Source organism: Pinus tabuliformis, chromosome 2_1 (assembly GCF_031772625.1).
Source record: "Pinus tabuliformis cultivar Carrire ecotype Pingquan chromosome 2_1, CPIR1, whole genome shotgun sequence".
NCBI classification, from domain to species: Eukaryota; Viridiplantae; Streptophyta; class Pinopsida; order Pinales; family Pinaceae; genus Pinus; species Pinus tabuliformis.
Window position 1 is genome coordinate 78,948,532 of NC_142299.1, and position 72,089 is coordinate 79,020,620.

Consider the following 72,089-nt stretch of genomic DNA (forward strand, 5'->3'; position numbering starts at 1 on the left):
AGTTGGCAAAATAGTTGTATATCTTGTGGTATATGTAGATGATCTTTTAATGACAGGGAACAATGAAAGCTACATTGCATCCATAAAGAAGGAATTGGGGAAAAGTTTTGAAATGACTGATTTGGGCTATGTTCATTACTATCTTGGCATTGAAGTAACCCAACATCCAAAATCCATATTTCTTTCTCAAAAGAAATACATTAGAGATTTGTTAAACATATTTGGCATGACAGAGTGCAATCCTCTTTCTACTCCAATGGAACAAAACTTAAAGCTCACATCTATTGAAGGAAAGGAATTCGAGGATGCAACAAAGTATAGACAGCTTGTAGGAAGTCTCATCTACCTCACTACTAGCAGACCAAACATTTCATTTGCTGTTGGAATCCTCTCCAGGTTTATGCAAAAGCCTTGTGAGGGACATTGGTCTGCTGCAAAAAGAGTTCTAAGGTACTTGAAGGGAACTCAAGACCTTGGAATCAAGTATACATAGGTGGACAACTTCAACTTGATTGGATACTCTGGTTCAAACTTCGATGGAGACAAAGAAACTGGGGTATCTACTTCAGGATATGCTATGAGTCTTAGATCAGGAGCTGTCTCTTGGAGATCACGCAAACAATCAGTTCTAGCAGATTCCACAACAGAAGTAGAATACGTGGCAGCAGTTGAAGCAACGAAAGAAATTGTGTGGCTCAGGAAAATTCTTGAAGATTTGCAGGTAAAACAAGTACAATCAACTCCACTCATGATTGACAACACCTCTGCAATAAACTTGGCCAAGAACCCAAAGTTCCATGATCGTATAAAGCACATCAATACTAAATATCATCTGATCCGACATCATGTTGAGGCCAAAACAATCCATCTCCGTCATTGTTCCACAAATGAGCAAATTGCAGACATCTTCACCAAAACGCTTGGAAGAGAAAAGCTTGAAAGATTCAGAACGATGCTTGGACTCACCAACATCCCTTCAGATTAAGGGGGGGAATGTTGACACCTAATCCTTTGTGATTGGGTGAATTTGGAATGTGAACAGTCATCAGAAGATGAACTGAGCAATCACATTCTTTGTATATAACAATAGCTACCTAATGAAATAAATCGTATCAGTTTTCTGCCAAACTGGAGTTACTCCTGGCCTGACATATAACATTCCACCAGTACATCCATGTGTGACAACCAGAGAAGAAGACTAGAAGAAGACATTCAAGTCGAATCAAATGAAGAACCAGTAGTAATAATCTGACATGATGAGCATGATCATGCGGGGCGGCATGACAAACAATTGTAGGATGAGCCATTTCTGGAAGGTTAGTCAAAGGTTCAAGTCAAAGGTGTGGTCGTGAGGTATCTGGTGTAGACAAATATAATGGCATTCAATAGGGCACTAGAATTGTCAGTAGAGGACTTTCAGGGAAGGATAATCCATTTCAAGACAAATCTTATGATGTTGAAGTGCTCAGAGAGTCTGGACAGTCCGAGACACTGTCTTACATGAGAATAGAAAATTGAGGAATTCACACAGATATGTGGTGAATCAACGACCAAGCTGTCCAATGTTGATGAATGACTCAAGTCCCTCGCAAGGCAACACGTTAATTTTAGGTATGTTCTATGCTAAAGCAATTTATTTTCCACATTAGCAATCACATCAGCATAAAGTAAACTGCAGATAGAACACAAATATAAATCATAGAAGACAAGCCAAGACAAGAGGACACAAGATGTGGCGCTAGCTAGGGACAAACCCCAATGTGGGGAAACCCTTGATCAATTCTTCTTTTATGTTCTTCAAAGTTCAGCAAAGAAAGTGAGAGAGATAGTACATTTACAATAGAAGTCAATCACTTTGACTTTTGATATTGGCATGAGATTAGTTGAAGACATATCGCTTCAACCAATTCTCTAAGGTGGCTCGTTCACCTATCATAGTGCTGCATCTCGTCTATTTGCTGCACATTACCATGTGACACCTTGTTGTACTGTCACATGTGTTGAACCTTGATGATTGAACTGCTCTCATCTTCATGCTGCTCATCATGCTACATCTTCCATGGTCTTATTCATCATCAAGCTGCCCATGCTCATGATCCCATTCATCATTATGCTGCCCATGCTCATATCATCATGCTGCTTATTATGCTGCCCATGATCTCATACATCATGCTGCCTTCCTTCGGAGATAGATGCTTCGGCTATTTCGGTAGTTCCCGGTAGTTCCGGCTTTTCCAACAGTTCCGACAGTTCTGGCATTTCCTGCTTTTCTGGATTTTTTGGCTTTTCCAGTATTTCCAACTTTTTTGTGGTTTCCAAATTTTCCGGTAGTTCTGGCTTTTCTGGCAGTTCCGAATTTTCTTGCAGTTCCGGCTTTTCCAGCATTTCTAGCAGTTTTGAATTTTCCAGCTTTTTCGGCAGCTCCAGCTTTTCTAGCTTTTCCCCCAGTTCCGGCATTTCTGACTTTTCCGGCATTTCTGACTTTTCCGGCAGTTCCAGCTTTTCCGGTAGTTTCGGCGTTTCCGACTTTTCCGGCATTTCTTGCTTTTCCGGTGTTTCTGGTAATTTTGGCTTTTCTAGCATTTCCAGATTTTACGACAGTTCTAGCTTTTCTGCAATTCCAACTTTTCCGGCTTTTCCAATAGTTCCGACTTTTTCGGCGTTTTTGGATTTTCCTTAGGATCTCTCCTCCTACTAAAACCCAAAGACAAGTAGAGAGAGGAAGAGATCCAAGTGTGTGTAGAAATGACTTGAAGTCCTCTTCTATTTATATTAAAACGTAGAGATTGAATAGACATAACTGTTGGACTTCTGAGCCTACATATGTTGCTGGCCGACTTAACAATTTGTCCATAACATAAATAAATTCATAAATTCATAAATACTTTTCAGAATCGGATGATCTTTACATCAATCCTACACCTCTCAATGAGAGGGATCCAATAAAAATATCAGCTGCCATAAATAATATGACCCACATGGATTTTGGCCCTAGTTGCAAATTTTAACACTCCCTCTGAACTAGGGAGAACTCCATCTGCTGATCCATATGTCCAACTGTACTATCTCTGCTATCAGTTCCCTGCACTGCTCTGCTTAGCTCTACTAGCTCTGTTGGCTCTGCTCAGCTTTGCTGGCTCTACTAAGCTCTGTTGGCTCTGCTAGCTCTGTTGGCTCTACTCTGCTCTGCTGGCTCTACTGGCTCTTCTCTTCTCTGCTCAGCTCTATTGGCTCTGCTCTGCTCAGCTTTGTTGGCTCTGCTCTGCTCAGCTCAGCTTTGCTGAACCATGAAGAAGAAGAATTGATCAAGAATGTGTCATACCATTCTCCACTGACCCGAAGTCAGTGTCATAGTAGGTACAACTTCTACCACTGGTCCCAGACTAGTACTCTACTGACTCGAAGTCAGTCTCAGAGTATGTACCACTGGTCCTAGACCAGTGCTCAACCAACCCGAAGTTAGTGTCATAGTGGGTACAACTCCTACCACTAGTCCCAGACCAGTATCATTGATCCTAGATCAATGAAGGTCATCCTAGCATAGGGAGTATGGTAGATACATCGATGTGTCCGTCGGTACTACTATGGTCCCTATCCTCATTTCCTTGCTCATTGATCAGATGAGAGGTACTTCCCATGAGTCCCAGACTGCATGGGTAGGATGCCTAAACAAGAAAACTTAATCAATCCTGTCCTCACAAGAGAACTAAGCATCCTGCTACACAATCGCCATGGAGAACACATCATCCAGGCCTCACAGGAGAACTAATCATCTCGCTACACAATCATCATGGAGAACACATTATCTAGACCTCACAGGAGAATTAATCATCCTGCTACACAATCGTCATGGAGAACACATCATCTAGACCTCACAGGAGAATTAGTCATCTTGCTACACAACAGAGCGAATCATCTTGTCCCACAAGAGAGCGAATCATCTTGTTCACAAGAGAGCGAATCATCTTGTCCAGAGGAGAGCAAATCATCCTGTCCCACAAGAGAGCAAATCATGTTGTCCCACAAGAGAGCGAATCATCTTGTCCACAGGAGAGCGAGTCATCCTGTCCACAGGAGAGCGAATCATCTTGTCCCAGTGCGCACCACCAGGGGAGGGTGAGTCACCCTGTGGTCGTATGTTTCTCCAGTAAGAAACACAAGCTCCCAGAGCTCCCAGAGCTCAATGTATACAACATGCAGGACCCTTATACAAGGGTCTCTTGATGACTCCAAGTCGTTCAGGAAAATCACAGATTTGATCTTTCCCCTAGGGCTTAGACAAAGTGTAGCGACCTGTAAATCATCTCATAGTGATGGAGCTTCCTTGCTCATAGTCTTACCATATCCCAGATAAGGTAGTATCTGATGTCTATCTACTGGAGCAATCGTCGAATACGGGATTCCTCAATAATTGAATCCTACCTCTGGCTATCATAGAGAATCACAGTGGTACATATAGCTCACTTGAAGAGCTTCCCCAATGAGGAAGCTTCATACGAGATGATACTCGTAGATATGTATCCGGTCTCAACGATGCTTATAATAATTGACTTTTTCTTCCTACTCATCCATGATATTGAAGCAGAATCTAAAGAGAAACAACACTAAGAAGTGCTCTAGTGATCCTCCACACTGCCTACCCAATCAGAATTCAAATAATCATGTAGTTTTCATATTTCCGATAGTGTATCTCAATCCATGAGAGATTGTGCCCGAAGATATCTCAGAGGATTCTTGGTACCAATCTAGTGAGGCTCAACCAAATATGAGCTCACCATGCTAACTGCAAAACATATGTCCGGATGGAAGTTCACCAAGAACATCAAGGTGAATGAGTTTATGAGATTTAGAGTCATTTCCCAAATCTTGTCTGACATCACTACCATATAACTTCTGAAAGATAAGATCCTCGAGGTAGTCACAGGCTTGCAGTTCACCATTCCACATCTAGAATCCTACTCCTTCTTACTTATGCAAATGAGAGGGTCTGCATTTGTTAGAAGTAGGTTTTCCTCATAAGGTGCTAGTATGAGAGGTCTATCATCGACAACCTTCGAATGGTTTGGATTCGTTTCACTCCTAGTGAATCTCATCTTTATCAGACAGCTATCGATCCTCTCATACTATGCCTGAGGTGTTTTGCTTCAAGCCATAGAGGGCTTTCTTCCAACTGCATATGCGAGATTCCTGATTATCAATCTCAGACCCCTTGGGTTGTTCTAGACCTGTGGACCTGCTACATGAGGGGAATGGTTCCCTTGTAATATTTTCCTTCGGTACATCTCAGACATGTACTTTCATGCTCCTTTTGAATTCAGGCATCCTTGTCACCATCTAACTCATAGGCCTTTGGTGCTATGTGACAATGGATATGGTCCCTAGTGGACTTCCTGGAATGTGATACAACCCTGAACTCAAAAACATATTTGAAAATTCTATTTCCAAACACGTACCTTTCCATCAATGAGTGCCACCCTGAAACCTTTGACTTCCATTTCCAAGATGGACACCAAGTTCTTCTTGCGATCATGTACATAAAAGTGATTTAGGGTTCCTTGCTTTCTTTGAAGAGTTGACCATTTCCTTGATGACCTACATTACCTTCGGACACTCCTTTGCATAATGGCTGAACTTATTGCAACCAAGGCATCTGCCTTTCCTTCCACCCTTAGATCCAAACTTCCCAATGAAGTGATCTTTAAATGGGCCATCAGAAACTTCCGCTATGCCATTCTAATAATATGTTTGCCTCGACTTCACCCTTTGTGAACTTAGAAGAGAGATGTGGAACCCATTGATCCTTTTGTATTGTCCCTATTATGGTGATTGCTCTTTCACTCTTGCTTGGGCATCGTTTTCACCTCAGCTTTGATACCATGTTAATTTTAGGTATGTTCTATGCTAGAGAAATTTATTTGAATTTCTTTTCCACATCAGCATAAAGTAAATTACAGATAGAACATAAATATAAATCACAGAAGACAAGCCAAGACAAGAGGACATAAGATGTGGCGCTAGCCAGGGACAAACTCCAATGTGGGGAAACCCTTGATCAATTCTTCTTTTATGTTCTTCAAAGTTAAGTAGAGAAAGTGAGAGAGATAGTAAATTTACAATAGAAGTCAATCATTTTGACTTTTGATATCGGCATGAGATCAGTTGAAGACATATTCCTTCAACTGATTCTCTAAGGTGACTCATTCACTTATCATAGTGTTGCATCTCGTCTATTTTCTACACATTACCGTGTGACACCTTGCTATACTGTCACATGTGTTGAACCTTGATGACTGAGCTGCTCTCATCTTCATGCTGCTCATCATGCTGCATCTTCCATGGTCTTATTCATCATCAAGCTACCCATGCTCATGATCTCATTCATCATTATGCGGCCTATGCTCATATCATCATGCATCATTATGCTACTCATGCTCATATCATCATGCTGCTTATTATGCTGCCCATGATCTCATACATCATGCTGCCTTCCTTTGGAGACTTATGCTCCGATTGTTTTGGCAGTTCCCAGTAGTTCTGGCTTTTCCGGCAATTCCGACAGTTTCAGCATTTCCGACTTTTCTGGCTTTTTTGGATTTTCCAATATTTCTGGCTTTCTCTTCATTTCCAGATTTTTCCGCAGTTTCGGCTTTTCTAGCAGTTCTGACTTTTTCAGAAGTTCCGACTTTTCCGGCAATTCCAGCTTTTCTGGCTTTTTCGGCTTTTTCGGCAATTTAAGCTTTTCCAGCTTTTCCGGCAGTTTTGGCTTTTCTAGCTTTTCTAGTAGTTTCAGCTTTTTCGACAGTTCCGACAGTTCCAGCTTTTTCAACAGTTCTGGCAGTTCCAGCTTTTCCGGCAGTTCCGGCTTTTCCAGCAGTTCCAACTTTTTTGGATCTTCCGACTTTTTCAGCTTTTCAAGATTTTCTAGTATTTCTGGCTTTTTCGGCGTTTCCGGCTTTTCCGACAGTTCGTTCTTTTCTGGCAGTTTCGGCTATTCCGGCTTTTCTGGAAGTTCTAGCTTTTTTCAAATTTTTTGGCAGTTCCGGATTTTCTGGCTTTTCCTCAGGATCTCTCCTCCTACTAAAACCCAAAGACAAGTACAGAGAGGAAGAGATCCAAGTGTGTGTAGAAATGACTTGAAGTCCTCTTCTATTTACACTAAAACGTAGAGGTTGAATAGACATGACTGTTGGGCTTCTGAGCCTACATAAGTTGTTGGCCGACTTAACAATTTGTCCATAACATAAATAAATTCATAACTTCATAAATACTTATCGGAATCAGATGATATTTAGATCAATCCTACACCTCTCAATGAGAGCGATCCAATAAAAATATCAGCTGCCATAAATAATATGACCCACATGGAGTTTGGCCCTAGTTGCCAATTTTAACACAACAAGAGGAGTATAGTTGGGAGTTCCAGAGAAGCCCTCTACTGGAGTGCATAGATAAGGCTTACAACACTACCAAACCCCCCTTATACATTGGGAAGAGCAGGGAAGAGTTCTCCAAATGCATCATGTTGGGTGACCGAGTGGAGCAGCATGAGTTGAGTGTTGGGCAACATCAACATAGTAGATTTGTAGGTATTCAACCTTCCCAATCCATGTATTGGCAATAAATAATGAGTTGGTACTCTATTGATGGGTTGATTCTTAGGAGGACACTCACATCCAAGCACATATTGCAGCTTGGGCCCTTTGGCATGGGAAGTGATGGAGGAATGAGATGGTACCATAACCCATAGGTCCCAAGACTTAGGTGGCATTGGGATCCAGGAGAATTCATTTGGGCCAAGATTGGTCAGAGGATTGTTTGGGATCTAGATGAATCTATCGAGAGAACGAATGGTTGGAGGACCATTTGGGATCGAGGTATTGAAGAATCCATTCAGGATCATGTAACATGGAGATATGGAATAACACACTGGGTTGTATGGGATCTTGGTATCAATACTTTTGTTGTGAATAATAGTGAATTGCTTGAGGGAAATCAATCTTCGGGTAGGAGCATTTGTAATATTCCCTTTCTTGATCTGGTCAAAATGGACGGGATTTGTCCATGGTATTTAACGTGGTATTTTCCCATGGTATTATCCCATGGTATTTTCCTTTGATTTTCGAGGGAAAATAATAAAATAGGTTCTTGAGAGAGTCCATCAAGCCTATAAAAGGGGATAGAAACTAAGCATTTGGATCATTCAGGTTTATCTATTTTGTTGTGTTTTTCTTGAGAACTTGGTGTGGCCAATTTCAGTTTGATCCCAGGGACAAAAACCCCGTGGGTGTTATTTGTCTCGTGGATCCATTTAGGGTCCACGATTGTGCTTCAAGTGTTTAGTTTAGTCTTATTAAGCAGCCGTGCATGCCATCTTGCAAGGGGATTTCATGGTTGATCATTCCGACATGTGTTACTTTAAGTTAATAATATAAATAAAGGTTGCATCTATCTTTTTAGATCACATGTTTTCTTTGTTCTGCTTTTTAGCTATTAGATTAGAACACTTAAATGTTCCAGATCTATTGATTATTTAGCTATTGGGATCTTACATTTTCTATATATACATATATATATATATATATATATATATATATATATATATATATATATATATATATATATATATATATATATGAATCTGATATCGACATAAATTAGTTAATGTAGATCTTCAAATAGTTGATTTAAATCTCTTGTTGAAATATTTTTTAAAAGTTTAAGATTTAAACATCTTATTTATTACAACATATTCATTTTTTTTCGTTGACATTAAATCTCTTGTTGAAATATTTTTGAAATTTTTTAGATTTAAACATCTTACATACACATTTTTTTATTACATCATATTCATTTTTTTATTATTATAGTTTACATTATTTTTATTTTTATTTCAAAGGGGATGGACAGATGGACAAACTTACACATATCTCATACTGGGATGTAGAATGAGCCTCTCGGCTCTAAAAGGAAAAAAACTATAAAAATGAAAACCTATAATAAATAAGAAAAATAAAAACAATATATTAAATAAATAAATATTTATTATTTGTTAATTTAAAATATTTTGAAGTTAATGTTTTAATTTAAATTTTGTGATATTAAAATCATTTTTTTTTTGGAGTGGAATTTACATTAGACATTTTGTGTTAGTGGTTTAAGTAAACTTGATTTGGTCAACTTATTAGTGGTTTTCTAGTTTCAGGTTTATGAGAACCCATCATATTGACTCATGGTATTAATGTAGAATATAACCTATTTAAAGATGGAAGGACCCCAAGGAAATGGGTCCTTATGACCAGTGGGATCGCATCAACGTTGTCTTTAGAAACTATCATTTCTCTTGGTGTTTTGTGATCCTAGAGTTGTGGTCAAAGTTGTTGTATGTTGGGCATACCTGGTATCACAAAAATAATATGATGTCAAGAGCCAAGAGTGGGTTGGTGATAAATCTTTATCAAGATACAAGCCCTAAAATGTTGACTTACAAGATGTAGTATCTGAGAAATACAATGGTCATATGAAGATAGATTTCTTGCTCAATGACCACATAGTCTTGAGAAAAGTAGATTGGTGGTTGCAGGGGTACATAATCTTCATGAAAATAACGAGAACAAAAAAGCACCAAGATGAGAATGAAGATGTGCTTGTACTGCAGTGTTGGGTGTGGAGCTTGATTATCTTCTTTATTAAGAGGTATCGATGCATTAGACCCCATTTTGTAATTTGGCGGTAATGTCACCCATTTATGCCCGTTGCCAGGGGGGTCCAAGGGGCAGGGGGGGGGTGTTGGAGGGCAGCGGGGGGTGCGCGACCACAATTATTTAATTCACCCCCCTGGGTGGGGGATCGGGGCAGTGCCCTCGAAGCTAAAATTAGATGTAAGATTACCTTGTAAAATGTTGTAATTTCATAGTCAATCTGGGCCATTCATTAGGTGGAAATATGATGGTAGAAGTTATGTTTAATTTAGGGCCTTTTGCCCTAGAAGGAAACCCCTCACTATATATGAGGGAATTTTATTATGACTATGTAGATGTGTATTTTGAGTGAGAAAGAGAGAGGAGATTGTGTGAGAGAGAAGAGGGAATTATAACGGATCTGTTGTAGGTTATATCTCTTCATTTTGCTTGATAATATAAAAGGAAGGACTGACTGTTTCTTCGTGGATGTAGCCCAAATTGGGTGAACCATATATATCTATGTCTCTCTTGTTTTATGTGTTTTCTATGTTTATATTTCTTCAATATTTTATGTGTTTCATTGCTCTGTTATATATAATTTTCTAACATGCAATGCAGGCATTTCCTCGATGGTGAGCATCACAGGTGTGTTTTGTTAGTGCAGTAAATTTGTAAACGAGAAAGGAGGCAATGGATACAATGGTGGAATGGGTCGAAAATGGCTCTTCTGTTATCATTCCATAGAAGAGAAAGCTAAGGATTCCACCATGTAGAAGGTTGTGGAGGCTCGGGAAGCTACCAAGGAGAAGTCGAGGCAGTATACAAAGGAAGTTCATGATAAGGTGAGTTAAGTGTGCACTGGAGCAAAGGAGAAAGCTCAAGAAACTATTAAGGCATCTATAAGATCATAAAATGTTTGAAAGAAGAAACACAGGAAAGGCTTGGATAAGTGAAAGAAAATTCTTATGATGAAATCATAAGGGAAAAGGAAGGCCTTTAACAACAATTCGTCAATGTAGAAGAAAAAAAAGGTGAAACCATTGAGCAAGCTAAAGAGAAATCCAAATAAAATAAACCAGTGCTACTAGGTAAAAAGCAGCGGAAATGGGGGAATTTGTTTCAGATAAACTTGGGTAAGAAAAAAAAGTCCTCAAAGAAACAACTTGGGGTGCCACCAAATGAATCAAACAAAACCTAGAATAGTCCCAAGAGCAAGTCGGGGAAAAATCCGGTGAAATCATGGGAAAGGCAGGTGAGATGAAAGAGTCCATTGAGCTAAAAATGGCTGATGCATCCTAACGAGGAAAACAATCTTGGGAGGAGGATAAAGAAAAACAACAAAGTCAATCTATGTTAAGGAAGATAAGAGTCCAAGATAATGAGAAGAAGGTTTGGTTGGATAAAGGATAACATAGAGTGCTTTTAAAAATTATAGTGGTGCAGTTGAAGTTGTCACCATTAAGCACATATTAGAACTAGTAATTTAGGTTCTTGAGGTCATGGATATGTTGCATATGTGAAATTCAAGGCTATGGCAGTTGTGGCAAAAGTGAAAGGGTGCAAGATGCGCTAATTAGAGATTGAATAGATCTGGTGAGTGCAAATAATGTTGAAATTTTAGGTCAAGGTATGATAAAAAAATGTTAGAGATGTAGTGAGAGAGAAGTCATATGGACGATAAAATGGAGATGGATTCAATGCTTTGAATTTTATTGAAGGAGTCAATGTGTGATGAAAGTTGTAATGGTGTGGGAAGACCCTAAGGGTTTTTAGTCAAAGTTACGAAATCCTACCATAGATAGGTGGATTTCCCTAGGAAATTGTGAAACTTGTTTTTCAGACATACATGTTGTGTAGGAGCACATGATGACTCAACTTGTGGAATGAACCACTTGATAGTTACAAGGGTGGTAAGTGTACTTGTATTCTAGATTGAGGTCGGTTATTGTAAGACCTTACGACTTTGATCTGACATATAGGTAGTCCAATGGCACAAGGAGTTATGAAGACCTAGATAGATACCAGGGTGGTAGGTGTACTGGTATCCTTACTTGATGGGGGTATGTGAAATGGTGAGATGTTTGATGAACCATGTAGTGAAAAGGTTTCTTAGATAACTAGTTGAAACAATGACTATTTAAACATGTACTTCGGTAGACGGTAACATTTTTATATGGGACCACTTCATTAGAAAGTGAGTGGGACTAGGTTAATCTCCCCAAGTCAAGTTTAAAGGGGGGTTGTTAGGGTGGTTCAAGTACACTTGATGCAATCAATTTATCGGTGGTTTTTGGGCTCCAAGTTTATGAAAACCCATGGTATTGACCCGTTGTATTCATATCAAATATAACCTATTTAAAGGTAAGACAAATCTAGGTAAATTGGTCCTAATGACCAATGGGATCCCAAAAATAGTGACTTTAGTCACCACCACTTCTCTCGTTGTTTCATGATCCTAACATTTTGATAGGTCGATGTTTTGAATCAAGTAACCAAATTCATCATCAGTATACCAAATTCAAGGAGAAGAAGCAAGGAGAAAAAGGCTTCAATATAAGATAAGAGGAAGGGAGAGGAAATATCGGCTAAAAAGGTAGGGAAAGATAAAGGAAAAAGGAAGGAAAAAAACGAAGGGAAAGGAAGAAAATAGGAAGGAAAATAAGAACAAAAATAAATAAAGAGAATAAAAGGAGACAAAATTAGCAAAAAAAAAAAGAAATATAGAGAAAAAATTAAAATAGAAGAAGGAAGATGTGAGGAAGAAAAAGGGAAATAAAAGGAGACTAAGGGAAATATAAGGGGGTTGGGGGAAAGGGGAGCAAGAAAGTACATTCAGAGGCAGAAACTAGGAAAAACCTACAAAGTTATATGATTGATTGACGTAGCAACCAGATTAATAGATCAAAGGAAGCCAACTTGTACTAATTTCAAGGCCACCATCTTTCTTCAAGTTATTATAGTTTTTAACAATTTCCAAAACCTCTCTAATGTGTCACTTGAAATAATGATTTTCTTTGGCAAGAATTTGGGTGTCTTCAACACAAACATGATTTTTAGTTTTAAGAAATGTTTGGCTAAGGTAGAGGAAAATATATGTTCATGTTTGAGGTCTGAATGTTTTCTCTTATCCTAGCCTTGAATGATCTCCAAGTTTCACCAATATAGCATTTTCCACAAGAAAAAGTGACTTTGTAGAAACCTTTTTGTTAATGGTTGTTAGTGTTATCCTCAATTAACCTTAACTTTTGTTTCAAAGTGGCCATAGGTTTAAAACGTGCTATTATATTCTTTTTCTTTAATACTCTCACAATCTTATTAGTAATTCCTTAAATGTAGGGAAGGGATGCCTTTCTAGCATTTTTATCAAGAAAATGGGTGTGATATTACCTTCTCTTTATTCTAAAAAAGGTCTTCTTAATGTATCTCCTCTTATAGTCAATATTCTTAAATAACTCTTCCATGTGATCTTGTTCTTTCTTGAGATGTTATGATCACAAATTCTAGTAGCTCTAGTGGCCAGGGTGTTTAATAGGTCAATTTTCTAAAGGGGTGGTGGTGGGAATCAACGTGTAAGGAGTTTTTAGTATAGGTCTTCTTTCTAAAAACTTGATGTCTAAGGGTTCCATCCTATCTTCTAGTTATCAAGACATCCAAAAAGGGAATACTCACATTCTCCTCAATTTCCATGGTAAATTGTATGTCCTCAGATATACCATTATGCTGGTCCAAAAAATGATTAAGATTCTCTTCTTCATAAGGAAATTTGACATCGGTGTCGTCAAATACAAACCTATTCCATATTATAAGTTTGAGTTGAAAGGAATCAATGATTATTCTTTCAAACTTTTACATATGAAGGTTAGCAACAATGGGTAACAATGGGGATCTGAATGCTACTCCACTATTATTCATCATATTCACCATGGAAACTTCAGGGAGTATTTCTTAAGAATTTTTTTCCAATCTAGTAGTATTAGGATCAAATACTTCTTTAACCACTTTTATTGTTTCATTTAAGGGATTTTTTGTGAATAGTTGGACAAGATCAATTTAGCTAAATATCATGCCTTTGGGATAAATTCTTTCTTCTTTGATGATATCAACAAAATGAATTGAGTCCTTAACATAGGAATCAATGTTACAAACTATGGGATCTAAAATATTGGGAACAAATATAGTAAGTTTATACATAGGGGAGCTGATAATATTAACTATGCAATTAAGAGGAACATTGTTCTAGTGTATCTTAGGGAGAGGATAGATTCTTGGAGTGATTTCAACATTGGGGAATAATATTCTTATTGCATCATCAAGATTGAAATCTTTGAGTGCCTTCTTGTTTCCCTTCTCTCTTTTTCCTTTGTCTTTCTCTCCCCTCCTCTCTTATTTTTCCTTTTTTTGCTCATTTGGTCTCTTTTTAGTTTTTAACTTTGTTTATGTTTCTCTACATGTTCTCTTTTTCCTTTCTCCTATCTTCTTTTACCTTCCTTTCCCTTCTTCCTTTTGTTTTTATCTAGTCCTTACCTTATTTCTTTTAATTTATTTATACCTATTAATATTTATACACATTCTACTCAATTTCCATGGTAAATTGTATCTCCTCAGAGATACCATTATGTTGGTCAAAAAAATATTAAGATTCTCTTCTTCATAAGGACATTTGACATCAGTGTCGTTAGCTACAAACCTATTCCACCTTATAGGTTTGAGTTAATAGGAATCAAGGATTATTCTTTCAAACTTTTCTGTATGAAGGTTAGCAACAATGGGTAGGAATGGGGATCCGAATTCTACTCCACTAATATGCTCATCATATTCACCATGGAAACTTCAGGAAGTACTTCTTAAGCAATTCTTTTCCAATCTAGTAGTATTAGGATCAAAAATTTCTTTAACCACTTGTACAGTTTCGTTTAAGGGATTTTTTGTGAAGAGTTGGACAACATCAAAGCTAACAATCATGTCTTTGGGATAAATTATTTCTTCTTTGATGATATCAACAAAATGAATTGGTCCTTAACACAGGAATCAATGTTACAAACTATGGGACCTAAAATATTGGGAACAAATATAGTAAGTTTATACATAGGGGAGCTGATGATATTAACTATGTGATTAAGAGGAACATTGTTCTAGTGTATCTTAGGGAGACCATAGATTCATGGAGTGATTTCAACATTGGGGGATAATCTTCTTATTGCATCATCAAGATTGAAATCTTTGAGTGCCTTCTTGTTTCCTTCCTCTCTTTTTCCTTTGTCTTTCTCTCCACCCCCCGCCCCTCTCTTATTTTTCTTTTTTCGATCATTTGGTCTCTTTTTCTCTTTTTACTTTGTTTATGTTTATCTATATGTTCTATTTTTCCTTTCTCCTATCTTCCTTCACCCTCCTTTCCCTTCTTCCTTTTGTTTTTATCTAATTCTTATCTTATTTCCTTTAATTTATTTATATCATATTAATTTATTTATACCTATTAATATTTACTATATTAATTTAATTTATATCTATTATATAAATTAATTTGTATATAACATGTTAATACATATTAATATTAATATACTATTTATACTTATGAGTATTAATATATCTATGATATGAATTAATCTATTATATTACTTTTATTTTTTTTCCCTTTGTTTTTTAAGGTTAATTGTACTGCCTTCAAAAAATCATGGATTTATAGCATGACCTAAAACATTCTTGTTAGGCTCTCACTAGGGAGATTTGACGAGATCCAAAAAAGAACTCTTCGTAGAGAGGACAATGATAAATTAATACTAAAATATATAAAACTTACCAAACTATTACTATAAAATTGGACTAAGTGACTCTTCATGATAAGTGCTATAGGAAAAGATACATAAGACAATAAATGACACAACTAAGTTGAAGGATCCGAGTTCGAGATTGCAACCTAGATGGGCTCTTTTGGGTCCTCGAATGTTCTCCTTGCTGCAAGAGGTATGTTGAGATGTTGTTATATTCTCTCCATTCTATGATCCAAATGCCTCAAGAGGTGATGTAAGTGCTCTAGGGAATGGAGATTGTTTGTGTGGTGCTCATGTAGATCTAAGAGAGTACACCCCAATAAAAACTTCATCTGCCTATAGAGATAAAAAATTTTCATACGTTGATCGAACTGATCTCTTGTGTGCTTTTTCTCTGGGATCCAATATACCCATTATAAAAGGACCCCTTATTGAGAGGGAAATTCATTATGAGGAAGTTTCCCCTTTATCCCGATTGAGTTCTTCTTGGATGGGTCCCAGCATGAGGTCATGATAGCACCTAGTGAAATCCTTCAATCAATGCTACATACAAATATTTCCCCTGTTGGCTCCCTCTTGGTAATATGTAGCCCTTGTAAGGGTCCTATAGTTTATAGATCAACTGATGATTATCTGTTGATTTTCTATCATGAGATGTTGAAAATAAACGTTTCATTCTGCAAATTATTTTAAAAAACAGTTTATAAATATATATATGTGTGTGTGTGTGTGTGAAAAACAAAAGAAAATAAAAAAAATGATGAGCCCCTACAACGACCTAATTAAAATTCCAGTTTATATTCCAAAAATGTCAATTTTATAAGGTTTTAAGCCTTGGTTATTATGCTTTATTTTATTTTTTTATGTATTTGATGTAATATAATATGAAAAAGGGTATTTTGTCATTTTGTGAATAAAGGTTGCATTAGAGGCAACACCTATGATCAACTCTGCCCAAATCTACGACGGAGTGGTGTTTCCGCAACCCCCCCCCCCACACTCTCGACAATTAACACAAGGGGGGGGGGGGTGGGGGGGAGCAGATTCTACCAAAATCCCTTGGGCCAATGTGGCAGTGCCTGGGGAATTTCAGGTAGTCCCGTCCTGATATAGCTTACTACCTGCACCCCCCGAAATACCACCTTCATCTCCCGCCATGTGTCTCCCCCTTCACCACTCATATCCCGTCACATAACCGTTACCCTTGCCACTCTGCTATTTCCATCAGTCCTTCCACGTCATTCCCCTCCATGTCATATATCCTTTTAACATTCAAATTCTACTATGAAATATATCATATATGTTATCTCACAAATTCCCATCATATATCCATTTTGTTAATAAAACCTCTCCACTCCACAGATGTTAATCTTCCAATTACATAACTAATTTGACTGTTATAAAAAATTAGGGAGGCTAGTATTCATCCCTTTCAACACAAAATTGATCCTGCATATTAAAAGAATGAATCGCCAGCAACTGTTAGGCTTCTACAACAATTTTCCCTATGCACATTTGACAATTTTCCCTACGCACATTTGACAATTTTCCACGTTTATCCCTATTCTTCAGACCTTTTTATATCAAACTTTTCTCTAGAATTATTCTTCCCTTCCCTATATTTCATCTCCCAAAATGTCAAACCGTAAAGGGAAGGGGAAGCTTATAGAGTCAAATCCCCTCATTCTCCTAGTCTTGAATTTTGACAAATCTCCCGTGATAGACACCTAATACAAAATTGTTGAGATCTAGTCTGAATTTGACTTATACGAGCTCCACAACTCGGCAAAGAAAAAGTTCATGGACAAAAGTGATGACTTGAGTGTTTGGGAATCCCTTCTCCCTTAGTTTGTCTTCCCCCAGACTCACTTTTACCTTGAATTCTCTGTCTAGTGCCATCTCTGATATTTGCCAAGTCAAAAGGCATCATTTCAAAGCTCATATTGGAACAAAACAATACCTCCTATTCACACACACAAAGACCTGAAATTGAGCAATATTCTAACTAGGAGGAATGGGCATAGGGTACTTTACAGGAAATTAAAGAACACTTGGTCAGTCAGTCATCTATGCAGACACCTATTCCTAAAGAAAAGGAGCTAAAAGGGAAAGAGAAGCCATGTTCCCTATTGATTCTGAAAATCAAGTTGCAGAATTTATTGTTTTTAAAAGGAAGAAGAAGGACCCAAACACTACTGAAAAATCAGATTCTCAAATTAATTGTTAGTTTAAGCCTCAAGTAATTACTATTCAAGGCGAGTCTCCAGAGGAAAGGGGCACTCAATAGCCAGCTACAGTGATTTTGTTCAGGGACTCCTGTCACTCCTACTCAAATAGAAGAAAAAATATAATCACCTACTGTAGAAACAACGGTCTACTCTCCAGTATCATCCAGATTTAAGATTTCAACTCAACAGAGTATTTTTTCAAGATACAAGGAGATAAAATTGAAGAATGAAGCTTTGAAGGCTTCCACCTACTCTGAATTTTGGAAGAAGGCAACTAAAACACAACACAGATTAATCTCTACATTCGATTTAGAGAAAGGACAATTTTAAATGGCCTTTATGGAACCTTTAGTACTAGCTCCTAGAAGTGCTGGAGATTACAAAGCCTCCATTTTCTCAATTAATACTAGAAAGATACATGAAATCGATCAAATTTATTTATACAAGAAAATAGGGGAGATGATCTTTTCAACACTTACCAGTTCAGCCATGATTGCTTCCAAATTATAGTCATCTTTGAATAACATGGATTCTCATTTAAAGATTGAGAATATGTCATCATTTTCTAAGGACAAAAAGATCGAATCTCTAGAATATTTGATCATAAATCTAGGACATGACCCTAAGGATATCAAAGTAGCAGGAGCATCTACATTAGGCACAGGTACAGTAGAAGAAACTTCAACAAAGACCAAATCTATAGATTCTACAGAGGAGCTTGCTAGAGCTTTAGATGAATTGACATTAGTTCAGGCCGAGAAAGAGAAATCATCAGCAGCATTGACTAGGATGGAGGAGAATAAGATTAAAATTGATAATGCCTATTTGTCAGAAATTCAGAAAAACTACAAGCTCATCCAGTAGATACAAAAATATGAGGACTAGTCCTTTGTCATTCAGATGTTGGTAGAGGCTAACAACAATATTTGGCATAATATAAATGCCAACATAACAAATATGCGGCCTTCAATGCAGATGAATTTTGAGCAGGAAGAACTTATGCACAGAGTCAAGAAAACAATACAGAACACAAAGGTATATTTGGAGCACAGACCAGAAAAGGCATAAAATATTATCAAGTTATTAAATTCCAAAACCAAGGACAAACTAGAAGACCTGAACATTCCAGAGAGGACAACAATAGTCATGGAGGTTAAGAGGATCTTAACAAAAAGGAATTTGATGATACAACTGGAGAATAAATGTGAATGGAATTCAATCAACTAATAAAACATTAATAAAATAAATAGCAGACATATACACAAATCAGACATGGTGGAAAATATCTGAGAGCCTCACTATATATTATTCCTCATACTCTCAATGTAATATCCGAAGAATGATAATAGTACAAATAAATACATGAGGAAGTTTGTCTCAAGATAGTACGTCTATCTTGGACACTATGGTTGAGCAAATATCTCAACCAAACACTAATCTAGGAGCCTAACTAGTTGGAGAGAATCTCTCAACCAACTAAGCCTAAACTAACTCCTACCCATGAGGAACAAACTCAATCTAGAATGGTAGGATTAAATCCAACTTTCTTTATTTTAATTAATTTAATCAATTTGGACTTAGAATTGTTTTCATCGCATGAGAGTGAGGCTAACATTCCCCCCATCAATGATAAGTCCAAAATAAGAATGAGGAATCATCTTCCAAGTTCTCATGTTGATCCTCAAAAACGCTGCGTGAAAAAATGTCAATGCTGGATGCTAAAAAAACTCTAATCTGAAGAGAACATGAGTCAACTGCAAGTCTGAGTCATCTCTGAAATTTTGCTTGACAACTCCATCATGTGCCAAGCTACAAAAGGATCCATCTACCCTTTTCTTTCAATCAACATCCTTTGTCCACTGACAAAATGTTGAGGACGCCCATTGGCGAATTTGTAGATGTTGAAACTGCCCACTCGCTGATTTGATGTTGATGAATGTCCACTGGCTAATTTTAATGATGCCCACTGACTCATTTGTATATGTTGTTGAGACTTTCAATCTGAAAACCACTATCAAATTCATTGGCATTTCCCCCCCTTTGTCAGCTGAAAGGAGAGACAATCTTCTTCAAACTATTTCTGAACTCCCCCCTTTCAGGTGTAGGAGTGTTTCACTGGTGTACTCCCCCGTTCAACTGCACCAAAGTACCATCTTCAATTTTACTATTGGCTGCAATATGTGTGAGTGAACTCAATTGTCAAACTTATAAAATCTTCTGACCGTGGATGACCATTCCCATAGATCAATCCATGAATAATTGATCTTCAATCTGGTTGATTTTTGTTACTTGCTGCAATGTGCTGATGAATGATTTGACTTGCCACAATGGTGACAAGGATGGAGATCAAAACACTGATCTTCTTGATGAACGGTTATTTGACAATGAAGGCATTTTGGTTTGACTATGATGTAGGAGCATCTAGGCCTAGCCAACAATGTGATGGAGTGGTCAGATGTTGTGGCTAATACAAGTTTGGAGGAGGACTGGTTGTTAAATTTGTATTACTTTCAAATAAATGTAAGTGGTTAATTTGTTGCCTAATTCTGAACAGAATTGGGAATAAAAGGAAAATGATCCTCCCTGTGTGGAGATCAAGCCAATTAGCTATATTGATTACTTAGAGTAGGATATGATTTCTAGGAATAGAGTGAATTCCTTCATTTGTGGAAGGAAATTGTTATACAGGGCATATATGTATTTCCCTTATTTTCTAAAGTTATGGGATGCGAGAGGAGACAAAGAAAAAGATTCGAGGCATTTGTAAGCCTACAGGTAGTATGGGAGGAAGAGGCCATTAACTAGAGGAATCAGGCCAGAGAAGGGAAAAAGCCTCAAATATAGTTTTGTATTTATATTTGTGCACAAAGAATTGATTTAGAGGGTGAAACTGTGTGATTGAATGTATTTCTTTGAGACATAGGACTTTAGTTGTGTGATCAGGCCGAAGGTCGAAGGCTCTGTAATGTATTTATGCTGAATAAATCAACATGTGTGTATTATGATATAACGGTTCATGGAGGCCTTGAATGTTTGTTTTCTCCCTGTATTCAGGTGAGTTTGGTGATGGCTCTGCATTTTCATATTTTGCAGTCGAAAATTCCCATGTTTAAGGTAGATTGGTGTAATCTGGGTTTGCAGATAGAAAACCCAAAAATACACTAAGTATTGGCCAAACAGCGTTCAAATGGAGATTCTGGACCTAAAATCTTTTAAACAGAGGTTTTGAATGATATCGGGTCTGTAAAAACCCCAAATCGCATTGGCCTGTGTAATTCATTGTCACATCACCGAAAACCAATTTTAAAGGGAAATCACGCTAAAACACTAGCAGATTCAAATAGGTGGATTTGAAATATTATGTTTGAGAGTTTTGGATCCTATCGGGTCTGGGACTTATATGGCATCGACATATCAGAGCGAGAGTTTATTTAGCTTTAAGCACATTGCCAATTATCGATAGCGATTAGCGATATCGCATCGGGGTGTTGCTGTGGAGCGATAAAGCGTTGAGCGGGCATATTGTTATCATCGACAATGATTACGATATCGCATTGGACCTCTGATAAGGGAAGCACTGATAGTTGCAGATTATTGAGCCCTCTGACTGTCGATATTGCGATCTAATCTGAGTCGTCCAATCGGCCAAATCTAGATCTGTGGCGCTTATACATATAATTGGTCTAAAAGTTGGAAAAGCGTAGTTTTAATATTTTAAAGTGAATTTCAGTCCTGAAAGGAAAAAAATCTTTGTTTTCAAGCTTTTTCAAAGGTTTGGGTCCCGATATGAAAAAGCATGGTTTTTTATTGGAAAAGGGGTGTTCGACAGGGTGATTGAATGGATCATCCTTGATCCATTTTTGGAGGTTTTAAGGCTGGATGCCTGTAAAATTCCTCCGATGCATATATGTGGCATAGAACTTTAAAGGGCCATTAATAAGGAAAATGAATTCCGATGAGGTATATTGATTGTGTAGCCTTAGGGTTGCACCATTTTTTGGTATCAGAGTAGATTTGGGATTGAAATAACTGATAGCATAGTAGATTTCTATTTTAAACTAGTTGGGTTAAATAGAACTAAGAAATTCCGTGTGAAGGAACAGAAAACAGAATTATGTGCTAAAGTATTTATGCAGACAAAAGGAAGGATTAGATTCTAATTTGATAAAGGAAATCCATTCCAAACACAGGTGATAGCATAAGAAAGTGTGAAGACTGTAGCACAATAGAACAAGAGAAGCTGTGAGAGAAGAACCAGATGTATTCTTAAAAGTAGAGCAAGGGAAGCATCCTGAAGTGGCAGTGAACCTGAAAAATCGAATAAGAGATTGGACAGAGAGGACAACTGAAGTGTTCTCAAGAGAGAGTGAGAGATTGGAGAAGATTATAAGGAGCAAAGGTGTTGCTCAAGAGGAGGTTCCAGATAGAGGACTGTGCTTACCAAAATACTGAGTGAGGAGGGCTTAGTAAGGTAAGATCGTAGTAAGGAGGACTTGCTGTTGCAGAGGAGGAAGGAGCTCATGGAAAGAGAGGAGAAGAAGATGACTACAGATAGCCATAGTAGAGGTTCAGAAAGAAGCCACAACAGAAGGAAATATGCCAAAGCAAATGGTATGAGGATGAATGAAGAAGAGTTTGCCAGAGAGAAAGCTGAGATAGTTTCCAGATTGGAATATTGATGGAGATGCTACAGAGAAGTGCAGAAGATCAGAAGTATGGTTGGACATGAGGAAGAGAGTAAGGTGGCAGAGACTACGAGAAAAGAGCAAACGACAAGTGAAATTAGAGATAGCAGAAGAGTTGAGAAAGATTGAGCAGATATTGAGTGCTCAAGAGGAACTCAGAGAAGCAGAAGCAGAAGCAGAAATTTCCATTTGTAGACTAGAACAAGGTGAAATGTTGGGTGACAAGGATAATGAGATATTAGTCCAAGATCTCGTGAACTATTGGCATAGTTCAGAACAATTCAAAGATATGATGACAATGGAAGCAGATGAAGCAATGAAGCCTTGTGATTTTAATTCTCATAGTTTGTGTATGTTTGCAGTATATGCAGAGGATAATGGACAACCTGGTGAAACTGTCACAAGTAGGAATGAAGCTCTTAAGGTGAAGTATGATGGAAAATCCCTTTTAGAGGAAGGAGGTGCTAATCTATTACAGCAGAAGGAGTTCATAGATGAAATTTTGTTTGGTGTGAAACAGTAAGATGACGTTGATATGAACCAGAAGTCTAATGAAAATGCCATGGTGGTACTATGAGAAGGTCAACAATTGAATTTTTTTAATGAAATTGATGAAAGAATCTTGCAATATGATAGTACAGAAAACATGATAACTTAGGTGGATTTCCAGGAAAAGAATGAAGCTAAGAATGGAAATTGTGATGAACTGCTAGAGAGATGTCATAAGGAATTAGAATTCTTGGAAAGATGGCTCAAGGAACCTGGAGAAGAAATGAAGCTTTCAGAACCTAATAAAGAGGAGATTATGGTTACTATGCATGATAAGGATGAACTGTCTCTAACATTTATAAAGTTAAGTAAATGTTTATACTCTTCAGTTAGTGATGTAACTGCGGGTGTGGAAGACAACATTAATAAATATGATGTTGAAATCAGAGAAATTGAGTAGAGATTATCTGAAGGTGAGATGAAAAATCAGGAGAAACAAGGAAGTTATGTCCTTAGAGACATGAAGGAGATAGAAGTATTAATCTAGCAAGATGAAGATGGGAGGAACCAACTATTTGAAAGAGAGGATCAGCTACGTGAGAATGAATTTGAGGAAGGCATTAGATTGCAATAGTATAACAACTGGTAGCAGAAGGAAGAACAAGAAATTAGTCTAGCAGTACAAAAAAAGACAGATGAAGACAAGAGATACAGATGGAGAAAGAAGAAAAGGGTCAAGTGGAAGCTATTGCAACAGAGGTGGAATGGCAAGCTGATGAATGAGTTCAAGAAAATTGAACAAATTCATATTTATTTGTTAGAGAAGGGAAAACTTAGAGGAATGGAGTCACAGCAAGAAGAATCTATTGAAATACAAATGATCTACGATGGAGGATTGGTGCTTGAAGCATCAAAAGAAAATGAAAGGTATTGTATTTTGAAAAATGAAAGTTGTTATGTGTTTGCAGGTCATATAGATTGGAGGAAAGACAATCAGTTATTGGAAACTATTATATTAACGAGTGGAGAGATGACTACTCACAGTCATATGTAGAATAAGGAGAAACATTACCGCCAAGTGAAGAAAGATATCCAGTCAGATGACACCCAAAGGATAATACAAAAGAAGGATGGAAAAAGAATTATTGAGATCAAAGGATACACTGAGGTAAGGAAACTATTTAGTGTTGTCATAAGTGAAGGGAACAATTCAAATATGACTTTTCAAAAGTTAAAGGAAGGAAATTCACATAATCATGTGATACAGGGGAAAGAGCAGCTATTAAACATAGCTGTAGTAATTTATGTAAACATTAGACAACTGTTTAAAATTGAAGCCAAAAGAGGACAGCTACTGAAGATTGATATAGAAAACTTTGTAGAAATTAAACAATCATTGAAGATTAGTGACCTTGAAGAAAGCCCGAGTAAAGAAGGATTAAAGATAGATGATGCAAACAATGAAGATTGTGCAGAACTTTTGGAAGAAATTCCAAATGAAATGGAAAATTGGTGGCATGAGTTAAAGAGGCAAGAAAACCAAGGAATAAGTGATTAGACTGCACAACCAGATCTGAATAAGAATGAAGAAGTTGTCATGGATGATAAATATGAGAAAGGAGTTATCAGAAGTGTTGGCATAATGAGGAAGCAAGGTAAAGCATTTGTGTCTATTGAATTGATTAATTTTGATGAATATTTACATGCGGGAAGAAGGCAATGTGAAGTCAATCTGAACCAAGAAGTTAATTCTGAAGAACAAATCGAATTAATGAAGGGTGAGATCAGAAAGTCTCAGAGTGATGAAATGGTGGTGAATCTACAATATGAAACTGCTGAACTGGAGATGAGTACAAGAAATAATAGTAACAGAATTACTATTATACCACAAAAATTTATTAATGAAGAAGAGGCTGGAAGTGACATTTCAGGAGTAGATAAGTATAATGCCATAATCCTTAAGAGTGCAGAAATGAAACTACTAGAAGAAGAGATATTCCAAGTAGCTAAACAAGCAGGAAGAATTATGAGATTTCAAGAAATTTGTGAAGTTATAGGTATGATGGAATTTGAAGTAAGGAATGATGAAGTCATGAATGAGAAACCAGAAGGACCTGGGATTATTGCAGAGAATCAATGGAGAAGGAATTTGTACATTTCAGAAATGTATATGGAAGGTTATTGGCACAGGGATTATGATGTTCTATTTCAAGAACACAATCAATTGTAGGGGAATAGTATTCAACATATGAGAAGTGAAGCGGACAAAGAATTGGCTGAGTTATGGAGACTCATATAGTAACATTCCAATAAACTAAATGGAGGCCAAAAGAAGGAAGGGAGATTGGTTGGAAAGGATAGCACATGTGAATGAAATGGAAAACTGCAAATTAAGATGAGTAAGACAGTAGTAAGATATATGAAAAGAAAAACAACAGACGGTGGAAGCATGACCAATGGGGCATTACAACATAAAGGATGGAGACTTGAGGGACAAACAACAATAGCAGCAACCAAAGACAAACTACCAAACCAAGCACGAGATCCAGGAGGACACAGATCATAAGTGCATGATCAGGAGATCATGATTAATTTAATCCTTGGGAGTATGATGTAGGGGCATCTAGGCCTAGCCAACAATGTGATGGAGTGGTCACATGTTGTGGCTAATACAAGTTTAGAGGAGGACTAGTTGTTAAATTTGTATTAATTTCAAATAAATGTAAGTGGTTAATTTGTTGCCTAATTCTGAACAGAATTCGAAATAAAAGGCAAATGATCCTCCCTGTGTGGAGATCAAGCCAATTAGCTTTATTGATTACTTAGAGTAGGATATGATTTATAGGAATAGAGTGAATTCCTTCATTTGTGGAAGGAAATTGTTATATAGGGCATATATGTATTTCCCTTATTTTCTAAAGTTAGGGGATGCGAGAGGAGACAGAGAAAAATATTCGAGGCATTTTTAAGCCTACAGGTAGTATGGGAGGAAGAGGCCATTAACTAGAGGAATCGAGATAGAGAAGGGAAAAAGCCTCAAATATAGTTTTGTATTTATATTTGTGCACAGAGAATCAATTTATAGGGTGAAATTATGTGATTGAATGTATTTCTTTGAGACAGAGGACTTTAGCTGTGTGATCAGGCCGAAGGCCGAAGGCTCTGTAATGTATTTATGTTGAATAAATCAAGGCATGTGTATTATGATATAATGGTCCGTGGAGGACTTGAATTTTTGTTTTATCCCTGTATTCGGGTGAGTTTGGTGACGGCTCTGCATTTTCATCTTTTGCAGTGGAAAATTCCCATGTTTAAGGTAGATTGGTGTAATATGTGTTTGCGGACAGAAAACCTAAAAATACACTAAGTATTGGCCAAACTGTGTTTAAACGGAGATTCTGGACCTTAAATATTTTAAATAGAGGTTTTGAACGATATCGAGTCCGTCCAAATCGCATCGCCTTGTGTAATTCCTTGTCGCATTGTCAGAAACCCTTTTTAAAGGGAAATCACGATAAAACACTAGCGGATTAAAATATGCAGATTTGAAATATTATGTTCAAGAGTTTTGGATCCTATTAGGTCCAAGACTTATATCGTATTGTCATATCGGAGCAGGGGTTTATTTAGTGTTAAGCGCATTGCTAATCGTCAATAGTTGTTACACAGTAATTTGTCACCATTGGTCACTGTCCCTATCGCCCCTGTTTCCGTACGTTGGAGGACGCATTCCGGGACCTGTGAGCAGTGACATAACCTAAAAACACTTGCATTATGTTCCCCTGAGTATGTACTTCATGTTCCCTGAAGACACCTCCTACAAGATATCCCTGAAAAGTGCCCTTTTCCCATTAGCGTGGGTCCACAATGTCTTACCCGCACCAATCACTGAGATCCTCAAAAGAGGGTGCGACCATTGGCGCTTTGTCTTGGAAAAACACCCGCGCCAACCAAGTTTGGTAGTGATTTTTGACAAATGCGCGCCCAGATGTTTTTTCCCTTCAGATCACGAAGTCTTTTGAGGACAAAGCTCATCTTCTGGATGTCGAGAGTCATCATCTATCCTTGACATCTATCCACAACGACTTTTCAGAGATAATGCCAATCCACAATGGGTGTCCTCATGCATTGTATCTTCCTCCCTTCTCCATCTATAAAAGTCTGTCCTCATGCATTTGATAGGCTAGTCTTTCAGTAATGCTAGTTGTGATTATGCTTGCTTTGAGTGATAGTAAGAGTCTTGAAGCATAGGGAGGTTATGCTGCCGGAAGTCTGAGAGAGAGAAGGTCTATTGCAAGACATACATAGCTGCTCGCCCAGCTAGAGGAGATGTTCAACGTCAGAACATTGGTTGTATCTTTCTCTATTTATTGTTCATTAATAAACGACTACTGTTATGGATCCAATCTCATTGTTCATCATGATAATGTTTGATTTATTTCCTTTCTGACTGAAATATAGTTGTACTTTGGTGGATTTTATGCTTGTATTCGCTTCGTTCTTTGCATGTGCAAGTATCCGTTCGCGAGGATCGCAAGGATTATGACCTGCCAGAGCAAGGGAACGGGAGTATCAACTCTTCTTCGACATTAGCGTTGGACTCCAGGTTGGTTCTCGTAATCCACTTTCAGTATGCAACTAGGAACTTGCATAGTAGCGTGAATTGATTGTTGCTAGACCCATTTTAGGCTAGTGGGATCGCCTCTGTCCGCAGAGGGGATTTACCTATCCAACAATTTGGCGACTCCACTGGGGAGAAGCTATTTGGAGTTTGTCTTGCATGTTAGTTTTCTCTTGCTTGCTTGAGTAAATGAGCTTTCTGGGTCAGTTTTAAAGTTGTTATTTGTTGTTTGATCCGTCTGAGTACTGTCGGCCCGACCCTGGGTCGTTTTATTTATTTTTTAGGCCAGCAAACTCTGTTGGCGCGTTTTTTTATCTGACAGTCGCGCCAGTTGGCGCATGTTTCCAAACAGCAACTCGCGCCAATTTCTTGATAGCGCAAGTTGCAGGCTGACAGTCGCGCCAGCCCTGTGAATTTTGCCAGTGTGTTTGTTGGAAGCTCTTTAAACTCAGATTTTTGTCTTTTTATATCCTTTGCAGCTTCTGGAAGTGTGTTGGACCTCTGTTTGACTGGTTTTTACCTTTATCCTTCAGTTGTTTGCTTATTTCTATCGATTTTGTATCCCAGCCCTAGAACATCTAGTGGCTTCGCATGTCGAGCCTTCTGTGGGAAGTTTCGGTTCTTTGATTTTCCAGTCAACTTTTTGGTTGTTTTCCGCACCTATCTAGTGGTTGTTAAAGCTTGGTATTCTGTGCTTCGAGCGATTCACCTCTAGCTTGTTTGGATTTTGCTTGACTTCATTTGAACTTAGATCACACGGTTCATTGAAAGTCTTTGTGCTTTTCCTTGTTTGGACAGTTCATCTTGGTGTTTCAGAGTTGGTTCTATTTGCATTGAGTGAATTTTGTTTGTTTATGCTTGTTAATATCTCTTGAGATTTGTTTAAATGCATTATGCCATTTTAAAAGAAGAAAAAACAAAAGATCTTTTTGCATTATATTAGTTAGCATTTATTGTTATTTGTCGCTTTTAAAAAGAAAAGAAAAGAAAAAGTTTCATTTCTTGTTATTAGCTGCATTAGGATCTCTGTTGATTGTTCATTGTTCATTTTGTTTGTTTGAAAATTTCAACTCTCCTGTAGTTAGAATTCATTGAACGAAATGATTTATTTTGGCATATAGTTTGCATGCAGGAAATTTTTGAGAGATCGCATATGGTAGGAGCTAAAAACTGAAACATAATTGAAGATAAACTGTAAAATAAACTGAATGAACCTAACAATGCATTGGAACTTAACACAAACATTCTAGAGGTCTAGGTTAGAGATGTGTTCCGGCGTCGTAAAGCCTGGTAGCTTACCGTCGAGTGGTTGGGTGATTCCTCCATGGTGAAACGATAAGTGCCAGTACGGATTGTGCTCCCACGTACCGTCGAGTATATATTGGGAGACCCCTATAGGCTTAAAACCTTTTATCCATAGGAAGCCGAGTCTGCCGCCTTACAAGCCGTAATGCACTGAACACAGCATTCGAGAAGATTGACTGCCGTACGAGAAGTCCTTGGTTTTCATCTGATTGCCAAGGTGTATAAGCAGTTTTACGGATTGTTTGGTAAACCTTTTGGCTAGAGTCTCCAGAGCAGTCACTTTTGATCCTTTTCGAACTCCTTAAAAGAAAAGGTGCCAGTGAGCGTCTTGTCACTTCGTGCTCATTAAACATTCGAAGGAGACTAGAGTCATCTTTTTGTCCTTTTCTCGACTCTTAAAACATGAAAAGGTCAAGTTATGTCCTTGCGTTTTAAAATTTATTCGGCCACGATTCACATTTACCCGGTTAGATCTTGTTTGCGTTAGCTTGAGTAGGGTTCTTTCTCATTTTCAATGGCATCCTTCCCTAAGTCTACCGGCCAAGGTGTTCCCCCGGATGGAAACCCTAGTCCATTTCCTTCTTTTGGAAATGTCGGTGCTCCGTATATGGCAACTTTGTCTTTGCCTGGGTTAACCATCGGTTTGCCCGTATGGTTGTTTTCAACCTCGGTGGTACCGAGTGTGATAACTCCTGTTCCACCGTCTCCTCCACCCGAACAACATCATGATGATTCCAAGGTGGACCTCTCCCCTTCTTCGCCTGTTTCTTCGTCCTCATCTTCTACTTCACCTGGCGAAAGTCTGGATTCAAGTAACCAGGTGGCTAAGAAGAAGAAGAAGAAGACAAAGAAGAAGAAGACTCCTAAGCGAGAGGTTAAAAGTACAACTCAAGTCGAGCCACCTTCTGCTCCTCCGCGGAAGGTCAAGTTTCCTTGTAGATTATGCAAGGAGGACCATCTTCTTCGCGATTGTCCTGGCATTCCCAGGGTATTAGAAGTATGGTCTCGCGATCTGATCCGCCCCTCATCGTCCTCTAGAGATCATGGCGATGTTACCTTATCACCTGACAATGGTAAGGGAAAAGGGAAGATTCGAATCCCTTGTAGACTTTGTGAAGGCAATCATCCCCTCCACCTTTGTCCACTCATGGATAAAGCCTCCATTGTATTGGAAAGTCTTACAGCTCCCTCAACCCAACTTCCCACTGGTTATCAACGTCTCTCTGTAGCCGCAGATCGTTCCCCTGCTGACAAAGAGATCGACCAAGATTCCTCTCTTGTCCAGCCCCCTCTTCCTGAACTCGGCTGTTCCCAGCCTGTTCCAGACCAACCATTGGTCGGAAAGAGTGTTGACTCGAGTCCGCCACTCGCTCACTCTGTTTCGGAAGAGAATCACGCCCATGTTCTTTTCATCTCTTCAGATTCTCCTGAGTCCCAAAATGACTCTCTTAACCCCGCTGCTCCCGAAGGTTCCCCTTCGGTTCCTTTAGCACATGGTGGCAATCATACGATTCCCCCACCAAGTAGTCTGGTCGCTTCCTTTGATTGGAATCGCCTGATTGCTGGTCGCCTTCCATCCCATATGCCTTTCCAGATCACAGTACATGCCTGTGCTAAGGCAGTACCTCACACTGTTTTGGATGAAGGGGCGTCTGTCAGTCTTATGCCGTACACTACTTGGCAAGCCCTAGGTTCCCCGCAGCTTGGGCCAGTCACTCAGAATCTGTTGGCCTTCGACGAAGGAGCCTGTCCATCTCTAGGAGTTCTCCCAAAGTTCCCTATTACTTTGGGAGGCAAAACCGTCTATATAGACGTCTTGGTTACCCAAGGTGTTTTAGACTTTAGTCTTCTCCTTGGTCGCGACTATGTTTACGCCATGGGGGCCCTCGTTTCTTCGCTTTTCCGTGTTGTTTGCTTTCCACACGATGGAAGAATTGTGACTATCGATCAATTATCGCTCGTTAGTCCCCCGATCCCTCCTGCGCAGTTGTCGTCCCCTCCTAGTTTTCATCCACCCATTGTATCTGCCCCACCACAGATCAACTACGTGGCCACCTATCCCGTGCCTGTATCCAGCGATGCCGCCGTCATGCGCAGTGTCCTGGGGGCATTGGGTCCTGACTTCCGAGATGTTGTCCTTCCACCGGGAGTGCCACTCTTGGAAGCCCCGACTTCCTGTTCATTATGATGAAGTTTGGTCGGAGCATAGTTCATTGTCCTATGTCAAGCTCCTTAAAAAATGAAACAACTCCCTTTCCAAATTGAGTCTTTTGATTAAGATCTCGTAAAATACAAGTCGAGTCTTTCACAGGTCTCGAGAGTGAACCTTCATTCTATCCACCTCGTTGAATGCAATGAAGCTTGGGGGGCATGTACCTCGATTTGCGTTATCATGCTGGGGGCATGCGAACTTATAACAAGCATAGTTTTTCGTTTCAAGCTTGTGTAAAAATGAAATCGAATCCAAGCAGAGTTCTCCATGGTTCAAGCTTGTGTAAAAATGAACCCATACCTAATTTACATCTCGTGATTGCCTTTTATCTGCTAAATTCTGTTAGATGAACCTTGGTTGTTTCATTCCATCACCACCATCTCTTTGGCCGATCATATGCTTTCACTTGGTTGTTTATCCTTTCCTGAGGAACCGCAGTGATGAGTGGTTTTATTAGCTAGCCTCTTGACCATTACATGTTTTGAGTAGTTCCACCATTACCGGAACCAGTTGCTACCCTTTATACCACTCATTCCTCTAGGACAAGTCTCCTTTTAAGCTCTTTTCTGACTCGTAAAAAATGAAAAGATTGCCGAGTATTTTTCCCTTTTTGACTCGTTAAAGAGAATAAAATGAAGGTCCGCTTTCAGCTCTTTCTGACCATTTAAAGAGGAAAAGATTGCCGAGTTACTCCTCTTGACTCGTTAAACGTTAATAAGGGGCGGTCGTTTAAGTTCTTTTTGTCGACTGTTAAAACATAAAAAGATTACCGGGTTTTTGTCGTTTCAAACTCGTTAATGTTCACGAAACGACGTGATTTTGACCGCTTTTTTACTTTTTCAGGTCGGAATCACTATTTATGAAAAGTAATCCTCGATCGTAATGGTCGGGCGGTTCTTTCGAGCATTGTTTTATACTTTTTCGGGCTCAAGAGACACAACTTTATGAAAAAGGACACCCCTGGAGTTTCCTTTTCTGCTGTCTTTTCAGACTCTCTAAACATGAAAAGACGCCGAGTTCTTCCTTTGTCAGACTCGTTAAAACCTGATGACATCGGATTTTGTCGAAATGACGCACCACAAGCATATGCTATCCCCATGAAGCTTGTTAAAAATAATTGGGGTACTCGCTAGAAATGGCGGGGGAAAAGAAAATTTTTGGAACCATAATTATTGTCGTGTCGACAGTATGTCGCTCTTGAACATGGCACTTGTCTGCTTTCGTGTCTGGATGGGGATATCTCATCTCATTTTTCACTGGCCTCCGTGGATTTGGGTAATCCTGTTTGACCTCTCATCTGCTCATTGCCTCGTCACCATGACCTCTGATCCATTGATGTCAAATACTGCCAATTCCACTGTCGTGCCGCCGGTATGTTCAAGAGAAGTTGACCTCTGCGAAGAAACAACCTCCATCTGATAGTTCACACAATCTTGATTCACAACATTATCTCTCTGTCTCGTGTCGATGATGTGGGAAACGTTATGGCCCACCTTCGATCAAGGTCACTTCCTGTCGACTTCAGCTCATTATCCAGGAAGCTGATCTAGAGACTCCCTTCCGGTGCCTTGGAGCCTGCATGCCTCAATGGCAGGTTCTTCGTGTTCAACGTGAGGTTTTCATCATTGGCCTCCGATCGAATGATTCTATGGGTGTTCGACGTCAGATCACTAATTCACACGCCGTAGATTGTACCCATAGTACCTTGAGGGCCGTTGTCATTATTGGTGGTACCTCTCGCGTCTGTTAACAGTTTTCAATATTGACTGGTAATAAGACGATGTTCATGCATGTTCGACTTCAGCTCATATATTCGCATGCTTGAACTTGTACTTTGTTCGGATCGAGATGGAGCGCAAGACCCTGGATTGTGTCTGTTGTAATCCAGGCGTGATTCTTGATACATGACTCATTCACTGGATGGCTGCGACCATACCTGAGTCGATTCATTGATCCTAACCAGATGGCTGCGTCCATACTATGGATCTAGATTATTATGTACTCTCTTATGGATGGCTACGACCATACCACATACATCATGTAATTGAGCTATCAGTTGTATCTCTCAATGCAGATCCTCGGCAGCAGCTACATGTGTTCTTGTAAAGCATTTCACCCCTCTCTCTCTCTCGGGCCTCATGCTTTAGGGGGCATCTGTTACACAGTAATTTGTCACCATTGGTCACCGTCCCTATCGCCCCTGTTTCCGTACGTTGGAGGACGCATTCCGGGACCTGTGAGCAGTGACATAACCTAAAAACACTTGCATTATGTTCCCCTGAGTATGTACTTCATGTTCCCTGAAGACACCTCCTGCAAGATATCCCTGAAAAGTGCCCTTTTCCCATTAGCGCGGGTCCACAATGTCTTACCCGCGCCAATCACTGAGATCCTCAAAAGAGGGTGCGACCATTGGCGCTCTGTCTTGGAACAACACCCGCGCCAACCAAGTTTGGTAGTGATTTTTGACAAACGCGCGCCCAGATGTTTTTTCCCTTCAGATCACGAAGTCTTTTGAGGACAAAGCTCATCTTCTAGATGTCGAGAGTCATCATCTATCCTTGACATCTATCCACAATGACTTTTCGGAGATAATGCCAATCCACAATGGGTGTCCTCATGCATTGTATCTTCCTCCCTTCTCCATCTATAAAAGTCTGTCCTCATGCATTTGACAGGCTAGTCTTTCAGTAATGCTAGTTGTGATTATGCTTGCTTTGAGTGATAGTAAGAGTCTTGAAGCATAGGGAGGTTATGCTGCCGGAAGTCTGAGAGAGAGAAGGTCTATTGCAAGACATACATAGCTGCTCGCCCAGCCAGAGGAGATGTTCAACGTCAGAACATTGGTTGTATCTTTCTCTGTTTATTATTCATTAATAAACGACTACTGTTATGGTTCCAATCTCATTGTTCATTATGATAATGTTTGATTTATTTCCTTTCTGACTGAAATATAGTTGTACTTTGGTGGATTTTATGCTTGTATTCGCTTCGTTCTTTGCATGTGCAGGTATCCGTTCGCGAGGATCGCAAGGATTGTGACCTGCCGGAGCAAGGGAACGGGAGTATCAACTCTTCTTCGACATTAGCGTTGGACTCCAGGTTGGTTCTCGTAATCCACTTTCAGTATGCAACTAGGAACTTGCATAGTAGCGTGAATTGATTGTTGCTAGACCCATTTTAGGCTAGTGGGATCGCCTCTGTCCGCAGAGGGGATTTACCTATCCAACAATAGTGATCAACGATATTGCATCGGGGTGTTGCAGTGGAGTGATAAAGCATTGAGCGGGCATATTTTTATCGCCAACAGAGATTACGATATCGCATCGGACCTTCGATAAGGAAAGCATCGATAGTTTCAGATTATTGAACCCTTCGACCACTGATATTGCGATCTAATCTGACCCGCTCGATCGACCAGATCTAGATCTGCGACGCTTATACATATAATTGGTCTAAAATGTGGAAAAGCATAGCTTTAACATTTTAAAAGGGATTTTGGTCCTAAAAGGAAAATAAGCTTTGTTTTCAAGATTTTTCAAAGGTTTGGGTCCTGATATGAAAAAGCATGGTTTCTTAATGGAAAAGGGGTGTTCAGCGGGGTGATTGAATGGATCATATTTGATCCAAGATTAGAGTTTTTAAGGCTGGATGCCTATAAAATTCCTCCGATGCATATATGTGACATAGAACTTTAAAGGGCTGTTAATAATTAAAATGAATTCCCATGAGGTATATTGATTGTGCAGCCTTAGGGTTGCACTAGACTGTAACTTCAGTTTGTGTGTATATCTGTTTGTCTTCAACTTTCTCAGAATTAGCCGATGTGATCTGTGTAAGAAACGTTGCACTGACAAACTTATTGGGCCTTGAATAATCTGGGATATGCAAGTTGGAATCATATTTGACATATCCTAAGCCTCGTTGATTTTTGTTACTTTGGATTTCTTCCCATGGTTTGATGATTGGTTTGGAAGAAAGTTGAACTGGATCAGGGACCACTTCGACACTTGAAGTTGCTTGGATCAGTGACTTGGAATCATTAGCTGTATTCGTATTGTTTAAAGACTTGGAAGCATCACTCTTCTCTAGCAACTCATTTCTTTGTAGTTGCGACTCTAGTTGAAGGAACTCAATCATTTCATGTGCATGTTGAGGATGCACTTGAATATCAGCAAGAGTTGTTTTTCTGATGTTCTCCATGTCGCTAGCTGATGATAAAATCAAATTGTTAAGAATTTGGGACAATTGAATGTGTGTCGCCATGTTAGCTTACTCACTTTGAATTCAAGCTCATTTGTATTGTTGCTTATTGCTAATGCTTTAAAAACTTGCTAGAGTTTTATAACTTGGTTGCTTGAACTCTTGATTTCACAAAATCACTTATTAATCTCATGTGATGCAAAAAAAATGCAATGACCTTGAGTTGCAGGTCAAGAGGTTCAACATAAAATTCACATTTCTACAGGAAAGGGGTTTACTTACTCTGAGGAATTCTAATGGAAAATTGATTCCATTAGAAAACTACCAAAAACAGTTGTGCAGCATAGGTGTTGATTCTTCCAAATTTGTAAAGGCTAAAGGAGTTATAGTGGAGAAGTATTCATATAGGGAATATAGTTTGATTTGAATATTCAACACGAAATCCACCATCTTTTTGTCAATAAGCCAACTTTTGACACTTACATGAAAGTGGACGAAAGGTTCATAAATATGGTTAACTTTCCTATCCCAAGTGAAGAAAGGTGGGACTGGTTGCTAGAATTGATCGAGTGAAGTGCAAATGAAACATATAATTTTCGGCATCAGAGGAACAAAATTTGCAGTGAAATAGCTATAGTCATCACCAGATTCCTACATAACCTCAACAACGCAACACATTTTCAGCAAATTTTCCCTATCTTTCTTCTTCTATATATAAAATATCTTTGTCTTTAACAGATATTATTTTGTAAATATATTTTATTTTGAAATCAGATCCAAGATGTAATAGTTTTCTATAAATATTTACAAATATGACTTAGAAAAGGTTGGAACTTTTTTTTTTTTTTTTTTTTTTTTTTTTTTTTCCACTGGAAAAATCCGTAATTTCCATTATATTAAGAAAATTAAATAGAGTAGATGCAGTTTGCATATGCTGTAGTGTTCATACAAAATCCACTGCGCAGGGTGATGTATCAGAGTATAATCAGTTAAAAAAGAATTGGTCATATATGAGTCTGGCTGTATAGCCTGTTCGAGATCACGCAGGATCTATTTGCAAAAGTATGATGTTCTTATCTATGTACAGTTTTCAAAATTATAACAAAAATCTATATTACTGCCGGCCACCGGGACTGTTGTCCCGCTGTTCTCTCTGCTCTATGTACGGCCTGTGGAAAAATCTGTATTCTTCAGTCCCCTGTTGCTCGACGATTAGCCATTCTCCTCTGGGAAGTATCGCGGCCTCCTTGGATAATTTGTCAGCCTCGCTGTTATGTTCTCTGTATATGTGGAGACAGGAGAAATGATTAAATGCTGCCTTGAGTGTATGTGCATCATATAATAAATTGTTGAGTGTGTGTGAATGACATATAGTAGCATTATTGATCCAATTAACAACAGTCTTTGAGTCCCCAAAAATATTAAGATTTGTATACTGATGTGTCAAAGAGAAATGCAAAAGATTGCGCAAGGCCGAGAGCTCAGCATAATTATTTGATCCTCTGCCAAAACCCATTTTCACTAAATATCTATGGTGTTCATTTATATGCAGCACAAATCCGCCCCCACATCCATTTTGATTTGCGACCCCGTCGAAGAAAGCTCAAGGAGTCGATTTATCGATAGAGGGCTGTGGCTGAATCGTCCTGGTTCGAGATGGAGGGGGGTCAGGCAGTTCTTGATACGCAGCAATGATGTTTGCCTCTGTTCGGGGCTAACACACAGCCTGATCATCGAAAATATATCGATTCCGTGCTAACCAAATATGCCAGGATGCCACGAGGGGAAGGTTTAGCAGCTTGGAGCCCGGGTGACATCGATTCCAAGCTGACCACGCACATGTGATATCATCCCCACTCCAATTCCCAGTAATGCCTAAATGTGAGGAGATGTTATTCCGTAGAGCGCGAATGGCTGGGCAGAGTAGGAATAAGTGGATCGTAGTCTCAGATGCCGCTTTGCAGAAGGAACACCAGGTAGGTCCGTAGATGGATCTGTGAGTAAGTTGTTCGCCCGTGGGAATGATATCTTTGAGGACACACCAGAAAAATAGTCTGGTGCGAGGGGGGGCATTTAGCTTCCAAATGTCACGCCACCAAGTCGGAGATGGTTCGGGTTTCCTGTGAATAATTAGAGCGCTGTACCCAATCTTAGGTGCGTAGATACCATTGTCCGCCTTACACCAGACAAGTTCGTCCGGTCCTTGTTTGATGTGAATATGGGATTCGATTAATGCAAGTCTATAATCTTGCCATTCCTGATGCCATTGAGGAGGTAGGTCTAGATGTTGAGCCGTTTTCCATGCTTGAGAGTAAATGTCTGTGCGCTGTTGATCAGCGATATGAGCAAAATTCCGAATGTCACGGTCATGTAGAAATGATATGATTTCTCTGCTGAGAATGTGTCTGCCCCCACTATCAATCCATGGATCCAGGCCAATCCTGCTCAGCATTCCATCATTTATTCTCCATACTAGATTATCTCGGATGAGGGGAACGGAGTGAATTAGAGCCTTCCATATCGATGAACATCCCTTCGTTGTCCAGGATGGTAATCGAGCCCAGTCCAATATATTCTGAGGCCAAATGTATTTGTGATAGGAAACTTGTGCCCATAGGTTTTGACTTGTTAGAAGCACCCATCCCATCTTGGCAGCAAGAGCCATAGCGAAATCGGGTAGGTCTTTGAGACCCCAGCCACCCCATTTTTTGGGCAAAGTGATCTTCTTCCAGCTAATCCATGCAAAAATTCTTTTGTCATGGTTTCCATTCCAGAGGTATCGATTGCACAGTTGTTTCAATCTGCACAGTATATTCCTTGGTATCCACGCAAGTGCCATCCAGAAGACAGGGGTAGCCTCTAAGACGGACTTAATGAGGACCAATCTGCCAGCCCTTGATAGGTATCTGTAGCTCCATCCCGTGAGTCTTTTTTCCAGTTTAGCGACCAACCACACCCAATCAACAATTCTTTGACAGGTTGGTTTTAGCCTGAATCCCAGATATTTGAGTCCCCTATCCAGGGGGAGAACATTATAGGTAAATACCTGAAGAGCAAGCTGGGATTCCTGTACCGAAGTGCGGGAGCAAGTGATAGAGGATTTTGTCTGATTTGGAAGCATACCCGTAGCTGTAGAAAATAGTAGAATAATCTTTGAAAAGGTCCTAGTATCTCGAACACTGCCATCAAGTAGTATAAGAACATCGTCCACGAAGAGCAGATGAGTGAGGAAACATTGATCGGATATGCGAAGGCCCCGAATATCTCCAGATCTCTTTGCAGAGTCTATGAGCCGACTTAGTCCTTCCATGACCAACAAGAAGAGCAGAGGAGAGAGGGGGCACCCATGTCTCAGGCCCCTTTCGGAATGAAAAAAGGGTGAGGCCGATCCATTTATGAGAATACTGAAAGTAGGGGAGGAGATACATGCCATGATCCATGAGATGTAGGAGTGAGGAAAACCCAGGTGTATAAGGATCATTTTGATATAAAGCCAGCTGACCCTGTCAAAGGCTTTTGAGAGATCAATTTTGAGGAGGATACCTTTTAGGTGCTTGGACCATATAGAGTGTAAAGCTTCTTGTGCCAGACCAATGGCCTCATGAATCTGTCTAGATTCAAGGAAAGCAAATTGTTGTGGGGCAATGGACCTGGAGAGGATAGGTCTGAGACGATTGGCAATGGTCTTAGAGATGATCTTGTATAGGAAATTGCACAATGAGATAGGCCTGTAGTCATCAAAGGATTCAGGGGCATCGGATTTAGGGATGAGAGCAATGAAGGTAGAATTGATGGCATGGTAGATGGATCCCGTAGTTCTGCTTTCCTCCACCACTCTCAGAAGGTCCTGCCCCAGAACATCATAGAAGGCTAAGTAAAATTCAATGGTCCATCCATCCGGGCCAGGGCTCTTATCTTTTTTGAACCACTTCAATACCCCTTCTAGCTCCCCTGTCAAAACCGGGTCATTTAGAGCCTCCACATCCTCTTCCTCCACAAATCTTGGGAAGTGATTTGCCACATTGATGATATCAGGAAGATTAACTTCACGAGGACACTTGTAGAGGTTATTGAAGTGTGAGATGCCCAGGTGAGCAAGCTTGTTGAAAGTGTCTGCCATTTCTCCTTCTGGTGTGGGAAGCTTCCATATAGTATTTGATGCTTTTCTGCCGTTGGCAAAGCTATGAAAGAACTTCGAATTATCATCCCTAGCCTGAACCCATAATGCTCTGCTCCTTAATCTTATGGATTCCTCCCTCTCTTTGAGAATCCTAGCTTTTTGATTCTCCAATTGAATCAGCCTGCATTTGTCTGCAGCTGTGATGAAGCCAAACCCCTTTTCATCGGTGAGAGAGCATAATTCAGCTTTTATATGGCTAAGTTGGGCATTGTCTCGAGCCTGTTTCTCCTTCGCCCAGACAATAGATAGATGCTTAATATCCGAGAGATTTTTGCAGAATCCTTTAGAAACTGATTCTGATCCATTGATAGGGTGGGAGGACCAGTAATCAGATATCATCTTGGTATATGATGGGTCCTTCAGCCAAGTATGATTAAATTTAAAAGGTGCTTTGGGCTTCTTGAAGGGGCCCTGAATCTCCAGGTATATTGGTGAATGATCCGACCATCCGCCCGAGCCAACCCATTGTTTGTAATGTTGCAGGCGCTGTAGAAGAGCATCTTTCATAAGGAATCTGTCAAGTCTACGGGCTAGTGCAGCATCCCCCACCCATCTGTTCCTCCAAGTGGGAAGAATTTTCTGCATGGGGATATCCACAAAGTTTGTTTGTTCAAGTAGACTAGTCATATAGTCAGTAATGGAGTCAATTTGTGCCGCCGATCCCCATGACTCCCTGAAACCCATAGAGAAATTAAGGTCTCCTCCGATAACAACCCGGTCTTCGTTCATAATGGAAAGATGTAGAAGTTTCTGCCAGTACGTTTCTCTCTGGTTGCAAGGGGCATAAACATTGACTATGCGGAGGAACATGCCTAGTTCAGCAGCGAATATGTCAAGCCCCAGATATCCTGTTCCCCCCCCAGGACGATTCCACTTTAATAGAGCGAGGGTTAACTCCAATGGCCAGACCACCAGAGCGGCCGATAGCATCGAGGGCAGTGTAGGTCCAGCTAGGAGTCATGGCTTGCATGGCTCGAGTAATCTGATCTGCAGAACAGAGGGTCTCCTGGAGCATGATAATATCAATAGGCTCAGACTCTATGAGCCGCTTCATGGCTAGTTTCTTGGAGGAACTAGCCAATCCTCTGCAGTTGAAGGATAGGCACTTCATGGGGGAACACCTCTCGGGGTGTGTCCTACTCTAAGGACCCCGTCAATGGTGGATTGACGACCTGATACAACCTCTGCCCCTGCTTGCTTAATAGCCTTGGAAAGATGAGATTTTCTACCCCTGGTAGGCAAGGTCCCAACCTCAGGCACTGTAATGCCCAGGCCCAAAGGTCTGATGGGTGGTACTTTGGCTTGAGATCTAGATCGGAGGAAATATGAATGAGGAGGGGAGGGTTCCGAGGGCGTTTGGGATGAACTGGGGGAGGAAGGGGTCGTTGAAGGTTCAGTCGTGCAAAAGTGGGGGAGGATGTTATTGAACAATGAACCATGGAGGTCTGATAGGTGGAACCACATGCATTCATAACATCAAAAGAAGAAAGTATAGGGCGAGTAGGAGTACCTGAGACCGTACCAGCTTCAGCTGCCGAGCGAGCCCTGGTCCTTGGTGGAGATGGTTGCCGAAGTCCAAGATCGATTGCAGGTGAGGTTGTCGCTGGTTGCAGTCTAGATGAGGCAGGTCGAGAAATATTTGGAGATGCCGTTCTGGATGGAGCCGGTGTAATTCTCGGAGATTCCTCTGTTTTCTTGATGAGAGGACATTCTTTGATGAGGTGCCCAACTTTGTGACATCGCCTACAATGGAAGGGGACTCCTTCATAATCAAGGATATGTACCCTGATACATCTGCCCCACTGAAGCGTGATCTGCTCTTCAAGTCCATCACGGGTGTCTAAATGTACCAGAATTCGCGCTAGGGTTCGGTTCCTAGATTCCATGTATGTGCGATCATAATCCAGGTAGGTACCCAGGGCATTCCCGATCCTAATGAAGACTTCTTTAGCCCAAAACTGTAGCGGGAGACCAGGCAGGCGCACCCATATCGGCCCGGCTCCGATCTGTTCGCGTTCTGGATCAAATAGGGGGTTCCATCTTTTGAGGAGAACCGGGGCCATCTCAATATGCCAGTATCTGGCCAGAACCAGATTCGTGTGACTTTCCTTTGAGAAATGAAGGGAAAACCATCCTCTGGGGAGTACATGGACCTCAGGAAGGTCGAATAGAACACCACCCCATATTTCCTTTACCCATTGTGTGAGCCGCTTCGCCAAGTATGCCCTACCCCGAACATGCCCTACCAGTACTGTGTTAGCCATGTCCATGAGGTCGCTCAGAGGCGTAGATTCGTCAAATCTGATAGTGATATCCTTGGCCGTGGCCTTGATGCATTTGGTCTTTTTCTTGCTGGTGCGAGGTGCCGACGGGTGGTCCACCAAGGGATTTGAAATACCCTCTAGAGAAGAGGGTTTAGAGGGCTTGACTTTAACGGCCGGAGTTTCAAAGCAGCCGGAAGGTCGGGTTCCCGAAGACGATGGTATTGCTGCAGAGGGTACCGGCGGAATGGGTGAAGGCGCCGAAAGGAGAGGGTAGGAGAGCGGATCGAATGAGGGCGATGGGGGAGTGTGTGTTGCCAGAAAGTGGAGTGAACCCGGCGAGAGAGGCGGGACCTCAAAATTCGGGGAGTCGATAGGGTTCGTACCTGCAGTGGACCGAGATGGGCAGTGGCTGGCAGTGCGACTGTAGGCGGGTACAGAGGCAGATCTTGTGTAGCCTCTGCTGGAGAAGGTGCAGACTGAGAGTTGGTAGCGAAGCTAGGGTTACCGAATATAACCTTGTCCGGTGAAGGTTCTTCCGAGTAGTCCACCACCTCTAGCTCCATATTGTCGGCCATAACTGTCTCCTGAACGGTGTCCGATAGCGATGGGTGTAGAATCCAATGGTGGAGTCGATGCTAGTGCAGTGACCGCGATGGTGATGCTGAGGACATTCCTGTAGATACCCTAGCTGCGACAGAGCTGTAGTCGATCCTGTTGTTGCCCTAACCGAGACCTACACGTGCGAGCGCCATCAGAGCCATGAGCTCTCTTACTATCAGAAAAGGTTGGAACTTGTGTGAAGAAAGAAAACATTTTGATGTAAGTTGTGCATGTACTAAAGTGATCAATTTCAATAATACAAAGAGTTTGTTCTAGGATTCCTGTGTCAAGCAATTGGTGATGTTCCTTCTCATGTGAAATTGTTATTTTCTCAGTTTTCCATATTTTTTTCTTTCTCTATTGTTTAAAGAAGATAAAGAGATGAATTTGTTTAAATACACTCTGCTTTGGCTTATAAACAATATTTATGTTTTCACTCTGATACTAATTATAGAATTCATCCTAGCATGCTCTATATTGATTTTAATCTAATCATTTCATCATATTTACTCCATAAATGCTCTAAAGATCCAAAAACTTGCATACCCTGCCCTGTTACAAATGCTCTGTCATTTTTGTATTCGATCACTCAAAGATTCATGACTCCATTACTCAATGGACTTTCCTTGCAATTTCAACCAAAATTTTGAAATAACCAACCTTAGAACTCAATAACTAGCCTAATACCTCAGGACAAAAATCTAAATCAAATAGACAGATCCCTCTGTAAAGCTGGAAGGGCTAGATCCCAACTTTACAAGTGGTTTTGTGGTTACCTTTGGGTTTCTCTCCATAGCCTTGGGAAATTACAAAGTGATAACAACCCCCCTTCAAACCCGTGTTTGCTAATGAGGCATGGTGGAGAGAAAAGTAAGACGAAGGACTAGAGCAGAGGCTAGGATGAAATAGAGAATCCACGAGTATAAGAGGGGTGGCACATAAGATAAGTACTAGGTATAATACCACTAGAAACAGCGGGTCCACCCTAGAGGGAAATAAAAAATGGCATCATAGGAGTGCAAGGGAGAAGGACAATGGGCCTCCACGAGCACCAAATCACCACCAGACACTAGAAATGAGGTTTGCTAGGAGTCCAAATTGAAAGAAAAGGTAGCACTACACCAAGAATGAAGAGGGGAAAAACTATTGAAGCGCCTAGAGATAGGGCCAAGATGAGAAGAAGAAAGACCTCAAGCCCCCAAATGTAGAATGAACTGAATACCCTCCAAATTAACAAATAAGACTATATAAACACAATTTTGAGTGTTTAAAGAAAATTACTAAAGCCTAGACACAACTACAGAGCATGAAGGGAAATAACATCCCAAAGTTGTTGGAATCTTGATTGGCGAGGCAATTTTTGGTTAATTAGTACAACTTTGTGAGTCTTCCAACTTCACCAACATCTCCATTTTGCTCCGTAATCTTCGTTAGCTACCCATAACACCCTTTGTAAGTGACTTGCCACTAAAATAGCCACAAGGAATGTTTGCAAGCTAATTTCCATGGAAGGAGGCTTAATGTCAAATTCCCTCACATAAGTGACTAGCTCAATCTGTTAAACACACACATGGCAGCAACAACATAGGAAAGATAAACATGAGAGTACATCTATTATTAACAAATGATATATATTTATAGTACATGGTGTGACCATTTGGTTCCACATCCCAAGGTCTCTTAGACTTCCTTAGTCTATTCGGCTTCCACACTAACCCTTAGAGGATTAGGTGTCCAACATTCCCCCCTTAATCCAAAGGGTTATGTATGAGTCCAAGAAGAGAGCTATAACACAAAATGTGCAAAAATGCATGGCAGCACTAGGTTGAATGTGCTCTCTGAAATATTGGTATAAAGGGCGGTGGTTTAAGGATGACCACCAACACTGGAACACTTAGTGCAGTTCTCGGAACTCTTCCAATTCTGGCATGAAGCTCAAGTCTTCTATTAGAGGAAGAGTTCCTGATGTTTTGAATAGGGAAACCTTCAACCAATAAAGGGAGGTCTCACCCCACATAAAAGGGAGAACTTCAACCTGAAAAGGGAAGTCTCAACATGTGATGGTTTAAGGATGACCAACAACTTTGGAATGCTTAATGCAATTCCTGGAACTCTTCCGAAACTGGCAAGAAGCTGAAGTCTTCTGCTAGAGGAAGTGTCCCCAATTCTATTCCTGGAACTCTTCCGAAATTGGCAAGAGGATGAAGTCTTCTACTAGAGGAAGTGTCCCAAATTACTAGCTAAAGGCATGCTCAAGGGCATCTTTGTCTCTGGCTACTTCTCTGAATCTGGTACGACAAGTTGTGGCTTAGGCTTGCTTGATGTGACTTTGAAGCTTGTAGATGACCATCATTTCCCCCCTATCAGATACAAGGTGATATGATGGAGAAAACTTAACTGCAAGATTGTTCAATACTCTAGAACAAGTTTTGACATGTGAATGGAATATCTTCTTGGCTATTGTTGCCCATTGCCAAGAAGCGATCCATCCAAGATGAGTCTTTGTTCTTGCAGGAGGTTCGTGTTGGCATTATGGCATTATGAACATATGTTGAACTTGATGGCAACCCTCTCTCAGACGGTCATTCTCTTATATACATCTTGATGGGGACAAGAAGAGCCAAGAGTAGCTATGAGGAGACAAGAAGAGCCATTGGGAGCTTATCGGAGCAATAGAAGCTCATTCTCATATATAAAGAGCTTATCGGGAGGAATCAGGCTTATAAAACCCTTGAATGCATGCTAAATCATTATCGGAAGATATCGGGCCCTTGGATGCATGCTTAATCATTATCGGGAGCGGTTCGGGCGATCAAAACCCATATATGTATACATTATCACTATCGGGAGCTATCGGGCTTATTAAAACCCATATATACATGCATTAGTATTATCAGGAGTTGGTTGGGTGCGTAAAACCCTTATATATGCCAGTTACATGCATATTAATATATATATATATTTTTACGCATCGCTATCAGGGGTTGAGCCTTGTGCCACCGCCAAATCCTCCGATTGCGACAACTCCGCAGACCCGATGGTGGCGTTAAAACTAGTTTATAACAATATCACATCCGCAGCATGCCGCAATGCATATAGGGTCGTCCACCCCAATCCTCCGATTGCGACAAAAGGTGGCGGACCCGATGGAGGCTTTAAAGGGTCTCTATAATACATTGCGTCCACGATAATTGCACAAACGCCTCCCACTTCAAATCACCGATAGCGATGAAAAGAGCAGACCCGATATACATATAAAGGCGGGTTAATGGGCATGTCGCATCTGATCTATCGGATCGGACGTCGGGAATAGGCCATGATACGGGCATGCGTTGTTAGCGATGAGGAGCGGACCCGATATATTATTATTCTGGGTACATTATGTTAAAAGTCCGCCTTTTTGTGGTTTTGGACCGTTTTCATCATTTCCCGCTTAAGCCTATTCTTAAGAGATCGGTCAAAACAATTATGCCTCAGGTTTTCGGATCCTTTGGTTTCGATTCATGGTATTATCAAAAGCATGATTATATAAAGAAAAAGGGGATTCGGTGGCAAAGTATTGATGAGGAATTGAAGATCTTAAAGAAGAATGCGTGCAGATTAGTGAACAGAGCAAGGAGCGCAGGCTTGAAGTTCAGTCATTTCTTCGAGAGGAATCACATTGCTTTGGGTGTATTGCAGTGTATTGTTCCTTTGAGCTGCAGTCATTCTTTAACTCTAATAAATCCTCCTCTGCTGTTCAGTTCTGGGTGCGCATATTGGGTTTTGTCTTGAGCACTATATTATGTATATTTTCTGCACTGTGTTATGATTTCGGCATAAACAACCTCTGTTTTAAAGGGTGACCAGATCAGATATTTATTTATTTATAGCTAGTGCTTGGGTTGGCGCTTGGGTAATTTGTTGAATGATCTGCTGTATAAGGGATATATATATATATATATATATATATATATATATATATATATATATATATATATATATATATCTGGTGCTTGGGTTGGAGTTTGGGTGATTTTGAAAGAACTGCAGTATAAAGAAAAATATTGATCTGGCATTCTCATATGCTTGATGACTGTTTGATATTCTTGGATCCAGTTTGAAAATTAATGAAACGTGGTCCTTGAACGAAGTAGGGGGTTGTAGCTCCCTTCCAGGAGAGACTGAAGAATGAGAGAGAGAGTTGTAGCTCTCTGCAGGCAGCAGCCTGCGTACTGGTAAAGGACTGCACCAGTACAAATTCATTGTAAAAGAAGTTCTATTTGAAAGAAGATACAGACATATTGCAGTAGGTGGTTTTCACCCACATTGGGTTTCCACCTTATATCTGGTGTTCCTTTATGTGACTATCTGTCTTTGCTATTTTTGTTCATTATTATTTAGTACTGATATACAAGTAAATCATCAATATCAGAAGAATAATTTAAAGTATAAATCTGAATGGCTTATTGAAAAGAATTTAATAATACTGATTCACCCCCCCTCTCAGTATTATTTCCAACAATTGGAATCAGAGCAGGTCCTTCAAAGAAGCTTGATCGCTTGAAGGAAGATCGTTCATCATGAGCAACTACGAGAGGGAAGCATCAATCAGAACACCAATTTTTGATGGGACAAACTTCATATATTGGAAGGTAAGAGTCACTGCCTATCTTCAATCTCTTGGTACTGAAGTCTGGGATATCATAGATACAGGGTACACTTTTCCTTCAGCTACTCCTACAGATTCAGCTGAGAAGAAGAAATATGAAACAAATGCGAAGGCAGTCAATACTCTTTTGGGATGCCTATCTCAATCAGAATTCGTGAAGGTTATGCAATATAAATCTGCTAAAGAAATATGGGACAAGATTGTTTTGAGCTACGAAGGAGATGAACAGGTAAAACGAGCAAAAATTCAAACTCTCAGGATTCAGTATGAAAATCTCAGAATGCATAATGATGAAAGTGTGGCTAACTACTTCCTTCATGTGCATGAGATTGTTAATTGCATGAAAAACTTGGGTGAAGAAATAAAAGAGGCGGTTATGGTTGAAAAGGTTCTCAGATCTTTGTCCTCTAAGTTTGAATCTAAAGTTTCTGCAATAGAGGAAAAGGAGAATCTACGAACTCTTACCATGTCACAACTACACGGAATTTTAACTGCGTATGAAATGAGGAAAGGAGGACCTTCAAATAGGAGAGAAGCAGCCTTCAAGGCTTCCGGCAAAGGAGACTACTATGAATTAGGACATGCATCAGAAGAGGAAGAAGAATCAAATTTTGTCAAGAATCTTCAACGGGGTATTGGAAGATTCAGAGGTAAGTTACCTTTCAAATGCTTTGCTTGCAGGAGAGTCGGTCACTATGTTGCCAAATGTCCTCATAAGGATAAAGGGAAAGAACCTGTTAGATGGAACAAGAAACAGAATGCAAATAAGAAAAGTTACTACACTCATGAAGATAGTGATGGCCTTTCAAATAGTGATGAAGATGAACGAGGTAATCACTATAAACTTTTAACGGCTTTTGAAGATGATGATTACATGGATGCTATAGATGTGGATAGCTTTTATGAAGAGATTTCTAGACTCAAAACACGTTTAGAAGAAAAGAATATGATCATTGACACTTTGCAAATCCAACTTGATGAAAAGGAACAATCTCTTGAAAAGTTAGAATGTGAAATTGTTGGGCTTCGAAAAGAAATTGAGAAAACAAAGGCTCTTAATCTTAAATTTGTTAAAGGATCTGAAACTCTGGATGAGATCATCAATGTACAGCGCTCTCCACTAATCAAGACAGGTCTGGGATATAATGGAGAAGCATCTCAAGCATCCACCTCAAAGAGTTATCTCGATGCAGCAAAGAGATATGAACAAAAGCCAAATAGAGATCACCAGGTAAAACAGGAACAAAGTCCATCAAGAATAAATAAAGACTACCAGGTAGATCAGGGATAATTCACCTTAAGGGTGAACAAAAGCTACAATCAGCCACAGGTAAGATCTTCTCAATTTGCCTCAATAATGGATGACAATAGAAACTACAATCATATGGCTGGAAAATTTGATAATCGTAGAAGTTTCTTCAATAGCCAATGTTTCTCTTGCCATAACTTTGGTCACAAAGCAACTCAATGTGTTGCCTATAAGACAATCATGACTAGAGAAGCTCAAAAACAAAGAAGTATGACCGGGATTACAAAAAGGACCTATAACAACTTTTCGGCCATTGAAAATGAAATTGAATGCTATATTTGTAATAACTTTGGTCATGAAGAATCTGAATGCAGAAGTAAGTTTCGGCAGACAAAGGAACAAACCTCAAGCACCAGAACATGGAGAATAAAGGAACCACGACCAGAAAGATGTGGGATAGCCTTTTATGCAGAAGGACAGGAAAATCAATGGTACATTGACAGCGGATGTTCGAAGCATATGACAGGTGATAAAGATAAACTTGAATCATATACTGCTTTAGAAAAAGGAAAGAAAGTTTCTTTTGGAAATGATACCCCTGCAGCCATAAAAGGAAAAGGCATTGCTCAGTTAAAAGAAAAGGTCAAAGCTGGAAATGTTTTGTATGTTGATGGCTTGAAGCATAATCTACTGAGTGTCAGTCAGATGTGTGATCAAGGAACTGAGGTAATATTCCGATCAAATGGGTGTAGTGTTCGTGATCTTGACATAGGTGAAACAGTGATCAAAGGCAGAAGAACTCCAAATAATCTATACATATTTGAAGAAGGACAACAACAATGCTATTTGAGCAAGGATGATGAACACTGGTTATGGCACCGGAGGTTGGGGCATCTAAGCTTTTCGAAAATAAGGAAAGCATGCAAATACCAGGCAGTTTGTGGTCTCCCAGATATCAAAATTCTAGACAACACCATATGCAAACCATGCCAGTTTGGTAAGCAAACCAGAACTAACTTTCCTGAGAAGGAAGGATCAGCCAACAGGCCTCTTGAGCTAGTCCATACAGATGTATGTGGTCCATTTAGGACAAGGTCACCTCGAGGAGAAGAATACTTGATATTATTCATTGACGACTTCTCTAGGTTTGTTTGGTTAGGACTTATGAAGTACAAAGACGAAGCATTCGAAAAATTCAAATCCTTCAAAGCATTGGCTGAAAATGAATCAGGTTACAAAATTAAGTGCCTAAGGTCCGACAGAGGTGGGGAGTTTACCTCAAATGAATTTTTCGATTTCTGTGAAGAACATGGAATAAGAAGGGAATTCTCTACAGCTAGGACTCCTCAGCAAAATGGAGTGGTGGAAAGGATGAATAGAACAGTCCAACAAATGGCTCGTGCTATGCTTGATGAATCTGGAACTCCCACAACTTTCTGGGGTGAAGCTGCATATGCTGCGATTGTTATTCTCAACAAAACAAATGTCCGAGTGAACAGTACTCAAACTCCTCATGAGCTTTGGTATGGTGAGACTCCTTCGATAAAGCATTTCAAAATTTTTGGAAGTAAATGCTATATTAAGAATACTGATGAACAGCTTGGAAAACTTGAACCTAGAGCAGATGAAGGCATTCTCCTTGGTTATTCTCCCTATAGCAAAGCTTATAAGTGTTACAATAAAATACTTGGAAGAATTGTTGACAGCATTGATGTAGTGGTTGATGAAAAAGGGTACATTCCTAGGCAAGTAAATTATGAAAATATCGAAGAGGATGAAGACTACCCTCCAAATCAGACTAATGATGAAGAAGAAGAACCTCAAGAGGCACCAGAGGAATAGATAAGGATAGAAGAGAAGACTCCATCCAGGTATGTACAGAAGAATCATCCAGAATCTCAAATTTTGGGACAAAAAGAGGCAGGCGTACAAACAAGAAGAACAATTGCAGAAGCTTCAAGCTATTTGGCATTACTCTCCTCCACTGAACCACAAAATGTAAGAGAGGCATGCAAGGATGAATGTTGGGTCAAGGAAATGGATGAAGAACTTGAACAGATCGAAAAGAACAACACTTGGGAGTTGGTTCCTAGACCAAAGGATAAGAATGTCATAGGGACAAAATGGATCTTCAAAAATAAGTTGAACGAAAATGGGGAAGTAATTAGAAACAAGGCCAGACTTGTTTGTAAAGGGTATGCCCAACAAGAAGGAATAGATTTTGAAGAAACGTTTGCTCCTGTTTCAAGACTTGAGGCCATCCGAATGTTCTTTGCTCTCTCAAGCTTTCAAAAGTTCAAAGTATTTCAAATGGATGTGAAATCAACGTTTCTGAATGGGGACTTAGAAGAAGAAGTATACATTGAGCAGCCAGATAGTTTCATTCTTGGGAATGATCCAAATCTTGTATGCAGATTGAAAAAGGCCCTCTATGGTCTTAAATAGGCTCCAAGGGCTTGGTACTACCGTTTGGACAAATACCTTCATCAACAAGGCTTTTCAAAAGGATCAACAGATAGCAATCTTTATATAAAAATTGAAAATGACAAATTGCTAATACTTGTTGTGTATGTAGATGATATTATCTTTGGCAACAATGAAGAAGCTATGGGTCAAAGCTTTGCCTTGGTGATGCAGAAAGAATTCGAAATGTCTTTGCTTGGAGAACTGACATACTTTCTTGGATTGAAAATCCAACAAAAAAAAGACGGTATCTTCTTGTCTCAAACTAAGTACCTCAAGCAGATTTTGAAGAAGTATGGCATGGAAGATTCCAAACTAGTATGTATCCCCATGGTTACAGGATGTAGTCTTAGTGCAAATGATGAATCAGCAGCAGTTCATCAACCAACCTACAGATCTATGATTGGAAGTCTACTTTATTTGACAGGTACCCCACCGGACATCATGCATGCAGTGGGAATAGTTGGAAGATTTCAGGCCAATCCTAAAGAAACTCACCTTCAGGCAGTAAATAGAATCTTCAAATATCTTCAAGGAACTCAAAACTATGGCTTATGGTATCCTAGAGACGCAGATCTCACACTTCATGCCTACACAGATGTAGATTGGGCCGGAAGTGTGGATGACAGGAAAAGCACAAGTGGTGGTGCTTTCTTTATGGGTTCCAGATTAGTATCTTGGTTCAGCAAGAAATAGAGTTCAATTGCCTTATCTACAGCTGAAGTAGAATATGTGGCTGCTGCATCTTGTTGCACTCAACTTCTTTGGATGATGCAGACCTTGCAGGATTTTCAAATCACTTGTACACCACCTATCTCCATATTATGTGATAATACAAGTGCAATCAGCATTTCAAAGAACCCAGTCATGCATTCAAAAACCAAGCACATACCGATCATGTTATGCTCTTAACCTGCAAAGCAATACCCAAACATAGAATTTGGGAAGAAAAGATACCGAGAACACAGAATATGCGAAGAAAATATACCGAGAACACAGAATAGCAATGCTTTTATTATTCAGAGAGAAATGTTCACAGGCCTCTTCGAGGGGGCAACCTCCAATAGAGCAGAGCTCGATTACAAAACAAGACACGATACTCCTCGCAGGGAGTCTCTATCCTTTATATATGACTCATACATGCAATACCACGGGCCAATATCGTGGGTTTTATTAATACCATCTATCTAATACTACCGCCCATTTACCATCTAACTAATACTACCGCCTATTTGCAACTAACTGTGGTCCCGTCATTAATTGCGGGTTAACCACTTACAAATATTAATATGGGTTTTATTGACTCTTGACTATGATGTGATCCCATGACATAAATAAGGGGGTTAGGGTGGGACCCTAACATGCCCTCCCCCTTAAGACTAGCCTTGTCCTCAAGGCTGAAGCTGCGGAAACTGCTGAAGAATAGTGGCTGGTTCCCAAGTTGCATCTTCCGGAGAGGTGTCTTTCCATTTGACGAGGACCTCCTTAAGCATGCGGCCGTGCAGGTGCTTGTCTTGTGTGTCTAGAACCTGTTCCGGTTGAAGCCAGATTGATCCTTCTTCGTCCAATTCAGGTAGACTGGTTTGAACTCGGTAATTGTTCCCAATCACTTTCTTGAGGCACGATACATGGAAAACTAGGTGGATTTTTGCTGTAGGTGGCAAAGCCAACTTGTAAGCCACTTCTCCAATGCGCTGAAGTACTTGGTATGGTCCGTAGAATTTTGGAGAGAGCTTTTGACAACCCTTGTCTTTGAGTGATGTTTGCTTATATGGTTGCAGCCTCAAAAAGACCTGATCCCCTTCTTGAAATTGGCGCTCTGAGCGATGTTGGTCAGCCTGTTGCTTCATACGGTTCTGAGCTTGATGAAGATTCTCGCGCAGATGGGCAAGCATGGTTGCACGGTGTTGTAGGAGTTGATCCACGGCTTGTACTTTGGAGCACCCCTTGAGATAAGAAGTAGGGGAAGGCGGAAGTTGTCCATAGACTGCTTCATAGGGAGTCATTTTGGTGGTGGCATGATAGTTGGTGTTATACCGCCATTCCGCCAGAGGTAACCACTGTACCCAAAGGTGTTGTTTTTCTGAAGTGAAACACCTCAGGTAGGTTTCTAGACATTTGTTGACGGCTTCGGTTTGACCATCTGTTTGTGGATGATATGAAGTACTGAGTTTGAGTTGAGTGCCTTGTATTCTGAAGAGCTCCTGCCAAAAATTACTGGTGAAGATTGGGTCGCGGTCGGACACAATAGAAGTGGGCATGCCATTCAATTTGAAGATCTGATCCATGAAAGTTTGAGCAACCAAAGTGGGTGTGAATGGTTGGGGTAGGGCGCAGAAATGAGCATACTTCGACAGTCGGTCCACAACCACCATGATGACTGACTTGTTCCCAGACTTTGGAAGACCTGTAATGAAATCCATGGAGACCTCCGTCCAAATTGACGCCGGAATGGGCAATGGTTGTAATGTGCCTGGTGTGTTGACGGCTTCCCCTTTGTGGCGTTGACAGACGTCACATTCTGCTACGAAAGTAAGGATGTCCTGTTTCATGCCGGCCCAAAAAAATGATCTTCTGGTGCGAGCATATGTCTTCTGAAAGCCCGAATGTCCTGCAATGGGAGATGAGTGCAATTCTGCCAAAATGCGACTTTTGAGGGTGGATGTTGGTGCTATTACGACTCTGTCCTTGTAGCGAAGAATATCATTCTGCCACGAGTAGCCCTTGCTGGAATTAGGATCTATTTGCAATTGACAAATGAGTTGGGAGAGCTCGGGATGTGAAAACCATTCCCTGCGAGCCTCTTCAATCTAGTCTGGAATGGGGAGGGAAATTGCGAGCAGAGTACTTTCCTCCTCAAATTGGCGCGACAATGCATCTGCTACCCTGTTGTCTTTCCCTTTCTTGTAAATGATCTCATAATCATATCCCAGAATTTTGGCTAACCATTTATTTTGTTGTGGGGAAGATAGGCGTTGCTCCAAAAAATATTTAAGACTGTGATGATCTGTGCGGATTTGGAAACGTCGCCCCAACAAGTAAGGTCGCCAGGTCTCGACTGCATGTAAGATGGCCATCATTTCCTTCTCGTAGGTAGATTGGCCCAGATTCCTCCCACTTAGTTGTTGGCTGGTGAAGGCCAATGGTCGCCCTTCCTGCATTAAGACCACTCCAATACCTGTTCCTGAAGCATCAGATTCAATGACAAATGATTTGGTGAAGTCTAGTAGTGCTAATACAGGAGTGGAACACATGGCGGTTTTGAGAGCGGTAAATGCCTGTTGTGCTTCTTCGTTCCAGAAGAAGGAATTTTTCTTTAGGAGTTGCGTTAGGGGCTTCGCTATGCGGCCATAGTTGCGGACAAATTTACGATAATAGCCTGTGAGACCCAAAAATCCTCTCAAGCTTTTCAAGGTCTTAGGTTGAGGCCATTCTTGCATTGCATGGATCTTTTTTGGGTCCACCTTGACACCTTCACGCCCCACAATGTGGCCCAAATACTCAACTTCTTCCATGCCAAACGAACACTTAGACATCTTGACAAATAATTTATGCGTGCGGAGCAGTTGCAAGAGTAGATCTACATGCTGAAGATGTGCCGCCCAAGTGCCACTATAGATGAGGATGTCATCGAAGAAGACAAGGACAAATTTTCTGAGATATGGTTTGAGGAGGTGATTCATAAGGATCTGAAAAGTAGAGGGGGCATTACAGAGACCGAATGGCATGACCAGGAACTCATAATGGCCTTCATGAGTTCTAAAAGCTGTCTTGGGAATGTCGACTTCCTTCATGCGAATTTGGTGGTAGCCTGAGCGAAGATCCAACTTAGTGAAGAATTGAGCCCCATTGAGTTTGTCCAGCAAATTGTCAACCACTGGGATGGGAAATTTATCTTTGACTGTTAACTTATTGAGGGCCCTGAAGTCTGGACACATCCGCCACTCCCCATCTTTCTTGAGGACCATGACCACTAGAGATGAATAAGGACTAATGCTGGGACGAATGACACCTGCTTCCAACAATTCCTTGATGATTTTTTCTATTTCATTCTTTTGGGTAAACGGATATCGGTATGGCCGCACATTTGGGGGTTGGGCCCTTGGAACCAATGTGATGCTATGATCATATTCCCCTCGCGAGGGTGGAAGCTCATGAGGCTTGTCAAAGACCGTCCGATGTTTATTTAAAATCTGTTGCATCTCAGGATGAATTGGCGGAGGCATGGTGTCTACTACCTGGATGGCATTAAATTGAGCTACCACTCCATGATGGCCCTTTTTTAACAATTTTTCCATCCTATGCGAGCTGATGATAGAGGAGGCTCCCGCCTGTAGTCTGTTAGTGTCTGTCTTGAGCCCTCCATCAGTGATCAATAGCTCTTTGCATATGCATAGTTAGGTGTCTCATTAGTGTCAGTTTTGCATCCCACTAGGCATGCCATAAAACTGAATGGAGGGCTGGTCTTTGTTCCCTTCTTGGCTTTGCTGGATCAGGTCATACCACAATGAAATTGAGTCATGTTTGTTTTTATTTTGTCTTGAGGTCCCAGGTCTTAGGTCTAGGGTTTTGAGTCAAAATCACTGCCAGGTCATGAGTTCAAGTTCAGTGAGTGCCCAACAAGCCAGAAGGAGGTATGTACATATGTTTCGTTGTTATTTTCATCAGCTACAGGTCATTTAATGCCTTGGATTTAAAAAACCTGTTTTTAAGTTCAAGGCCATGAGAAATTTGTAAAAATAAAGAAATTTTCAAAAGTTTTCAAAAGTGCCGGCAATAACCCTTGTTCATTCGCCACAGTCCATCAGATGGTCAACCTGCAAAAAGAACGGAGTCAAACGCCTCAAAAAGCTAATTTCAGGACAAAATCAACTCAAAAACAGTGTTAAAAAGAATGCAAAAGTGAAAACATTATAAAGTGGGTTTCTAAGGTCAATTTTTTTTTTTTAAACGACCCTATAAAGGTAAATTCCCTCCTTGCAAAGTTTCATTGTGCATTTGAGAGCGAAAAATTACAAGCAAGAGGCAAAGAGGGCGAATTTGGGCGATTTCCAGCAAATTCCAGGCTTTGGAGGGTGCGCGACCACTCCACAGGGGTGCGCGACCACCTGGGTGGTGCGCGACCACTCCATCCAATTTTCGCAGTGTATTTTTGGTCGCGCGCGACCACTCCAAGGGTGCGCGACCACTCCAAGGAGGGGCGCGACCACTCGTTCCGCCTTCACAAAAACTCACCCAAACTTCAATTTTCTCTCAAATTCGCTCGTGGATTCTACAAGGTATGCCTCCTTTATCAAGTTTTGAATTGTGTCATGGATCCAAAGGAGGGTTATGGTCATAAATATCATGCAAGAAATTAATGAAAAATAGGTTAAGTGACTTGATGTCTTTGCAAGCTTATGTTAGGTTGTATTGTTTGTTTTTCAAGGTAATTTTTCCTTTATTCCCTTCCATTATTTTCCCATTATAAATTCACATGTGTTAGAGTGTCATTTTCATTAATCTCATTTGCAAAGAAGCGCTAAAACCCTACCCCAAATTCCATGAAACCCTAACCCCTCCTAAACCCTATTTCAAACCCTAGTTTTCTACCATGCATCATGCTCAAACCCTACACTATTACACACAACAAATTATATATGTAAATTGCACAGCAAAAGAATGAAAACAAATATAGTAAAAAGAAAAGAAAATGATGACAAGGCATGCTTATAATCACACAAAAACAGAGTAAAAAATATAACTTGCATAGCCTTATAAAAAACAAAAGAAAAATGTCATCTTGCTGTAAATATCAAAGGTTAGAAGCTGTGTGAAAATCATGACAAAGTTTATCAAATGTACCAGCTGCTAGCTATCAAAAAGGAGCAGTTTTGCTGTGCTAGGGTTTGTGCATTAACATGGTATCATCTCCCTTTCCCTAGACTCTGTTTTCCTACCTATTCCCCTCATGAAAAACCCAATTCAATTGCCTATCCCTTCTTCAAACTCCCTATGCAATTGAATCTCCTTCCCTATTGTCAAAACATGCAATGAAACCTTAATTCACTCATGACAAATGCAATTATGAAGCTGCCAGCACTATTGAAAGACTGCTGTTGTGAAAATTGGTTGGCAGACTTTGTTAATAGGTTTCATTACTCCCTAACCCTAATTCCCTATATCCCCTCATTCCCCTAATTCCCTTGTTACAATCCCTCTCCCTTCCTTTGCAAAATAATCACAGCAACCCTTCTCTTCCCCTTGTAATCAAATACCCAAAACCCCTGTTTTCCATTAGCATCAAACGGCCATTTTTACATGTGAAAAAACAGAGTATGCTCATGAAAGGCATTCAAAGACAAAATTAAAAAGGAGCAGCCTATTAATTGCTTGTGGTTGATGCTACCTCATACCCTGATGATCATACCCTCATTCCTTCCATGATGAAAATTTATATTGTCCTTTCCCTTGGTGATCATAACACCTATTTTCCCTAATAAAGTATTTATTTGCAAATGATGAAAGATAGAATGACATATTTGACATTATGTGATTATTTCCTTCAAAGTTCCCCGTTGTTTATATATATTTTCCCTTTCCTTATGTAAATTCCCTCCCCTAACATTTCCCTCATGATTTTTCCCCTTGAAAACAGCATACTTCTCAGCATTTTGCAGGCGGGGCAGCAGTCATCTTGACTTATTTATTCCACCTTGCTCAATAACACCATGTCAACCACTAAGACTAATGAGCAAGGTGATGACCGATCTTCATCCACTGAGATTGAGACACAGCGGAGGCCTCGCAAAGGAGGTAAGGGTGGTCATCACAAGAGGGAAGAGCCCACATCATTGGCAGAGTTGCAGGCTTGCCCATTGGCAGTGGCTTGTGTTCAGCACATGGCTTGCTATCAGTTTTGCGAGAGGCTGTCACAGATTCAGCATCATAGAGAGCTGGCCCGGCTATTTTTCCTACACCTTCATGATGGGCAGGTCACCCTTGCAGGGGTGAATTTTGTACTTTCTCCAGAGGCCATCTCATAGGCTACCGGGATACCCAATGTGGGTGAGGTGTGGTCAAAGCGCAAGTGGCTGGATTTTGTTTACTTTGAGCCATATGTCAGGCCAACATACATACACAACTTGTCAGGGAACTTTCCTTTCAGATTCCTCCGAGAGGAGTATGCTCCTATCATGCGGCTTATCATGCACTATTTCACATGCGAGGGGAGATTCTCACGGGTATTTGCTTGTCACATCCGCATGCTGATGCACTTCACCAGGGTGAGGATGATGAACATCCCGGCTTATCTCTTTCATGACATTCAGAGGATGGTCTCTATGTTTCAGAGGCAGTCCCCAGCTCAGCAGCTCAGGAGCTTGTGTCATCATGGTCTCATCCAGCTGGTTGTTTCCCATCAGCTGAGTCAGCAGGGCATTTCTTGGGCAGATTTTATCTCCCGTGAGTTCTTCACACAGCCACAGCCACAGCCACAGCCAGAGGTCATTCATGAGGTGGGAGGTCCATCACACCAGCCCGAGATTATTGTTCCGAGACATGTGGCTTCTTCACCTCGGGTCACCTATCAGAGAGGTCCTAGGACCTTATTTGCAGCAGCTCGACGAGTATTTTCTCCACAGCAGGTGGAAGGGGTCTCGTCATCTTCTTCAGATCAGCGAGTGTTATCTCCACAGCAGGTGGAAGGGGTCTCGTCATCTTCTTCAGATCAGCGAGTGTTATCTCCACACCAGGTGGAAGGGGCCTTGCATTCTTCATCAGCAGAGGCGGTACGGGAGGGCAAGCAGCCCATGATTGAGGATGAGAGAGCTGGTGATACACATGATGATTTCATTGGTCGTGATGCCCGCTCTCCTTCTTCAGATTTTTATGAGATTATCAGGCAGAGAGAGGAGGAGAACCTCGTGTTGCAGCAAAAGCTCCAAATGGCTCAATGGACCATCACTTATCTAGAACAGCGCACCAAACAATTAGAAGAAGAAAAAGAACTTGATGAGCTATGGAGGATCCGCAATGATCGAACTTTGAACCGTAGGAGGCCCGGTGACCCATTGCCTGCTGACCGGGAGTCCATGCTTATCCGTGTGAATGCACACTTGGAGAGATTGTTGGAGAAGGCAAATCGTGACAAAGAGCTGCTACGCAACATGAAAACACACTATTGGGCAAGATTGCATGTTTGCAAGGCTAAAATGAAAATTCTCCAAAGGAAGCTGTCAGAGGCCCAGAAGAAGAAGAAAAGGACAAACCCACTCCGTATCTTGGCTGAGGCATCCCTCACTCACCATGGTACTCATTAGCCTTCATCCAGCAGCAAAATCAAAAAATTTTGAGAGTTTTGGGGCATTTTGGAAATTTTTTGGAAATTTACAGGTTTTTGCCTGTGGAGTGGTCTCACCCCCCGCGCGACCACTCGTGAGGATTGCTCGGAATTGCAAAAAGTTGACATTTTTGGAAAGGGTATGCAAAGACTAAAATTACCTATACTTGGGAGAAGCCTGATTTTGAGATTTGAGCCTCCAAAAGCTCAAAATACATCAAAATAATGACTTTCTGCCCACTTTTTGAGTTGCAGAAAGTGACCTTGGGAGAATTGACTTTTGAGGGGTCAAATCAACTCCAAATCCGGAAATTCCACTTGGGATGGAAAGTAGACAGAACAAGCTTTCCAATGAGCCATCTTGCACCTGATTTGGACCAGTGGAACCCACTCAAAAGTTGCTGCAAAGGGGAGCGACCACTCGAGCAGGGGGCGCGACCACTCGAGCTGAATTTGGCAGTTTTGACTTTTCAGGCCAGAAAACACTGTTTTCACCTTGGTTGATGATTTTTACTTGTAGATGATGGATGAATGTATAATTTTCATGGCACATTGATAGATTTTATCTCTCTTTACCCTTCTAGAAGCTTCCTTGATGTAAAAAGTGAATAATTAATGCATGGATGAGTTAGCTAAGTAATAGAGGCAAGTTGTTTGACTACCTATTATCTAGTGCTTAGTTTAGAATCAGTTCAAACTGCTCCTAGGAAGCTGAGCTCGACCCCTAGAGGTGGGGAAAGGAGTTAGATGGTCTATATTATGCCTTCTTTTGCTCATTTTCATGGTTGGACTCTTGTGGGAGAAGCATTATTGTATATTGTACATCTATTACAGCAATTTAAGGAAAAGGAAGGCCAGGGTTTTGCAGACATCATTGTGGATTCTTGTGGATTGTTGTGTTGATGGTGTGTTCTCTACATGTTACTGTAAGTGTGTTTATGTGTTCCATCTCTTTCTTTGCTGCTAATTGAACAGATGAAGTGATAAAGTTTGAATTCATGCATGCCATGCTCAGCTTTTAATTTTGTTCAATATCTATGTTTTCCACTGTCTAAAGAGGATTCAAAGTTGTTGTTTGCCCTCTTTAGCTCCTCCTCTATCATTCCTGATCATTCATATCAGATTAAGGCATCAACACTCACTCCTACCTTGCCCCAAAGATTCCCTGCAAAAACTGAGCCCAATCCCCGCACCCTGGATTGCACTCCCTCCAATTGCCACCAAAAACCCCAAAAAAATCTTTAAATCAACTTCCCTTATCAATTTACTAGCTTAAAATCTTTATTCCTAATTGGTCAGCTTATCATATTGAAAGATCTACCGAATCTGACCCGAGAGAGCCTTCTCATACCTCGTAGGGCTAGCTACGAGGTGAAATGGTTTGATGTAGCCTTGAGAGTTTGTCTATCTCAGCCTAGGTGAATTCCAAGCGCTAACATAGTCCACAGAGGGTATGTGTGGAGTTGTTCTGCTTAAAACTCATATATAACTCCTGGAAATCCATTGTGATTGGCCCAAGAGTGCGGAGCCATTCCGCGTCGAGGACAATGTCGCAACCCCCCATGTGTATTGCAAACATGTGGGTTTTCAATTGATAATCCCCCATTTGAATTTTGACATTTTCACAGCGACCTTCACATTTCATTGTGCCCCCATCTGCAATCTGGACTTGGAAGTTAGAAACTGCCCGGACGAAACAATGTGCTGCTTCAGCGATCTTTTGGTGGATGAAATTATGGGTACTTCCACTATCAATCAAGACTACTACTGGGCGATGTTTAAGAAAACCCCTGATTTTGAGAGTTTGAGGGGAAGAAATTCCTGCCAATGCATTTAGCGAAATAATTGGTTCATCAGATACAATCTCCTGTTGGTTATCTTCTTCGATCGCCTCCGGTTCCTCAAGTGGTGGATCTTCCTCGGTGGAGCTGTAGTCAGTGGCATCTATTTGAAAAAACTTGTGCTCTTTGCATTTATGACCCGGGGAATATTTTTCATCACAGTAGTAACATAGTCCTTGCTTCCTTCTTTCGGCCATTCCGCAGGTGACACCTTTTGAATCTTAAGTGTCTGAGTCATATTGGGAGCCTGTGAGGGACGACCTTTAGCGGGGAATTTGGGGCGGCTGGATTGGGCTGTTAATGCACGTTCCACCTTACGGGCTACCTGGCAAGCCTCTGTCCATGTGGGAGGGTGGTGGAGTAGAACCTGAGCTTTGATGGCTTCTTTAAGACCGCTGATAAAGCATTCCATGTAGAACTCATCTGTGAGACCCTTAGTGCGGAAGGCTAAGGCTTCAAAAGCAGTAATATATTCCTCCACTATACCCGTCTGTCGGAGCTTAGTGAGACGCCCCAAAAAAGAGTCTTCCTGTTCAAAGCGACTGCGAAGAGTTTTGGCAAATTGGGCCCAATTCTGAAAATGTCCATTGCAACGCTGATGCAATTCCTTCCATTGCCATCGTTCATTGTCCAAGTACATGGTGCCCACTGTCGTGGCGGAAAAAGTCGTTTGTGCGGGCACAACTGACCTCCCTAGGAGTCTAAACTCTCTAGCGACAAACAAGACAAAATGGAGTGATCTTTCTCTAAATATACCTTTTAAAACATGAAAACTACAAGTGTTTAGGCTTACCTTATTCCAAAACGCTGTTGTTGTAGTCCGTCCTTGCCGATCCGGATGAGCTCCTCCTTCACATCAATTCCTGCAACCACAAACAATCAAACAATTACCAAGCACTTGCATTTCATATAATAAAACATATATTCAACATGCAGACCAAGGAACACATGAAATAACTCATTAACACAAGCTATTGAGAAAAATAAACCAGTTTGTATTAATAACGAAACAAAGAAACTCTTACAACCTGGCCTTGGTGTTGTGCAAGTTCCTCCCAGGGTCCATCAAGGGTTTTCCTCTACTTTGACAAAGCTCACCCACTTCCAAGTAGAATCAAGCAAAGACAATCTCTCCTCACAAGGTTCTAAATGGGAGTCCTAATTCCTGCAGCATTTACCCAAAGAAAATGTATAGCTTCAACCTCCCCTCCTTCTGGCTCAATGCCTTTATTTATAGTGCTGTAAAGAGGTTATTCAGGTCCACCATCAATGGGATAATCCCCCTCTTTGGGTGGGATAGCTCCCTTATTGATGGGATAAGTTCCCCCTTAATAGAGATACATGAACCAACTGGAGGCGCATCCAAATCATCAAACCGACCTCTAGAAAGTTCTAGAAGTAACCACAAGTAACTTTTTTAAGATGAAACTCGCGCATTTTGCCTTTTACAGAAGGACGCACCTGTCCTTTAACTTACAGAGCGTCCAAAGACGCAGACTTTGTGAACATGGTCAGCGTCCCCGCAGGTAAGGCTAGAGAGAACCTGCGACCCCAGAGATAAACATATTTTTTACAAGACTTTCTCTCTTCTTTGAGTTTGAGATGGATAACAGAGGCATAAGACTTGCCTAAGAGGGTAGCATGACTGTTGATTTGAGCCATACTAACTGTAAGTGGTCATGGTGACATTTTTTAGTGTAACAGATTGCCCCCTAAAGTGCGAAGCCTGGAATAGATTTAGGGTTTTGTAATTCTAGGAAGGGTGAAGCGCTTTATCATTTCAAGGATTGTCTCGTGGATGGCCTGGTTGGAACCTGCAATTTTCAACACAAAATACATGGATAAGATTATATCATCACTGAGGTAGGCATTCCCATACTCAGATTCAAAACTTTAACTAATGGACTAACTATTCTGATACAGGAATGATCTTGCAGTACATCATTTTATAGACTTTTGTAGACACAGTATGGACGCAGCCATCTGTTTATGATTAGTCTACATAGACAATGAATACAAAACTCCTCGCAGCCTGGATAGTAGAAACTAGATCCAGGGTCTTCACTTTTACTTCCCGAATTGGTACGATTCTAGCCATGTGATTAAATGATTTGATGTCGAACATGTTAGAAACCACTTGATTACCAGTCGATGATGTAAACTGTTAACAAGCGTGAGAGAGACCACCAGTAATGTCAATGGTTCTCAAAGTACCAAGCACAACCCGTGAAATGTGAATAGATGTTTTGATGTCGAACACTTCACGGAATCCTTTGATCGAAAGTCAATGATGTAAACTGACGTCAAAGGCGAGAAACCTGCCATTGATGCATGCAGACTTCAAGGTACTGTCGATTCCTAAGTCATCTTTCTAGATAATGTGTCGATGTCGATAGAAAGCGACCCGTTGCAAGCAAGCCCGCAACACGAAATCATTGTTCAAGTTGAAGAAATGTTGCCGTAAGGACCGACTCAGGGATGGTCAAATGGATGACAAGTATTTTGCAGATGAAAGTTTTTGCTTGCAGACCTCTTGAACACATCACGACACAACAGATGGCTTGGTGACGAATAACTCAAAGTTAATCCCCGAACCCGGTTAAAGACTTTCAAAGTGGTTTGATCAACTTGTGAGGTAAAAGATTTCCCAACCCAGGTGAACAAGACAGTGTCGTGTTCAAGAGCGGTGATAAAGTTTCTTTCGAGACAAAAGGTAACAGACAGGTTCATTCTTCTCTCTTTTCCCCCACCATTTCTGGCAAGTACCTCTTTATTTTTAACAAGCTTGAGGAGGATAACATATGCTTGATTATAAGCTCATCCTTCGGACGAGTCCAACCTAGTTTAAATTCGAACCCTAGGAAGGAGTGGTTCGTTCCTGTTTGTAATTGAACAGGTCCTCTACTGTAAAAGTTTAACGAGCCCAGTATAGGAGAAACTCGGCGTTTTTCAATTTTAGAGAGTCTGAAAAAACTAAAGGAGACTCCACGTTGAACTTTTTCGTATATTTGTGTCCCTCAAGCCCGAAAAAGTATAAAATAATACCTGGGGGAACCGCTTGATCTTGCGACCAAGGAGTACTTTCATAATAGTGTCGTCGACCTGAAAAGTAAAAAAGCGATCAAGGACACGTCGTTTTATTTCCTTATCGAGTTTGAAACGACAAAAACCCGGCAATCTTTTCCTGATTTTGCGGTCAGAAAAGAGCTAAAAGAGGACCGTCTTTTAATTCCGTTTTAACGAGTGTAAAAGAAACGCTCGGCGATCTTTTCATGTTTTAGGAGTCAGAAAAGGGCTTAAAGATGACTCTGATATTTTTGTTTGTGAAAAATTACTATTTCCCTCGAGATCCCTTTGTCCTGCACAAAAGCAACACATTACTCATACCTGTTTAAAATAGGCAAAAATACATCGAAAAACATCTTTTCATGGTAAAAAATGAACTAATTCATCCAAAAAACCTATAAAAAGACCTTTTACCATATCATTTTTACCGTTTGACTTTGGAGGTTGAAAAAGGAGCTTTTGACAAGAAACTTCCCGTGGTCGTTGCGGAAAATCTGACTGTCGGAATCGAACGCCGTCTCATCCAGGTATTTTACACATCCTACTCTGCATTTCTATCCGTTTAGAATTAATTTTTAGGTCTTAGTTTCATTTTTTGGGGGGGTTTTTGTTTTGGAATGCGCCTCTCGGCAGACGCGGGTGCCCTTCGGGTGACCCGCGTCCCCCGACTTTTTCTCATACGGGAAAATGGTCGGAAGACGCGGTCCGCCTTCAGGCCAGCCGCGTCCGGGCGCCCTGTGCTACAAAGCCGGGGTGCGTCTTCCGAGAAGTGCGCATTTCAAAACCCCAAATCCCTCAAAAAACCACTAAAAATTCCCAAATCAATTTCTAATTGCTATTTTTGATATGCAGGGTATTAACCATGTTAGACTGGAGAGAAAGAGAGCATGTAGAGGAAGATGAAGCTGCAATAAATCACCAACCTTCTCTGGATGCCCTAAGAGCATGCGGTTTATACAAATATTGGACCATACCGGGCATGAGGGGCCAGGTAAGATTCTTGGAATGGCTGGTTGAGCGATGGAACGTCCAAGAACAATGCTTTTACATAGGAGGGCACCAGCTCGAGATAGAGCCCTCGGATGTATACTTTCTCACTGGCTTGCCGAACAGAGGTGAGCAACTCAGTCTTGCGGGGACTAGGCCGGGTGGCCAATCCCTTGATAGTCTCCGCGAGGATTGGTGCACACGTGGGGCTCACCATTCAAAAGGCATAGAGATAAAACACATCACTCTACCGGAACTCAAAGTCATAGCGTTCACGGTAACCAGAATTTGCGGCGCGGCCGCTTTACACATTGCTTCCGGATCCCAAATGCGGATGGCAATTGACTGTTACCAAGGCACCATTTTCAACTGGTGTGAAGCTGTGTCGGCTCATATGAAGAGCCAACTGACCAAGGCAAAGAACGGACGACTAAAGACTTTTGGATATGGGCCTATAGTCGTGAGCTTTGCCTTGGAGAGAGTTCCAATGTTGATCCCTCAGCAACTCACTGTTGATATCTTGGGTCCTCGGCAGCCAAAGCTGATACGATGGGTTGCGGTGATGGCCCGGCATCCTGACGAGGGTGCGACAGTGGTTCGATTCTCAGATAGTTACTTTCACTGGTTAGAGGACCAGGTTTTTTCGATACAGGACTTTCCGTATGCCGGAGTGGATTTTAGAGGTGATCCGGACATGGTTCTTCCACCGGGAGAACAATGGGATGACAGAGGTACTTTATTTTTCACAAGTTTTCTAATTATGTATTTTTTATTTTTCATATATATCGTCTCAAACTAACAGTAAAAATTTTCAAAATGCAGATGTTGGTCCACAGCGTCCAGCCAACCTCCGGCCTTTTGATAGACTACATCCAGCTGCACCGGTACCGGCCCCACAGGACGCGGCTGCAGACGTACTAGCTGAGTTGGAGCATGATCTAGAGCGTCTCACGGCAGACATACCTGAGACTACTATGGACGACATTCCTATCAGACTTCAGCGTTTTGTAGTCGCGGTCCCTGGACCGTTTAGGAGATTTTTGCGTAAGGTAGCCCGTGCAGTGGTGTCATACAGAGAGCACCACCAGTGATTGACTAGTCACTTTTGTAGTCACATGTGACATTTTGACTTTTTGTACTTATCATTTTGCCGATCATAAGGTGTTTTTCAACCTATGATCGAAGACGATGTATATATTTTTTGACACACTCCTATCTATATATATCACTATTACCGGCTTATCTTGTTTAACATATGTGATGAAATGTTTTTAAATTTACTTGCATGATTATCGTAAATGTCTGTCCAACATTCGAGAAGCAATTGCATCTGCTAATGTATTCAAAGACCTTGGAATATGTTGATATTCAATGTAATCAAATTCACGTTCCAAGAGACGCACTCTCAAAAACAACCTTAATAACACAGGATTTCTAATGGCATAAACTCTATTAAGCTGTAATACAACAAGTTCAGAATCTAACCTCACTGTCAAACGTCGAATTCCAAATGAAATAGATTCGGATAATAATTCAACCACTGCACTGTATTCTGCAATGTTGTTCGTTGTTTGACCGAGGCTTACCCCATGCATAGAAACTAACTCGTCAGAGGGCGAATAGATAACCCAAGCTGCGGAAGAGATGTTCCGTGTACTACGACAAGCACCATCAGCAAATCCAATATATGTTTGGAGAGGCGTCGACATCTGCAATATCAAGAGTAAAACCAAGATAAGCCAGAATAACGACGAAAAAACACACTCTCTAAGCTAAGCACACTGGCTAAACTAACAAATACGCTAGCTAGAAAGAAAATCTAACCTATCTAAAGATTTCTCCATCCACCATTTAAGCATAATACCTCTTTAAGTAAAGTCCATTTCTGGGTTTACCCAAAGAGTCCCCATCAAAGTCAACTAGCTCATAAGCCCCTTTTGCTAGCTTTCGCTTTACAATGTAGGGCCCATGCCACATGGGAACGAATTTTCCGGCACCTAGCTTATCGTTAGCTTGATCATATAATAGTACTAGGTCTCCTTCCGAAAAACTTCGAGGGGTTACATTTCTATCATACTGAGCTTTCATTCGTTTCGCGTGAGTCTCGATTGCCAATGTAGCGTCACGTCGAGTCTCATCTAATTTAGCCAAGTACAATAAACGTGTCTCCTCTTCGGAAGTAGCTGGAAGTAATTCGACAGCCATTTGAAGTGATGGGATTTCGCATTCAATGGGTAACACAGCTTCTAAGCCATAAACTAGCTGGAAAGGAGTGAACCCTGTTGAATTTTTCACTGAGGTTCGGTATGCCCATAGCGCTGAAAATAACATGTTGTGCCAATTCGACCGATGAACACCAATGGTTCGTCGGATCATGGTAACTAGAACTTTGTTGATAGACTCAACCAAACCGTTGGCTTGCGGATAATAAGGAGTAGAGCTATCGTGGCGCAAACCAAGCTGGCTTGTAAGCTCAGTCATCATGACATTTCGAAAATGGCTCCCATGGTCAGTAATGATTGCTTGTGGGACACCAAACCTAGTTATGATATGATTGAATACGAAAACTGCAGCTGTTTTGCCGCTTGCGTCGAATGTAGGCATCGCCTCGGCCCACTTAGTAAAATAATCAACCGCAAGGATGATATACGCATGCCCCCCGGCCGAGTGAGGGTTACAAGTAATAAAGTCGATACCCCATTTGGCGAATGGACCAACGGCAATTATAGGGTGGAGAGGAGCAGGTGGAGCGCGCATCTTGCGATCAAACACTTGACAGTTGTGGCACTTCCTGACTGCAATGATACAATCTTTAAACATAGACGGCCAGAAATAACCAGCGCGCAACACCTTCTGAGCTGTGGCATACCCAGACATATGACCGCCACATGCTCCAGAGTGACAATCATTCAAAACTCTCTCAGCCTCTTCGTGAGTTAAACAACGTCGAAAAACTAAGTCTGCCCCCCGGCGATAAAGTGTATCTCCAATAATTCTGTATGGCTGGGATTGAAACCGAATTTTTCGACGTTCCGCTTTGGAAGCTTCAGGCCGAAAGGTTTGGGTTTGGAGATAGATGATTATATCCCCGTACCACGGATCTACAGTACTGATAAGAAACAAAGATTCGTCCGCAATGGACTCTTCTGCCACAGTCTCTGTGTCAGCACTAGGGAAATCACACATCAATTCCGCGAAAACTAAGGATTTCTTAGACTTGGACTTCTCGAACTCCAAGTCGAACTCTTGCAGGATAACAATCCATTTAGAGTACTTGCCCCCTAGCAGTTGTTTTGTCAAAATATAAATCATAGGGTTGCAATCCGAAATAACTGTAGTTTTACGGAGAAGAATGTAGTGACGAAAACGCTGGACAGCTTGAACGGCTGCCAGGGCCAATTTCTCCACATGCGAATATTTTAGCTCAGTTGGATTCAAGGTCCTACTAAGATAATATATCACATGCTCCGCTCCGAATTCATCTTCTTGAACTAACACCATTCCAATGGTGGAATGCGAAGCTGCGAGGTATAAGAAGTAGTCTTGGTTGTAGTTGGGAGGATGCAATAACGGTGCATGGGTTAACGCGTGTTTAAGTGCATCAAAAGATTGTTGGGCAATCTCGTCCCAAAAGAATTGTGCGTTCTGTTTCAACAACCGTGTAAAACCTTTAGTGACCTCGGCGTAGTTTGGGATGAATCGGCGTAAAAAGTTCGCTTTCCCTTGCAAACTTTGGAGTTGGCGCAAACTCGAAGGAGGAGGCAATTTGATGATAGCCTCGACTTTCGAGGGATCGACGCGAATGCCGGCTTTTGAAACAACAAATCCCAGCAATCGACCTGTTTCTATACAGAAAACACACTTGTGGGGATTCAACCGAATTCGATAATGCCTACACCTCATAAAGATTGCTCGTAGGTGGACAAGGTGATCAGCTCGATGTAAAGAATGAGCAGGCAAATCATCGAGATAGGGTTGCACAATGTGCTTGATGTCATGAAATGCATAAGACATCGCCCGTTGAAAAGTAGCCCCGGCATTCTTAAGCCCAAAAGGTAATTTGCAATAAGCAAATGTCCCCCATGGACAAATGAATGCCGTTTTTGGTTGATCGGCAGGTAGAATATTGATTTGATTATAGCCCGAAAAACCATCCATGAAGGAAAACATTTCACTTCCGGCACAATCATCAATAATTTGATCGATATAAGGCGTAGGATAGTTGTCTTTTGGACAAGCTCGATTTATATCCCTATAGTCGATACAGATTCTTATTGTTCCTTGTTTCTTGTTGACCGGAACAATATTCGATACCCAATCCGTTAACGGGATCGGATAAATGAAACCTGCTTTCAACAGCTTTTCGACTTCTGCTTTAATCGCAGCCGCTTTTCGAGGGTGAATCTGACGCAACCGTTGCCGGACGGGTTTAGCATCCGGGTAGGTCTTTATTTCATGAACAACAATGGCAGGATCGATTCCCGGCATTTCCTCGTAAGACCAGGCAAACACATCGCGGAATTCTTGGAATAGGGCCTTGTAAGTTTGGATTTCTTCTTCAGTACATGCGGCACCTATATGAATGTTCTCCTCAATTCCGGGCTTCACTGAAATATCAATGGGAATAGTACGAGAAATATTCCCTAAATTCAGCTCTGAATCAGAATGTTTCGTTGGATCCTGAGCGTCTTTGACATATTCAGCGGTAAAGATAGATGAAAAATCATTTTCAAATGCATCATCCTTAGGTAAAAACGAAGATCTGTGATGGAGATCCTCCCATGGTAGATCATCTACACTTAGGATTTCGCGAAGTTGTTCGTCAGATGACACGACTTCGGGAAATGCTATCCGTTCTAAGGTTGAGGTGAAAAGGGATTCTTCACTGACCACATTCATTTGGTCGATTTCGGTTGAATGCGAGTCGGTAAAAGACATGAGAGCTTCATAAGCAATTTCATATGGACTCAAAGGCATAACATCACCGAGTGAGTCTATCTCAGAGTCAGATGGGACGAACCAAGGATCGTCATAAATAATGTTTTCTGATGTAATCATATGAATGGTTGCCAATGAAGGATCTGCGTTGAGTGGAGGGAGAGGAAAAGTTCCCAGTAAACCGGAATCCTTAACTAAACCTACACCAACGTCCCTATAAGGGATTGTCGTTTTACCGACATGCTGGATACTCTCTGAAGAGGCTGGGTCGGATGAAAAGTATGTCAGCTGATCAATAGTCACGATCTTACCGTTATGTGGAAACTTAATTATTCTGAAGACCGATGAAACGACCGCTGTCATAGCATATGACCAACTTCGACCCAAAAGAAGGTTGTAGTCTAGAGGGGCATCAACCACTTCCACATCCAGACTAACGGTTTTACCTTCTACCCCTATAGGCAATTCTTGTAGAATACCAAACGGACGGAACCCACGGCCATCAAAGGCCTTAAGGATGGTGGGGGATTGGTTCAACGAAGGAGAACCAAGGGATCTCCAACATTGAATCGACATAATACACGTAGAAGCTCCCTCATCAATCACAGTCCGATGAATAGGTCTGTTTTTGACTATCACTGGAATTTGGAAAGCCATTTGATGGGGGAGACGTGGTGTACTATTTTCTAGATCAAAGATCATTAGGTTCGGGTCCTGAACATCGACAGCTCCGATAGCCGACAAAAGCAATTTTCGTTGTGCTGGGCATGATTGCAGCACTTCTAACGCCGACATTGCGGAGGGTGAAACAGCTAAGTCCTCAACAATGTTGTAATTCTGGGCTGCTCTCGCATGTGGATTGAAAGCAGACCTTCGAAGTACACCCTTGGCGGGCGGCTTAATCACTAAGTCTGGGTTAGGTTTTTCGATCTGTAGTGGATCGGAACCAGGAGCTGAGGTTGATGGGTTAGAGTGAGAAGATTCTGCTTCCTTACCATCAACAGGAGCCTTACTACCATAATCTTGCGATCGAGTCGCAATCCTCACATGAGACATCATCAAAATGGGTTCTTCACTGGCATTCGAAGAAGAACCTATCATCTTATTCTCCTGCTCCGGAAATGGATTTTTTAACACAGCAGGAGTGGGAGCACCTTTGACTATTTTTACAACCTCGGCCCGATGAGGGCAATCTCTCGTAAAATGATCCTCTTCACAAATAAGACAAGGATATCGAGGTTTGCGTTTTTCGTCATTGGTTTCCGACTTTTCTGTTTTCTCCTTCGGAGCCTTGTCTGCTTTAGCCTTCTTCTTTCCTTTCTTCTTTCCACCGTTTTTTGATTTGGCCGTAGATGACTCTACAGCGTGAATGTCGGCGGTAAGTTCAGGAGGAGAAGACTCTCCTGTCGGAGAATCAGGCAAAGTGATAATTGGAGTATTGGAGGCCTTGGAAGACTTCTTCTTACTCTTCGTAGTCACGATACCAATCATACCATCAGCGGCATGAGATCCCGAAGGAGCAGCAGCGATTTGATTCGACTTTGGAAGATCCGGAATCTTCTCGTGTAATGTACCCGACTGAGTGTAAACTAAGTCAAGGTATTGTGCCTGAGCAATGACTTGCTCCTCAGTAACTACTCCGGCCTTAGCTACATCTTCAGTAATCTTCGGTAATAATGATTTGACAAACCATTCAGCTAAGATTTGGTCCGGGATAAAAACTTTCACTAATCGCCTTCGACGTCTCCACTCATGAATGTGATCAGAAATATACGTGGACGTCGATTGTTTTAGTGAAGTTAATAACTCCGTGCCGTTATCGTATCTGACCGGCAACTGAAAGTGAGTTAAGAACGAGGTAGCTAACTGGCTAAAGTTGTAAAAAGAGGCCCGTGGTAACTCAATGTACCACTTGGCCGCGAGACCAATGAGTGTACGCTGGAAAAGACGTAAGCGGATGGAATCATCTGAGATAGAATTCGAAGCACACCAGAGGTGGTAAGTCATCACATGATTGGACGGATCCTCTCCAGACTTACCTTCGAACTTGGGTATATCACTGGGCAACTTATTTGGCATTGGCGGCCAGAACGGAAGATATTGAATTGGATCGTTCGTTAGGCGCGTCAAGTCTGGTAAATCTAAAGTTGCGATAAACGGTAACTGCCGGTTAGGATCTCTAAAACTCTGGGTCACAATACCAGCCCCAGGAGGAGGATATCCAGGATAACTAGGAACAGGAGTCGCATTTGGGATATTATATCCTCCTGGAAAACCAGGATTAACCGGACCGTACTGGGGTTGTTGAGGTTGTTGATAAGTGTACCCAGGATACGGTT